Source organism: Lutjanus erythropterus, chromosome 2 (assembly GCF_056507025.1).
Source record: "Lutjanus erythropterus isolate fLutEry1 chromosome 2, fLutEry1.hap2, whole genome shotgun sequence".
In the NCBI taxonomy this organism is placed as follows: Eukaryota; Metazoa; Chordata; class Actinopteri; order Lutjaniformes; family Lutjanidae; genus Lutjanus; species Lutjanus erythropterus.
In genome coordinates, this window is record NC_139318.1 from 17,357,916 (window position 1) to 17,428,914 (window position 70,999).

The 70,999-nt window shown below is 38.7% G+C and overlaps 5 protein-coding genes across 6 annotated transcripts; 3 read left to right on the forward strand and 2 right to left on the reverse strand.

Moving 5' to 3' along the window:
* Window positions 1-15,193: 15,193 nt before the first annotated feature.
* msx1a (muscle segment homeobox 1a) lies at window positions 15,194-17,371 on the forward strand. Its single transcript, XM_084730215.1, has 2 exons — window positions 15,194-15,839; window positions 16,062-17,371. Exons 1-2 carry the CDS (start codon window positions 15,407-15,409, stop codon window positions 16,478-16,480), a joined length of 852 nt encoding a protein of 283 aa, XP_084586341.1. The 5' UTR covers window positions 15,194-15,406; the 3' UTR covers window positions 16,481-17,371.
* An 8,593-nt stretch (window positions 17,372-25,964) lies between these two features.
* Window positions 25,965-29,159, reverse strand: LOC146331376 (cytokine-like protein 1). Its single transcript, XM_084730228.1, has 4 exons — window positions 29,011-29,159; window positions 28,864-28,908; window positions 26,905-27,051; window positions 25,965-26,803 (listed from the first exon to the last, which is right to left on the reverse strand). Exons 1-4 carry the CDS (start codon window positions 29,155-29,157, stop codon window positions 26,702-26,704), a joined length of 441 nt encoding a protein of 146 aa, XP_084586354.1. The 5' UTR covers window positions 29,158-29,159; the 3' UTR covers window positions 25,965-26,701.
* Window positions 29,160-29,963: 804 nt separating this feature from the next.
* Window positions 29,964-45,629, reverse strand: LOC146331377 (limbin-like). 2 transcript variants are annotated; one of them, XM_084730240.1, is made up of 21 exons: window positions 45,446-45,629; window positions 45,008-45,064; window positions 44,669-44,855; window positions 44,437-44,537; window positions 44,229-44,294; window positions 43,985-44,119; window positions 43,702-43,841; window positions 42,815-43,139; window positions 42,349-42,585; window positions 42,056-42,231; window positions 41,131-41,290; window positions 40,829-41,005; window positions 40,109-40,419; window positions 38,887-39,061; window positions 37,713-37,856; window positions 36,510-36,737; window positions 36,093-36,325; window positions 35,918-36,005; window positions 35,599-35,774; window positions 31,128-31,229; window positions 29,964-30,917 (listed from the first exon to the last, which is right to left on the reverse strand). In XM_084730240.1, exons 1-21 carry the CDS (start codon window positions 45,602-45,604, stop codon window positions 30,500-30,502), a joined length of 3,795 nt encoding a protein of 1,264 aa, XP_084586366.1. In that variant the 5' UTR covers window positions 45,605-45,629; the 3' UTR covers window positions 29,964-30,499. The 2 variants fall into 2 exon arrangements, with proteins under 2 accessions (XP_084586366.1, XP_084586372.1); XM_084730246.1 differs by having other exon boundaries at window positions 42,349-42,588; window positions 45,446-45,609.
* Window positions 45,630-48,130: 2,501 nt separating this feature from the next.
* evc (EvC ciliary complex subunit 1) lies at window positions 48,131-58,424 on the forward strand. Its single transcript, XM_084730257.1, has 20 exons — window positions 48,131-48,356; window positions 48,453-48,566; window positions 48,770-48,856; window positions 49,314-49,537; window positions 49,798-49,882; window positions 50,007-50,105; window positions 50,275-50,403; window positions 50,528-50,689; window positions 50,813-51,029; window positions 52,667-52,815; window positions 53,046-53,144; window positions 53,234-53,446; window positions 53,588-53,697; window positions 54,789-54,990; window positions 55,083-55,292; window positions 55,409-55,544; window positions 55,879-55,981; window positions 56,839-56,965; window positions 57,077-57,173; window positions 58,293-58,424. The coding sequence occupies exons 1-20, from the start codon at window positions 48,177-48,179 to the stop codon at window positions 58,421-58,423; spliced, it is 2,874 nt and encodes a 957-aa protein (XP_084586383.1). The 5' UTR covers window positions 48,131-48,176; the 3' UTR covers window position 58,424.
* Window positions 58,425-61,548: 3,124 nt separating this feature from the next.
* LOC146331379 (major intrinsically disordered Notch2-binding receptor 1-like) lies at window positions 61,549-66,367 on the forward strand. The gene is made up of 3 exons (XM_084730268.1): window positions 61,549-63,712; window positions 65,038-65,256; window positions 65,987-66,367. The coding sequence occupies exons 1-3, from the start codon at window positions 61,721-61,723 to the stop codon at window positions 66,179-66,181; spliced, it is 2,406 nt and encodes an 801-aa protein (XP_084586394.1). The 5' UTR covers window positions 61,549-61,720; the 3' UTR covers window positions 66,182-66,367.
* The last annotated feature ends 4,632 nt before the right edge of the window (window positions 66,368-70,999 follow it).

Genomic DNA, 70,999 nt, shown 5'->3' on the forward strand with positions numbered 1-70,999 from the left:
ATTACTGACAAAGTAGCAAAGTGTTCACTGCCTGTCATACATGCATTTGTAACTACAGGTGTAAGCAAATCAACTGGGACTGAAATTTTAAGGATTATAACTTCAAACAGGTGCAAAATGGAGACTGCTCATTGTGACTCATTGAGGAAAAATACTGTTGATACATGTTTTGATTAGCATGTCAAGCAAAATTAAAGCAGGCTTGAGATTTTCTGGGTCATTGCCACTTGGTACTGGCTAAACTGCTTTGAACTTCTGAGAAGAAGGCCAAGCGAGCTGAACTGCCTGACATGAGAGTCAACCAAGTGTGGTTATATAAAGGTTATTCGATGATGCCGTCTGAGTTTGATTGTCATCACCTGGTCGATGCAGCCATAACCCTGAGAGCATGCCTTCCTGTAAAACATCTGAAGCTGTGAAATACTGTAAATTGTAACTAAATCTGCATGTCTCCAAACAATCACTCCAGAGTTAGTTCACAGTAACAACGAACAACCATCTGCTGGAAACTAAACCAATTACACAACTGTTACACTTTGACACAGAAAACATAAACCGAGATCCAGTTGTGCATAAAAGGGCTGAGGCTCCTGGTCATGGCCCTCAACTTCAACAAAGATAATCATCAGAGATATTGAATAAGGGGGATGTGAAGATAATATGAAGCATGCAAGCCAGAGGAATCCATGTTTCCTTATAAGGTCTCAAGTGGAGCAGAGAGGGCAAAGGGGTTAGTGAGGGCACAAGATGGTGGACAGTACCAGCTCATCCATGGGAAAAATTATGCAGACAAATGTGGAACTGCAAGTTTAATAAATAATAAAACATCCAAAACAGATTCCATTGCAAGTAAGTCACTCATGTCCCTTCTGGATTTAATAATTCAAGGTAACGCCAACTTTTCCTCAGCTTTTCTTTTCAAAAAAAAGCGTCAGCACTGGAGTCGATATCCTTTTCTGAATTACCCTTAATTCCACCATTCAAGTGGCTCTTAGTATTTTCCACTAAGCCATCCAATCCTGTCCTCCTACACCATAGTTAACGGCTAGATCCATCACTAAATGGCACACTTGTACCTCTCACTCTGCTCATGTGTCCATCAGGTGAAATTTAATAATCATATTTGTGTAACTCAGCCTCATAATTCCCATACGTTCAACAGAAGCTAAATATATACCACTTCAGCTGGCTCCACACGTCCAGTTATGTCTGCTAGCAATTAGTATATAAGGTTTGTGCGAGTCCATTGTTTGGACTGCCGGCCTCTCAGGGAGATAATGAACCATAATCGTTGAGTGACGCTGTAATTGCTAAGGTGTATGGTGACACGACAGCCGACGCAATTACCCTACTTTTGACATCAATGCTCTCATTAAATGATGTCATTGAAACATGACACGGTGCATACACATACACACCCGGCCGGCCTTTCATTTCCACCCATGTGCACACATACACACAGAACACACTCTCTGTGAAAGGGTATATATGACAAAAAATAATTTGTTGTTGTATTAAAGAGTATCTAAAGGATTTTTAATATTTTCTAAAACCATCACTGCAAACATCAGCTTTTCAATCAACAAATGCTTGATTATTTCTTTATGTCAGAGGTTCTCAATTTTCTCTCAATCAAGGACCCCTTACAAAACAGAAAATATACTGGGACCCTGTTTTATCCCTTGGAATAATTTGATGAGTCCTATTCTTTTTTTTCTTTTTTCTTTCTTTTTTTTTTTTTTTTTTTTTTTTTTTTTACATTTCTACTTAGTTATATGAAAAACAGCACAAAAGAAATGTATGTAAAAGAACTGTAAAAGATACTAGACTGATTAAACCATGCACCATGTCAACACAGAATATCTATACAGAGAAAACCAAAAGACATGAGGGTGACAGGTGCTTGACTGGAATAATTCTATTATAATTCTATTTATTTATTAAGAGTTATACATTTTTAAGATTAGACTGTAATCTATGAACTATTCTATATTTAGAAATTAAAAGTGGCACTGCATATATGTAGCCTACTGCCTGTTTACTCATCATTGTACATATTTATCCACCATAGCATATATATTGATATGTAACCTGTTTACAGTCTGTTCTCACACAAACTACAAACTACTATTACAATTTGTGCTCACCAAGCTGTCACTGTATTATACTTCACTTCATATATATATATTATATATATAGATAGATTTTTTCTTATATCATATTTTCTGCCTATGTTTTAGCTGCTGTAACAATTTTTTTTGTTTTGTTTTTTATTTTGTCCCTCGTAGGCGACTTTTCCTTATATGCATTTTTAAATAAGTATTTTCAGTTTTTATAAATGAGATGTGCAAAGAAAAAAATTTGAGGAGTTCAATTAAAAAAGTTTTTCTTCCATTTTGTATTACTTTAACACAACAAATAGTTGTTTTTTTTTTCAGAATCAGTGCAGCTTTAAATGATGCCTGTATTTCACTTCGCAATTACAAAACTGAGCGATGTCAATAGAACAAAGGTTTGCCTTTACTTTTTCAGTCAAGTCTTTGCACCTTAACCCATACAAAATGACTGTAATATTCATTTCTGTTTTCACTTATATCTGGCTTAGAACTGCATTTACAAGGCGCCTGTGCAAAGCGTACAAAAGTATTTCTTTATTAAGTGTGAGGAGCTACTGGTGTTTTAGTCACCACTTAAATATATGCTGTAAAAATGTGTCAAGCAAATAGCTTGTTACAGTTTTATTGTCACACCTTACACCATTCATCCACTTCACTTTTCTCCGCTGCACTCAGAAAAAACTACACCGTGACAAGCACTATTAATGACTCTACATCCTTCATACACACACAACTGAGAAGTTCTCATATCCTATGCCTGTTAATAAATATACTTAATATACTAAATCTCTCATGCACAAATACACACCTCCTTGAAACACTTTACTTAACCTGTCTCTCTTCTTACACACACACACACATACAGAAACACACACACTGCACTGACAAACAGAACACAAGCAAAAGGCCACAACCATAAATAAACACAAGAATTTGTAAGGTTGACTTTTGCAATTAGGACTGCAAGGGAAAATATATCTCTGAGAAACATTTAATGAGCTTCTGCTAAGCAGCCGTGGCTTTCTAAAAAGAGCACCCCAATAACGCTTCATCACTCAAAAACTGATGTAGAGAAAACTCTTGAGGGTGTGAGATATTTCACTGTGTCCAGTGATGGCTCACTAAAGAGCCGCGGGCGTCATAAAACCTGAAGGCAATTAAAAGTGGTTATTTTTCACCACCGTTTCTAAATTCTGTAGCAATTAATCTGCCCAATTTGATTACGAATGGCACAAATTAAACAATAAAGACCTGTCTAATGAGGGATTAATTATGGGTAGCAGGAGGGGAGTGGGACCCAGGCAACGGCCATACGTCAGTGTCTCCCGCAGACAGCGCAGGGCCATAAGGAAGACAGAGAGGCTCCTCGTCCATGTGGTCCTGCACTGATAGGGCCCCCCTCATCACAGATCAGTAGATCCACAGCCCATGGAGCCCATAAACGGCTGGGCCGTAATTGAAAGTGCCAAAATCAATAGTGTTGACAGGCCTTAATTAAATTAAATATGTCTCCCATAGGAGAAAGGGTGGGGATATGAAAGGAGGTGGGTAAAAGTGCTGCTGCCCGGGTGAGCTCACTGTTTGAGGAGCTGTGACTGTAGGGGCATCTTTGGTGTGTATGCACTTGGACTATGGGACAACGCCTGAATGATTTCATTATAAAGTGACATACCATGACATGATGAGTTTTTCTCCTGACCTTTGAATACAAACAGCATAAATTAACAAGATTTTGCATCACCTCAGCTTTAAACGTCCTGAACTGCAAATGTCATGCCAAACATGAGGCAATTTTAACTTGAGGATGTTATTTGCACTAGATGTCTCTGAGCTAACAGCTGGTTAACTCAGTAATGCACTTCTACTGTTAGTCACCTTTTCTGAAATGCCATTTGATAGAATTGTGGGACAGTTATTTTTGTTGGAAGGGTGCAAAACCAGAAGTTTGATGGTATGCCATACATGCCAGATACAGGTTTCAACAATAATAGCAGTGACAGTAGATGAAGAACAATGGAAACAACATGGATGTGCAGCATTCAGTGAATAAAACTGCAATTAAAAGGATCCAGCTCATTATCTTTACCAATGAACACAACACTGACCCCTTTCAGAATAAAGGCCAGATATAACAGTAAGAAAAATTATATTGACTTTTATCTTTGTTATAATGTAATTTCAATATTTCCAGGTGCTCATGATGGCCTTTTGGGCCACATCAAACCTTTCAATGGACCGGATGCAGCCCCTGGGCCATATTTTGCCCAAGTCTGCTCTAAAGGAATGCCAGTTACTGTAGGCAGAGCTTCGCTAGATTTTTATGGTTTGTGATATCAGTCATTCAGGCATTTTTACTGGGCAGCTTTATGCGACAGCCAATGCAGTACGGTTTCATTGGCCTCAAATAGAAGCCACCTCAAAATACCATATTCTTTATTCAATAAGGAGTCACAGCACCTTGCAAACAAAATATAACTTCAACACATTGTTGAATAGATAACTTGAGAAGGTAATGTTGTAATATTGATTGAACTATTAGGAGAATTTTCCTATAAAGGACTAGTGTGTAATATTTAATGGCATCTAACAGCAAGCTTGCAGATTGCAAACACATCACCTCACCCCTCCCCCTCCAGGTTAGAACCTACGGAGACCGTGAAGCTCATGAAAAAAGGCACAAATCTATCCAGAACCAGTGTTTGGTTTATCCATTCTAAGAAACATGGCTGTGCAATATGGTGAACTCCGTGGAAGAGGACCTGCACCCTCTGTAGATTATAAACAGCTCATTCTACGTTAACAAAAACACAACTAGCCTTATTTTCAGGTGATTATACACTGATGAAAATTTACTTACGAATCTTATATTCTATTTCTGCCATATTCTGCCAATAGATGCCTCTAAACCTTGTAGAATAGAACTTTAATTAAATGTCCTCCAAACCAGTCTTAGTGGTCTCACAGCGTATGTAACAAATCCATTTATCGAGTATTACTTTGTATGACTGTGTGGTTGCATGGATTGCTTGTGACTCAATAAGCTATTTAAAGTAAACAGGTCAATAAAACTCTTGAATACAGATTTACTCACACCAAATAAAAGGGAATGTACCCTACAGTAGTGACTCTGCATGGCTGAATGTGGCTCAAATCCTCCTGCATTCCTGCTGCAGACTGCTCAATGTGGGGTTCGCTGCCTGGCCCGTTACAACCAGAGGATCTCCTGTGTCTTTAGCCTGATCCTGCTGGCCACAGGGAAACATGGAGAGGCAGAGGACATCACCTGTATAAAAAAAGCCCAACTCCTCATCATTTCAGGCTTTGCCCACATTTAAAGGATTAGGCAGCTAGAGTCAGAGAAGGGTCACTGCCGGAGTGTTCCTCTGGGTGGAGGGAGGCAGGCGGAGGACAGGGGTGGGTTAGCTAGATGGGATGGTGATGGGGGGCTACGAGAGGCTCAACCCCCTCTGGATAAACTTGAGTTGCAGACTGTTGAGACTTGTGAGATTAGCATGGAGCCAAGTCTGCTATGCTGTGATCTGAAGGACAGGGCACGCAGCGGCTTGCTGTCCACAGTACGACTTCCCAGATGAACCCCTGATTTTGTCCCCCTTTGCTGTTTTGGTTTGCTTTTCTTTGGCCAGATCTAAAGCAGCAGAGAACGGCCCGAAATGATGGGCTTAAGGTTTTTGTGAAGGATGGTTTATGTACATGGTGTCACTGGAAGGGCAAGGCAGAGATTTTGCTGTGATATTTTAAAATGGCTGAACCACACACCACTGTATAAATCCTTATGATTGCATTTCAGAACCTATTTTTTTATCTGATGTCTGTTCCCACAGAATTAATTTCCAACACAATTACCGACAGTTATTATTCTTGCCTATATCTTGATGAAAATGGGGAATGATTATAGTTTTTCAATGGAAAATTGATTTACTGGAGATGGAAAATACTGATGGTATCTTCAGAGGAAATATTATCTGATTAAACATAACAACTTGTAATTATCTGATATTTAGTTCAATAATTTGGGATGTCTTACTTGGTACTGTCAAATAAAGGGGATACCAACTGGTTTAACTCATGAGAGGTCCTGTTATCTTTATTTTATTTTCTCTTGCAGCATTATTACAAATTCTCACTTTTAAGGATTACATTCAAAGTGCAGAAAAGAGTGCTATAATAGTCGCTGTTATAAGTATGATCACAAACACATTTTTAGGAATCTCCCAATATGATGTATATATTATTTAATCGTAAAAATCTGTGCTTTTAGATTATATAATAATAATAATAATAATAATAATAATAATAATAATAATAATAATAATAATATGCTATTGTAATAATATTCACTGTAGCAATAGCATAAACAGTGGTTGCAGCAGTGTTTCTATTCTAAAATAAGACTGAACATGTTTTCATTATTCCTGCAATTTGTTTTGAGCGCAGGGAATTATGGGTGGCAGCGTTTTGATGCTCCACATAATTTACCTCATCATTAAGCATCTTTTAAATCCCGATTATGGAAATGATTTGTTGCTAAAACTATTGCTTGTTATGCGCTTATTAAGCATTTCATTTAAGACTCTATTTAGTTTCTAATCAACAAGCCTCACTCGGCGTTTGAAAAGGCCCAAATGATCGACTTTATCAGAATAAATCCCATGATTTGTCATTAGTTAATCAGTCCATTTAGATGGCCTATATCATATTACCCAGGCCAGTGATTTGCAAATGATTTGAGTATGCTTCCTGTTTAATGGCGTGAAAGAAATAGAAGGGCGATGATTCAATTTCACACCAATACCTCGGGTAATTGAGATGTCTGTGATTGAACGATGGAATGTTGTAAATTTAAAAAGGCGCAGTTTTATCTAAGTTTTACAGAGAAATGAACGGCAGGCAGAAAAACTGATACCGCCGCTCACATGATGACATTATTTTGATTTTAAAGTCAAGCAGAGGTCAGGATGTGAGGAATAGTGATCATATCTCTCTCTCTCTCTCTCTCTCTCTCTCTCTCTGTGTGTGTGTGTGTGTGTGTGTGTGAGTGTGTGAGTGTGTGTGACTGAATCACGGAGGGCAAAAAAGAACAGACTGCTTTCCTTAGGAAGGCAACAGAAAAACCTGTACAAGCCAATCCAATAAAGTGATTTTTAGTTGTTGTTTTTTTTTAAAAAAAAAAATAGGCCTACTCAAAATTTCCTTGGATTTTTTATTTTTTAATTAATTATTTGATGAAATTAGAAAGTAACTTGTAAAGACCATGAAGCATAATAATAATAATAATAATAATAATAATAATAATAATAATAATAATGATGATGATGATGATGATGATGATGATGATGATGATGATGATAGTTTATTTCGTGTTCTCAATAACTTTGTGAGTATGTTTTATTTAAATAAGCAACAAATGAGCCCTCTAGGTTTTTTGTCTTTCCCTGCACTATTAATTATCTTTCCCATTTTGCGCGTGTATTTTTAAACTGTGCAAAAATAAAACTAAATAAAATAAAGTACAAAAGGCCTAATAGGATACTGAATACGCAGCCAGAATTAGACAGACGCAGACTATCCCTTGCAGGTAATTTTAAATAATAGACTACTAAATAGGCTAATTTAGGAAGTGCACGTCATTGATATTAAATACAGTTGGCCACATAAATTGGAAATGAGATTGGGCAAGTTTCGTGCCCATGTCAAATAAACATCTTGCTTTGTAGATGTAGATTTTAAAAACTATAGGCACAAAATCTTTTAGAAATGTCATTAGTTATTAGTAGAGAAATGATGATATCACGGCATTGTAGAAAACAGGCGTCAGTACAAAAAATGTACCACATTTAATGTAATTTATTTATTGTATAAATCTTTACCGAGTTAATTACCTTGAATGGTATTCTTCCAACGAGATGTTAAACACGTCCAGTGACACAGAAGCAACGGTGGTGGTTTTCAATTAGCGCATTAATATTTAAACAAACAGTGATGCGGTCACAGGTGTGCGCTGAAGTGCTGCTGCGATTTGAACAGCCAATCAAAGCCGAGCACCGGAACCTTTTAAAAGTCCATTGATATGGCTACGTATCGACCAAAATACGCTTTTTATGTGGCTATATTAAAAATGTGGTAAAGAAATATTATACAATATTTAGCTTTCCGACGGAAGGCAGAGGCAAAAAAGACTGCCAAGACGCCGATATTTTCTTGCAGACCGTCTTTTTAAAATCACCATACATCATTTCCGGGTGATTTTGAGGCGATGCCAGGCAAATATTTCTTTTTAGAGACTCTCCTCTAACAATATGCCCCCCCGCTACGCTGGCGACGACGCTTTTTCTCTCTGGACCGCATGAGGGTTTTTATCATCACCGTGGGACACATTCATCCTGCCTGTCAGCCAGCAGAAAGGTGAGGGAGATTAATGGGGAATAAAGTTCACTAAAACGGTGGATCTGATTCACTTTAGAGAGTTAACAATTCGAAAAAAAAAAAAACAGCAAGACTATTTCGTCCACTGGTCACATGAATTCGTTTAATCGCCGAAACTTCAAATGGCATCTATCACCGTCATCCGGCGTGCCTTCACATTTGGAGTCTATTTCTCTTCTTCGGGCTGCTGTTTTCCTGCTGTTCGACTGTGAGGCTTGGATGACTTTACAGAGAGCTGCTTTAGCTGATTCTCTGTGCAACATCACAAGCTGTAAATAAAATTGAAGACTGAATGTTGATCCTATATGCGTTTGGTAATTTACTGTAACTGTTAGATTATTTTCTATTTTATTTGCACGTTAACTTATGTGCTAAAATCAACTCGAAGTTTACTTTATTATAATAACTTAGCATGAGAGTATTTGAGTGATACAGTAAAAAATAGAATAGTGTTAAAAAAATGGTGCACTTTACAATAAGACTACCCTTACAACTTATCTATAAATGGTTTATAATTAGATTATTAATTGCAGTTCATAAATCATTAAGTTAAAACCGTTACATCGATGTGAGCTGACTATTTGGCAAGATCCAGTAATTTCTTACTACTAATTAATCTCACTGATGAGTTACTAACATTTATTAGTGCCAAAAGGGAGCCTTATTGTGAATGTAAACGGTCTGTGCTGAAAATATCGAGATATACAATATTGTCAAAGTCTGAGTGTATGAATCTGGTAATTTGGTATGTCAAATGAAACTTTTTGGTTATTGATGATGATAGTCTGATGAAAGTTTCTGGTAGCTGCTGGATGGAAAGCATTTAGTAATCTAGACAAAAAGATCTGAGGCTCAATAGTACAGATAAATGTGGGTTCACTATTCGGAAAGTAAAAGGTCCATTTTTATCTCATTTGTTGTGAAAGTTTATTCATGATTTATAGTGTTTACAGCCCTATTATATATGTATGTATGTATGTATGTATGTGTGTATTTTATGTGTGTGTGTGTGTGTGTGTGTGTGTGTGTGTGTGTGTGTGTGTGTGTGTGTGTGTGTGTGTGTTTTACACTCATATCAGCCTATATTTAATCTTTAATAATTTACCTGAAAAATGTTATCTATTACTAAAAATGTCCTGTGTATCTTATTTCAGATTGAAGTAGGCCTGTTAATTTGTAATAATATGTATTACAAGCAGTGTTTTCTGTGGTGAGATTAACTGAACACAATTCAGCTTCAGGAACACGAGGTGATGACTTTTGGACTTTGGACACACACATACACCTGCTACCAAATCGACTGAGGCAGTGTAGTCTGCAGGCGGACCTGTAAGCCACAGTGTGAATGGCATCTTGAAGCTAAAATGACCGTGAGGCATTGTTACTTACTGGCAGCAAAGTGCTCCGATCCGCCTGATTGAGCTAATTGCTTTGAAATAGGATACATTATGTATAATTGTGGAGACTTTGGATTGGACTGCCGGCTGTTTGCTTTCATCTCTATTTGAAGTGCATCATAAAGTCGCTTCAAAATTAACTTAAAATTGCGACAAAATGAAAACGTAATAGAATTGCTCACAACTTCGCTTTTGATTAATAGAGTCAACATCATCAAAATTCTGAGCAAGCGCAAATTCCACCATAAATCAAAAACGTGACCGAGATACAGGAGTTATATCTACTCACATGAGCGATGTCATTGTCACAGATGAAAGTTATTTACTCGCAGCAAGTGCAAATATTTTGCCTGAAAAAAATGCCTTTGACATCGACTCCCCCTTTTATGTCTTTACAGTCTAAATTGACAGACCTTGCATGAAAAGGGTTAAGACAACTTTCAGCGGAGGCAACAATGGGCCTTTGTCTGGAGTCCCTGCCTCCTGACTGGGGAATCAAAGTAGTTTATAAAGTTAAATAAAGGCCCCGATGAACCTTACAGTTGTTTTGTATCTCAGCTCGGCCCTCATTTGTTGCCTTGGGATTTAAATAAAACGGTATGGTAATCGTCTTCTCCATGGCATATCAGTCTTTCCTAAAGCCCTGTGTTTGGGATGCTAATTGCCAGCAACATTGTTTTCCAGCGCCACTGTCCCCTCTGTCCACAAGACAAATAAACCGGAGACGCACTACAGCAAGCAAGGCCCACAAGCAGGTTAAACAGATGTTTTTTGTTTTTTTTAAGTCAGCTTTAGGCCGAGATCTTTATTAAATGATTTGATGATATTGATGAGAAGCAGACATTGTTGCAGGGTAGTTTAGGGGAGACCTGGAACAATTGTAACACACTCAATTCTTCAAATCTGACACAAACTCGAGTGATGATACTTACTCTGCACATGCTCAGTAGGATTCTCTCTCTGTGGAACACGAAGAACAGTTTTGAACAAAACACTTGAAATTTAAAAGTGAATGTACAGTATGTTTCTAATGCCATTTAAAGTCTAGATGGCTGCGACTTTAAATATACATCAATTTTGTCTCTAGTTTATTGGTTAAAAATTTATATGAGCAACCTATGCTAATAAACATACAAGATTTTATGATGGCTGAGATTGGTGACAAGTGTAATGGCCCAGTGAAAGCACCTTGTTTGTCTGTGTTGATATACTTTTTTGTTAGAAATGAACATATTTCACTAATTTTAATTTTAAAATTAACTCAATTAATTAAAATCTAGTTACCTCTGGCACTGATGCTTAGTCTTCAGTAAAAACAGAAATAGAGTTTAGCCTTCAATGTATATGATGTATGACATCTAAAAGATTTTGAACCATATACAAATCTTAGGTAACCTTATAAGATACTACAGTAGTAATGTGATTACTTTGAATTGTGCTTGATTTGAGATACAATGGTTTAATAGTGCAATAGTAATATACTGACTTCTTACTTTTAAATTTAACATTATAGTCTTGTCTCTGTAAGAGAAAATATAGTAGTTATAGTTGTATTAATTAGTGCACAGATAAACGTTTCTTCTATCAAAAGATGACTATTGCATCACAGTAGTTTATGAATTATGAAGGAAAATGAAAAAAAAAAATGTCACAGTTGCCCCTGGTCTCCCCTACTCATCATTTCATAAAGTATTTTGCCACTTTTCTAACTAACTTGTTGGTCAGCAAATCATAAAACGCTGTTTTGCAGTTGGAATAACAGGCCTAAAGTAACTGACCTGCTGTGTCAAACCTGATGTATGAGTTTCTGACCGACTTCACTTCACCAGGAAAAATTAGCAGGCTGCGCCTTGCTGCAACACCTCTTACCAAACCAGCGCACGATAATGCGTCTCATGTGCGCTTATTTGTGTTTACGCAGACTCGTTTAACGAGTTGGGGTTGGAGGACGGGTTAAGTGTTTTGAGCCCCGAGCTGAGGGGACTTCAGACGGGACGTGGGAGCCTGAAGACTCCGGTGACTTCAAAGCTTTTCGGAGCAATGCCACTCGTTCCAGGTTAGAAGCTTTAAGTGTTTCCAAACACGGAGCCTGCTACCTGCACACACACACACACACACACACACACACACACACACACACACACACACACACACACAGGATGTGCTGTAGAGGAAATGATAAATTAAGACTTGTGTGTTAAGTTTTTATAAAGCAAAGTTGTAAACACAGTGCAAGACAATCAGGGAACACCTGTGGCTGCAATTTCAATATGAATGTGCCACAAGGAAATATCTCTAGTTCTACCTGGTGTGCAAGAAATGTTTTAGCTTTTAGTGTTTTATTCTAATTATTTTAATTATTCAAGCAATACATCCGAAACACAATTTCTTCAATCTGATTTTCATTCCCTTAAAATGGTAGATTATGCAGGATTTGTCAGTTGCTGTTAATAAACAGCACCAGAAATATAGTTTAATATTGAATCTCATTCCCAGGGCGTCAAATACCTACGTTTTGTGTTGGTAAAGCCTCCAGACCAGGCTAAACACTCCTATGTGATCATAAATTATTATTTATGGGAGGGATTATTTCTATGCGAGTCTATACATTGTTTGGGAAATCAGGCATTGTATTCCTTTAAAGTCATCATGAGATATTTCTTAAAATTAGCACTGAGCAAGGAAACTGCAAGAGTTTCGTTTCTTTGGTCAATACTCACCAAGTAGCAAATTATTGACCTTATCGTGTCATCTTTATCGCTCAAACATGCAAAACAGCTACTTACTGAATCACCTTGAATGTTAATTGCAATGTCCAAGTGAAGGAAACCGTTTAATATGTCATCCATGACCAAGCTCCACCACAACAAACTTTATGAGGCTTTGGTTCCTTTGGAGCTGCTCTGGGCTCATTTTCATTTCCCTTCAGAGAGTGATGGCACGGTGACAGATACATTATGAGGATGGTTGGTTTGAGGTCTGTATTTAACACCCCACACACTCCCGTACAAAGTCATAACAACAAACACCTCCTCTCCTCAGACTGTAGGGATCTGAGGTCTGTAATGTGTATCTTGGGAAACACTCGCACCGAGGAATCCTTTTCAAGCATGCAGGGACTCTCTGAGAGTAGCCAGTGGGCGCTGACCTTTTCTTCTGAGGAGCCTTGCTATTACACCCGACTATAGCGCTCATTTGAATAGATGGAAGTGGCGTGCGATGGGCTGAGAAAAAGCAAATTTTTCAGGCTGAATGGCTCAGTGTCCCGGGGTAGGGCGGGTAGAGGAGGAGGCGGTGCTGCGCTCTCGGTGCGGGTTCAACTTCTTCAATAGCCTCCCTAAAGTGGAGCGCTTTGATCCGGGCGCTGCTGGCGCCTAAAAACAACATAACTTGTCTGCCCATTAGGAAGACTGACAAATCGTGACAGATTGTTTATGCTTGGCAATTAGCGACGCAGACGCTTTCCTGAGAACTGACTACACAGCAAAACGGTCTATTTTGTTGTCTGTACTCTTAAGTGTATTGTTTAAATCTTAAATTCAAAGCAGCAACGTTATTTTGGTATAAAATCAAACTTCATGTATGCATATGTACATTTCCATTCTCAATGAAATATAGTCATTTTTTGTATCTCCAAATCATGACAAAGTTATCTTAAGGCAACTGCGTACAGAGCAGAATCTGTATAAACCCAATAGTTCCCACCATGAGCAAGCAGTAGGGAAACAGTAGCGAGGAAAAACGTTTCTTGCATGTATGTATGGTAAGATTTTACTTATTTTTTTCAAACGTTACATAATGGAGCGAACCACACAACATACTGCTAAGAAAGTTTATGTTCCAAGGGCTGGACTTCTAGTTATTCATGATATTACAGAGTATAAGGTGGCCATGGGAAGGGCATATAAATAACGTATACAGTGTAAAAATAAATTATTTATTTTAACTTTGAAAAGTCAGTATCCTGGCTGCCTTAAATTATTAAATTGACTGAATCTGAAAAGATAGGGTCATTTTGTAACAATTTAAAACAAATAAACGTTTTTGTCAAATAAACTTGACAGTATACAATACACTAGACAATATGTGAAACTGCCCCCACTGAGTTTATTACATTTTAAGTGTAAGGGGGTAGACTTCTGATATTAAATCATTAATTTATGTATTATTGTAAAAACAACCAACTATGGCTTATCTTCAAGTGTATTAGAGACACAGCAAGTTTTCATCATATTTTCTTCAAATCATGAAAAGAAAAAATATGAAATCTGCTAACATGCTCATATTTTCTTCTTTTGAAGCTTAACTCATTGAGTTGAACTCTGTACAGTACATTCATTCAACTCATCAAGTCAAAAGACATCAAGAAGAACTCATGTTTATAATTTCTGAAGCTGTTTTGAAGATAAATGCTTTTTTTTTTAAAGTTGAATTAACCTGAATAAATAAAAGTTGTTATGTTAAGTTGATGAGAAAATATTAGTTGATTCCACTAAATTCCTGCATGATTTTTACGGCAGTGACATATTTTCTGTAAGCGATAATAACAATAAAAATTCCCTCTTTTTATGGAGTGCAGATAATGAGAAGGCACACAGGGGTGCAGCCAGGTAAATCAATGACAGTCCTGGGTTAAATCTCTCTCTGGCTCCACGCTGCCTCCTCCTCCCCCGCTTTGCCCCTCCGACTCCACATAATTTTTGACTTTAATGGATGTAGTCAAAGGGGAAAAAATCCTAGTGATCCCTCCCCCAAAGCCCGATAATTACCCCTAAATGACTGCGAAGGCCTGTGTGTTTCAGTCTAATTAGAGCCCCGCAGCCATCAATAAACAGCGCGCTGCAAGAGGTTCATCACATAAAGAGGAGGACAGTAAACTCTTGTGCAATATTCAAGACTAACTTAGTTTGAGCACATGGTCAAAGTCAGCCATTAAATATGGGTAGATCTGAATAAAGCATGTCAAAATGTGTAGGCCAGAAAAGTTATCAAACATTGTGAGGACATGATGTTATATCCAAGATATAAAATGTCAATAAGTTAATTGTGAGGGTAATTATCGGGTCTGCTTTCTGGTAAAACATCATTTTGTGGGATTTAGTTGATGAAACCATGCCCCATTAAGACTTTCTTCTGTTTGTGTTTATTTGAAGTGGACTGGGTTTTTTTTTGTTTGTTTTTCGTTTTTTTTGTTTTAAAAAGTAACTATTGTTAACTTTCCCACTCTGACTTTCCTTTTTTTTGAGTCTACACAGGGACCAGCCCATCTCGCTCCTGATTGGCTGCCTGTCTCTCCACGCCTGCCTTATTATAGCCCTGCACTCCGATTTGGTCACATAAACATGAGGATACCGTCACCTCAAGGCGCACCGCACTAACTTTGTCTAACTCTTTCCACTATCCCCACGAGAGTCAACGAGCCACATCAGCCGTGCCAGTCGGACCTGTATGGCCCCATCGATCGCCATGTCAGCTCTGACCGCTGCTTTGAAGACCGAAGACCTTCCTCCCCGCTCGGTTCTCGTCAGCAGAGGCGACATGCAGACCAGCCTGAGCCCCGCAGAGGAGACTGGGAAACCCAAAGTTGCGATACTGCCTTTCAGCGTCGAGGCGCTGATGGCTGATAGGAAACCCAGCAGAGAAGTGGCGTCCCCGGATGCCACGTCTGTTCCCGGGACGTCCCAGGCGCTGGGGAAGGGCGCGCGGATGAGTGCTTTCGGTAGTCTGGATACTTCGGTTCCTGGTTTGAGCATGAGCTCGTCGTTTTCTGTGGGCGACATCATGAACATGCCAGAAGACGTGTTGATTAAACCAGAGAGCCCGGACAGTAAAGAGAGGACCTCATGGATACAGAGTCCTCGTTTTTCTCCCACGCCTCCAAGTAAGTTTGGTGTCAATGCAAAGCGTAGATTATTAAAATAAACAAAGCTAAAAAAAACAAAAAACTTGTGATTGTATGTTTTTAGTCTGATGTATGTTTGGTCTCATCTGTCTTACTTGACGTGTTTTATGAGAACTTTCACTGCATTTGTCTTGTGTGGATTTGCGAATTTTACGCATTCCAAGCCAAGCTTCTAAATTAAAGCGTTTTGTCCTCTCACAGGAAGGTTGAGTCCACCTGCCTGTCCACTGCGAAAACACAAGACGAACAGAAAGCCCCGGACCCCCTTCACCACGTCCCAGCTCCTGGCACTGGAGAGGAAGTTCCGTCAGAAGCAGTACCTGTCCATCGCCGAGCGCGCAGAGTTCTCCAGCTCTCTCAATCTGACGGAGACCCAGGTCAAAATTTGGTTTCAGAACAGGAGAGCCAAAGCCAAGCGGCTGCAGGAGGCAGAACTTGAAAAACTGAAAATGGCAGCGAAGCCCATGCTGCCTCCGGCTTTCGGGATTTCCTTTCCCCTCGGTGCGCACGTCCCCGCGTCCTACGCAGGGTCGCACCCGTTTCAGAGGCACTCGCTGCCGGTTTCCCCCGTGGGACTGTACGCCGCGCACGTCGGATACAGTATGTACCACCTCGCTTGACAGGGACACTGGACGAGGGAGGAGCACGCAGTGGGGCACAAGGGGGTTTAGACTACTTTTTTGAGGGCCCCGGGCGAGAGGGGGCCCTTATTCGGACAGCCGAGGTGACACTGTACTGAATAAAAGAGGCATCCTGGCGGTGAGCTCAGTGTCATATCTTGTCAGGGGGCCAAGACCTCCAAACAGACCCCCTTCCGAGGACCTTGAAGTTTATCCACTTCTCTTGACCTCGCCAGTAAGTTCACACACTGCAAAAATAATCCAACTTCATCAGTCATTTAATCTTCAGTCATAAATCAGTTTGACATAATAACTCAAGAATGTATTATCTTAATTCAGAAAAAAAATGAGTGTGAGACTAAATGACTTTAAGATGGACATTTTTGCGGTGCAGAGGTGGAAAACACTTAAGTACCTGTAGGCCTGTGATATGTCACCACTGGACAGTCAAGTATGGACACTGGGCTGTGCCACAGTGTGTCAAAGGTAGCCCACTCTACTATCTTCATGGCTGCAGGTAAACGGCTATTGCTCCAGCTCCTGTGAGTAAGTCAGAGACTTTTACGCAGCTTGACATTTTGCACCAACAAACTTAAAGTTGGGTTTCCATCGCTCCGTCGGCGGGCTGCTGTCAAACTTTTTCATTTTTTGCATTCATATCAATGCGTAACTTTAGTGGGTTACTGAATCCAGTGTCTATAAATGCTCTTTGTGAATTTGGAGAACCACAGCATTTGTTTTTATAACAGCACTGTCTGTTGTTGGAATGATTCCCTTCGGAAGGGATAACGTGTACTGTAAAATAATGTATATTTGAAGAATACCCTCATTTATATTATGAATATATTTGTGACATAACTTAACAATAAATTGTTTATTCTTTTTCATTAAGCGGTTGTTCGTTTTGACTGACACTTGCACGGTGCCTGGGGCACCAATATTTGACTATTTTTATAGTACTTTTACAAAATAGAGGGGAAAAAATATTATATTAATATTAATGTAAACCTCAGGTATTCTTTATTATTTTTAAAAAATATTTATCTATTGTAGGATTAAGTTTTGGCCCGTTGTGAGTATTATAAGTTCTTGGACATCTTGAGCATTTCAAGATATTTTATGGCGAGGAAAGCAAAAGGGAATAAAAACTTTCAGGCCTGTTACTTCTTGTGAAAAAAGTAGGAAGTAGTAATATTGATCCGCTTGATGACAGCATTATTTAAATATAATGGTTTGATAGGTATAAGGGCTTTAGGTGACCCACACCACAACAACATGACAAGCCAAATTCCTTAAATTTAAAATTTGCTATTCAATCTTTCACACTCTGTGTGTGCTTCACCCGTGAATTTAAACTTGTCACATGTTATTTGCAGGACTGTATTGCTACAGCTGTTGCCCATTGCTTTGAAACAACTAACCTAGATTTTGTTGGCGCCAGAAGAGTTTAGGGGGTGTGGACTGGTGGTGACTTGAAAACACACCGATAAATATTGGAGATTGGTTCTCTGGGCTAAATTGCTTGTAAACAATCCCGAGTGTCATTATGGGTTTTTTTTAGGGTGTAAAATGAGCCAGATGACACCCAATTATGGAGAAGACGGGGTGTTTAGATCCCACGTGCCACTCCACATGTAAACATATTACCTGAGTGAACTGTTTTATCCTCATGGAATCATTTTGTGCCATCGGGAAGACTTAAATGACAAAACAGGCATCAGATAGGAGGAAAATTACAGGCCACTCCGCAGCAGTTTTAAAGGCTTTCTCTTGAGTTCTCTGCCATTCAGGCAGGGGTTAAACTGGAGTAAAATAATTGCTGTAATGAGCAAAGGCAATCTGCCGCAGACGGAGGCCGGCTCCAGCGAGGCTGTAGCTCCAGGCAAGGCGGAACTTTTATCATTCCTAAAATGTCAACGGGGGACTGGGACGGGCAACACTTTGCTCTCTGCGCTGTGATTTCCTCCTCAGCGCTGACAGGCTGCTGTCCTAAACAAGGGCAACAAAAAGTCGTGATTTATTCAGAGACACATGCATTTTCAAGCTTTTAATTTCCACTTCAATCACTGCTGCTCTTAGCATTAATTTTAATTTAATTCCAGGTGGATTTTCCCAGCTAAAGACCTTTTTTTTTTTTTTTTTTTTACATTTATTTGGTACGTTTTCCTCCGCTCCACTTTTATCCACAAGGCATGAATTAATAGAGAATCCCCTGACAATAACTTTAAATCACACGGATGGACGCTCTGTGTGAAAAGAAGAGAAACTTGACACAAAAGAACCAAAGGGGATCCGTCCATTCTTTCAACTCTTTCATTCTTTTGTCCCCAGCCTCTCTATCTTGCCAGGAGCCAAAGAGAAAACAAAACTCACTAGTTTATATCATCCAAAAGATCACAGGAGGCTGTTTGACTCTGTAGCAAAAAACCCCCCTTGATCCCCCCCAAAAAGGGAAATGGGTTACTTTAAGGTGCCCATACAGTTTAGATAGCTGATTATTAAAGCAGAGGATTTAGCAGATGTTTAGTATACCTTTAACTTTTACCCTCTTTCGTTTTTTTCCCCAGTGCGTGAAAAAAAGACACGTTATCGGACTTTTAAAAATAAGTTATATCACTACAGTTTATTGAAGAAAGTTCTTCGAGCAAACTGACACTAATGTGGTTTATTTGCGCTTATTCCTTCATAAATAGAGTCACCAAAAAAGGATTTTGTTGATGAAGGCGAGTGTGTGTGTTGGGGGCGACACAACAAAATTACACGTTTTTTATTGCAGCATATTTAGCCAGGCGTAAATTAAAAAAAAAAAAAAAAAAAAAAAAATCAGGCCTTAATTTTTTTTTTTAATTTCCCTTTTAAAACTGTTGGCTGCTTCCTTTATGATGATCTCTGCGGAGGTAGATTGTCTAAATTTATATTTACCAAGATAAATATTTTACCATAAATACATTGATGTCAATGTAAACGTGTTTGTTTGTATTTATTTATTTATTTATTTATTTAAAGCATCAATTTGTCTTCTAAGTAATAGCGTCAATAAATGTCTGCCCATTTAATTTGCCATTTATTGAAATACATGATATATTAATATATTTGTTGGCTTGCCTGGTGGGAGTTACAAAGGTTAATCGGGCATTTGTCATTTTATTTCAAATATCAGGCAACGTGATAATCCTTTTATAATAGGTTATTAGAATACAGATTTGCGAGAATACGAGAAAATCTGGCATTTTACACTTGGATAACCAAAACGCATGAAATATACAAGCACAGGTTACTTTTTCTGTTTCTGTCAGATCCCACACCACCACCTTCTGTTCAAACTCGGAGTAACATTTTTAAAAAAGGTTCTTTCGCCTCGATTAAACAAGTGTCGAGTTAAAATGGACAAAACCTCACTATAAGCTTAAAAACTACTCAGCTAAAATAATTATTAACATCTGATCCATGCGCCAAGTCTGAATGATTCTAGGCCTACATTATAACAATATTTATATTTATTAATGTCTCCGTCTTTTTGATCGCTTTGGGCCTTTTCAGCCTTTTCAGGCACATGTGCGAAGTGAGTGAATAAAACACAACGAGATATATATATATATACATATATACCTTCAAGTCACCAGGTTATCTGGTGTGATTTCACTTTTATTGCGGCTCATAATAAGATAGTTTTTAATAAATATTTTAGAGTTGTTCCTGTAAATAAAATGTTGTGAGGGCAAATAAAAGGCAGATTTTGGGTTAAAGCAGACAACTCAGATCTGTTATTTCTTTCTTTATTTCTTTTTTTTTTTTTTTTTTTGCAACATCGTTTAACTATGTCTCCTAATAGATATGAGGGAAAAAATAAATTAAAGGCATCCAGATTCAGAAAGGTGGTTAATACAATCTTAATTTCCATTTTAAATATAAATACTACTTACAGCCTAATTAAACCGCTTTATTTTGAACGCAGAACATACCTGCAATACGATGGAGCCCATCACCAGTCAGTCAGAGCCACATGCTGTAAATACTGTTAATAATAATGCAGCGGGGATGTTGTAAATCAATGTTCCGTTACCAGCAAACACAGCCATCATCACCAATTTCTTGCGGCTGCCTATAGCAGAAAAACTATAAAACCAGTCTCTTGTACAAAACCAGATGTTCTCATATAGAGAATTTACAGAAATATTAGAGCAATGACATATTAAAAAAGCAATAATCTTAACATGAAGTCAGATTTGAAACGGTCGTACAGTAAAAGTCGACATTAAAGCAAATATAAAAACACATTATTGAGTTGGACTTTTTAGTTCCAGGATGGCGTGGACCCAACAGGCCTACATGCAGTTGAATATCATTATTTCATGCACTTTACATTAAATAATATACATGGCTTATACCGTTTATTACAGTATTTAATCTGGACCCTGATCTGTTTATCAGCTTGAGTTGTTAATTAAAAAAAACAAAACAAAAAAAAACTGTTTCCTACAAATCGCTGAAACAGATTCATTAATGAAGGATTAAGGTTAAAAACCTCTTCATGTTGTCTGTAATGTCCACTAGAGGGCGGTGGTGTCTTGCCTTATTTGCCTTGACAGGGTTTGGTTGACTTGTGTTCATAACCTCCCATGCAAAAAGTAGAATACTTTATGTATTAGAAATATAATTTAAGAGTACAGAAGCTATTACAAATATATATTTGTACTTGTGTCACTTAATTTAGAGTTTATTTCAAGTGCACTTTTAAGAAGTCTACTTCAAATTATAATTCTGCAATACTTAAAGCGGTATTTCAGTGTATTTATAAGAAGTGTACTTTATCTAAAATGGATGATATATTGTATATTAGAATAGTTTTAAAAAACTAAACTGCAAATACTTATAGTGGCAAGTTATTAGTTATTACTAGTAGGCTTTAGAAAAGTGTCCTTAAATTTCACTTCATTAGAAGTGTATTTAAGCATGTTTACAATACATGCACTTCATTGTAAGTTTACTTAAAGCTGTACATCCGTGTACTTTGAAAAAAGTAAACTTTATTTTCATCCCAGCACTTATATTCACACATTCACAGCTATATACTTCAAGTGTACTAAGTATACTTGAAGTTGTTCCACTTTAAGACATAAAAGGACACTAAATATGCTAGAAATTGTGCTTTTATACAATTTCCAACTAAACTATACTCATTACAAAATTTGTTTTTCCAAAATAGCAGACTTCAAGTTAGCTAATCATTAATGCACTTGAAGTACACTGATGAGAATAAAAATCTAATATATTTTGCATATTTATTTTTCACCAGGGCAGACTTCAGCTACTTAACACTACAGGCTGAAGTTACGCTGATGATCTCTTATAAACTGATAACAACTGTTAATAATTGTCTTTAGCCTGTTGAACAGTCTTTGTTAATACAAGTCCTTCAATGACCCTTCATTCAATAATTACTTCAATGTGTAAATCAGTGGAACAATTGTGCGTTTATAAGCTACATTTACTATTGACAGGAGGGGAAGCTTTGCTCTCATATGTAAGAGTTTTGAATCTCATTGCACACTATAACACACCTCCATCCAGCCTAATAACAATAGTGTGCAGAGTGTGCCAATCATATATTGGGGGAAACATTTTCTTATGTGAACTAATGAGGCAACATTTCTTTTAAGATGCAATAAAAGTGCTAAATGTGATGGAAAATTGCCTGAAAACCCCATAAACCAAACTGCATCACAAACTGCATCAGCGATGCTTTAATGTAAATAGGTTTCTGATCTGTCCTTTACAAGGTAATTTATTTCAACAAAGCAGAGAATGATTACTGTCACCCTTCGGCTAAGTTGTTGTGTTTTTATTGTGCAGCATTTAGCATTTTTGGTGCAGAACATTAAGATTGTTAAATTACCTGGCCGCCTGTGGTTTAAATGTTCTGTTCTCGTCTTGCCTTAATGATAGAAAATAACGTGGATTCTGACTGCGGCCCTCTAATGATGATCAACAAGCACAGCTATTAAGCTTTATAACCTCACTGTAGGCTCATTTCTTAACAAGCCACATGCTGCTGACTAACATTTCGGTTTTTGTAGGGTTGGTTAATTAGCAGTGAGAGGTTCAGACCTGATAGTTCACAAGTGCAACGACTTGGTTCTTGACACACAAAAAGAAAAACATGTTCAGTGTAACATGGAATCAAGCTCAAATTAAACTGTAACCTGTTAAATGATTATAAACTGATTAGTATGCATTGTAAGATTAAATGAATCTTCTGCACACTGTTGTTGAAGGTGTAGGTGTTGTTTTCAGTCCGGCTGGTTCAGTGTTTAAATCATGATGAAATGACAGCTGCATGTCGTAACAATATTGTAGATTGTGATATTAGCCTCCAGCACTACATTTAGGACCGCAACTAACGATTATTTTCACGATCATCTAATCCTCCAATTGTTTTCACGATCAAACAATTAATCATTTAGTCCATAAAATGAAAAAAAAATATTGTTGAAAATGTTCATCAAAGTCCAAGCCCAAAGTCCAAAGCGACGTTTTCAGGTTGCTTTTTTGGTCCAGCCAACAGTCCAAAACCCAGAAATTCTTCATTTACTATCACAAATGACAAAGAAAAGCAGCATTTCAGAAGCTGGAAGCAGCATTCTTACTTGAAGAATGACTGAAATTATTAATCAATTATCAAAATAGTTGGCATATGTTGAATGACTATCAATTCATTGACTTATTGATGTAGCTCTAAATGTTATTAGTTGTAATCTTTGAGAATCCACATGACCTTGATTAACTGGTTATTGTAACATTTTGTTTTGACCTTTGACTGAAACATTTCTCTGCTCCTCAGATGTCTCAGCAGGAAGAAGTTTGGACCTTCTCAACATAACGGCTGCAGATTTAACTGTTTTGACAGATTTCAGTACCACACCTCAAATGAAAATTAATCTAGGGGTCAAACTATAGAACTGTAATAATTACTGTCAGTGGAAGACAAACACAGAGAGTGAGTTTTAATTCTTTTTAACAGTGAGTCTGCAGCATAAATAATGTGGTGATATGGACTGTACAACCAGCGCCACCTTGTGACAGATCAGGACACTGGCAGACTCCCTCTGAGGATGAACAGCAGCGACAGCTGATGAGGACCATGGCATGGAGAACGCAGTTTCAGGAACTACTTTCTTTTTGTCATAAAAAGAAAACAGTTCCTGCACGAAACTGCTCACAATAAGGTCTTTGTATTATCTTAAGTAACTGGGTCATGATTTCTGGAAAGAGACATTACAGTTGAGTTTTTCAAATGTATTTTTTGGGCACCTTGTGACCCACAGACTGAGATCTCTACAGCCAGTATCACCAAAACCTGGCAACTCACACCAAAACAATCTAGATGGAGAAACGGAAAAATATGTATTTTTGATTTGGACTTCCTTTTTAATGAGCCTCCAGAAGTGACTGATAATCCTGACCCCAGAACAGCACAGCTCCTGCATGACTGATACCTCCACACCACTCAATAATACTGTCCAGCAGTTTTCAAGCTCTCCTGCATCCTGCACAAGACAAGTGAACTTTACTGGGACAATGTCATTATTCAGCTAATAAGCAAGGTGGGATTTATGGGGATAAATGCTTGTTTGTCTGGACAACCATAATCATAATCACAATATCAAGAAGACAGAAGTAAACAGGTGTCAGTTTGTGAACTTTTCTTTATGGTACATGAAATCTTCAGGGTGACTACAACAAACCTAATGATCCATTGTGTGTTGTTAGTAAATTGAGAGGAAATAATTCACAAACACAAATGTAAGAGTCTGTCAATGAAGCAACAACAACACATAGCACTGCCACACAACAATACAGTAGGCTTCATTTGACAAAAAGAAACTCAATGTTCACTGGGATAGATCATATATCATAAGTGTATTCAACTCTCTATGAGTAATGATCATGCAGGTATTCAGCTTGTACTGACTTGGACAGAAATCAGATGCTTCCATGGGACAGTCAGGGAGCAAAATGCAGCACATATCAGGTTAAAGAGAAATACTTTCTCCATTGCAAAATTCAGAGAAAGAAAAAGCAAAGCAAATTTTGTTGCACATTTATGGTCTAGATGGCCACAAAAAACAATGTTGGACAAACTGCCATGAACGTATGACTCTGCAAGCACCTAATTACTTCAAACTAAAACAAGTTGAGCTGCAGCAAAGCTATTTGAGGGAGAAATCTTGTTAAGTTAACTAAAAATTGCAGTTCAAATTAGTTTGTAAAAAACCAAATGACCAAATTGACATTGTACATGTGATATGAAATCATAACAAAATATATCATGCAAAAGTTAATATGCCAGTGAAAAAATGCCTCTCCTTTGAGTTTATAGCAAAAAGTGCCCACTTGTTCACAGATAATAAATAAACCAAAAAGTAAAATACATCACTATTCATGAAAAGGTGCTTGGCATATCAGATTTGGTTTTGTATGCAATGTCCATCAGTCTGGAGAGAAGCAATGGTTAAAAATGGCAAAAAAGTAATTTGACTATATATATATATGAGTTGAAGTACCAGCAGCCTACTGCAAAATGTAGTTGAACTACTACTTCACTACTCCCCATCACTGACAAAAACACTGGATACTTTCAATGTGTCTGCATGGATGTTATACACTGAGAAATTACCTTTCCGTATGCATAACGTCTGACCATCGGAGGGCAGCAGAGGCCATACATTAAATCAGAGACGCAGACTTGTTCCAAAACCAACAAGTTATAATACTGTTCTCAAAATGATGTCAACTGCACCATTAGTTCTCCAGAGAGCTCTGAGAGTAAAGACAATACAAAACAATGAAACAACTCAAATCACAGGCCCTTGCTGAATATATGCAATATTCTAAAAAAATAACTGCAGGCAACCATTTAGTCCTTAATATATATTTCTTTTCTAAATATATTTCTTCTTGCACATATTTTACTGTTGTTCTACTGTAATGGAGTCTCCCAGACAAAGCACATTTCCCTTTTTCATTATCATGATTATTATCATAATAGGAGCCGCAAACTTTTGTTTATTTCCCCTACATAAATCATACTGATTCCACTTCACTGTGCATTTCTTCCCGTTAACCACGTCCCCCTAGCAGAGGGATCCGCCCCCCAGTTTGGGAACCACTGGCCTAAACAACTGTTACTTAAAGTAAAGCTACATTTTAAGTCAGCAGTGACATTCATTAAAAACAAAACAAAACAAAAAAAAACACTTCACACTGTTTCTATAAAAATAGAATTCATCAGTAGTTGTTACATGCTGTGAGTGAAAACCGTCGGGGTGAAAATAAGCTTACTCCTGTTTTAAATTTTTGGAAAAAGGACATCATGCTGATTCACAGACTGGACACAAGCCAGTTTTGTCCCAGTATTTTGTGAAGTGTTTCCCAGAATCAGCTGGCAGACATGTTGGAAATAACTGAAGACAATAAAACAAGCTGATACATAAAGAGGAGTTTTATTACATAATGTGAGACATATATAGATAGAGTCATGAAATATGCATAAAAACAGGAATGTTTCTAATATGTCTGACAGTGATGGCTCTGTTAATATATATCCATTCTGCTAAAGGCCATGAAAGTATTTATTCAGTACTAGCAGTCGCACTGTCCTAATTTTGGTATAATACAAAATTAAAAACAACTTTCTGGGTGAGAAAAGTCTGAAGGAACATGCTGTACAATCGAGCGCGAGAAAGCATCTATTTCTTATGTAACATTTTCAGCCACCGTGTTTTACAAAATGCTGTACAGTGCTCCTTTAAGACATGTTAGTCAGACCAAGGGTTATAGCAACACGACATATTTCTCTTAATGACACACGAAGCTTTGATCAGCCCTGGTAAGTAAGCAGCGGTTAAGCCCGGCTCACAAGCATCTCTTATTGGTTTATTATTTCAAGGTTTTCTTCGGCATGGTTGGCATTCAGCAAATTTCCTGTGGAAAGTTCTGCACTCCTTGCTGGAATGCAGCCACATATGTCCACTAAACATGAGTGTGCAGCGAACACAGAGCCAACTAGGTACGACATGAAACAGCACTGAGTGTGTTGCTTATGATGCATCTAACGCAGAGCAGGCTGAAGTGTGTATTGATACTTTACCAGACTGCAAATTTTTTTTCTTATGAGTGTAATAGACCAAATGAACATCTGTCGTCTACTTCGTGCCTCACTCATCTTTCCTCCTGCAGTAGTTGAAGTCTGTCCTCTGCGTAGTGAGGGCTGCTGTGTCCAGTGTCAATACCCTCACAGTCATCCGTGAAAAACACCAGGTCCTGCAAACCAAACACAGACATGTGTGCGGTCACGCCACTCAAGCCTGAAATCAACACTCCTGAAGTGAAAATATCAGCACGGGTGTTTCAGATGTTCTTACCCGATAACAGATTCTGGTAATGATGGTGTACAAGTTCTGGATTTTTCGTTTCAGCAGCACCATTCTGGGACGCTCTCTGCAGAACTGGTTAGGGTGGTTCAGCACCACGTAGAGGAAGTCGCGAAGCTTGGTGGTGATGCATGAGTTCTAGAAAGATCGAACTTTGTTTTTACATGACAGCATAACAGACTGTAGGTCAAGTGAATTCATTTGGTCTGACACTTTCTGAATCTAGGGTACTCAAATATACTTGTAATGGATCTGTATTAGGTAAGATGGCACAGAAATTACAGCACACACTGATTTGCACCGGTTTGATTTTGCATTGAAATATCTTCGTATTGAGAGTGAAAACTGCAGCTCTCATCTAAGTGGAAACATTCTGTCAACTTGTGATTTTTTTTTAATTAATCAGCCTCATCAGAACAGTTGTGTCCCACCTGCTGTTTCAGTTGTACTCAAACCGACTGGTCTGTCTTGCCAGTGGCAGATTCAGGCTGTCTGAAGGACAGGGGTGAAAAAAATAAAAGGGGCACCAGCACACTGCCGGCTAAGGTTCTAACACATGGGGCATCATAAAGGAACTGTATTCCACTTTCTCCACTGGAAGGAAAACTTAGAGGGCACTTTGTCATGTTTTACCTACCACAGGGGCATCCAAAAAAGCACTTTTGCAGTGATTTTTCAGACATGGGGGGCAATTGCTCCCTACCTGAGTCCACCAGTGTATGTCATTGATACCCCCACTGGTTGTAACCCCTCAGTGCATGCTGTTATAGCAACAGTTGAACTTCACCTTTGGCTTTGTCACATTCTTTGTAATGTCACTAAATATTTGCCTGTATTCAGTGATTATGAGGCTTTAGTCAACTGTTCTGTAATAAACTCTGATATTTGCCACATTCTAGTAAAATGCATTTTGTAGCTATTTTTCTCTAGGCCAGAGGCTTTCAAAGTGAAGGTGGGCCTCGCGAGGGGGGTCCAAACCATTTGAGGGGTTGCTCAGTGAATGGAAATGAAAAATATTACATTATTTATTACATTAGATATGAAAAACAGATCACATAGAAGAGCCTTTGGGATAAAGAGGAGTTTTGTGGGCCTCCGCTCAGACAAAGATTGGACCCCCCCCCCACTTTACTTGCTTAGTTTTACTCAATTCCCAGACGCCTCTGGGACCATGATATAGCCTAAAATTACTGTTTGACATAACTTCAGACTACACTGAATACATAAAGAAGGTCTGCCCAAAGGCATTTTTTAGTTTCGGAATCTGGACAAGTAGGAAAAACGGTAGAATTTCCAAATACAGTACCTCCGAACCATCTCTTAACCAGATCACACACATTTAAGCTATTCTTTATGATCTCCTTTTGATAACTCATGTAATATTTTTTTCACTTCCATTTCATGATGCTTTGCCCGAAACTGTTTGTAGGGTTTCAAAGTGGGAGGCAAGCCTCCCCAGTGCGTGCTCCAGTCGCCTGTATTCTTCATTGGTTTTGATGCTTTAGTGAATTATTCTCATTCTAGATTCACTGATTATTTCTGTTAAAGATAAGTAGAACCTTTGCAATGCTAGCAAAATCATTTTGTAGGTATTCTTTTTTCTGTGCAATAAGTGTAATAATCCACTATAAATTTTGACTGAAGCAATTCACTTCAAATAAATATTCATTTTTATGTAGTGATTATTCTGAAATAGAATATACATGTACATCCATACCTGAAGCTAATAAGAGACTTTGAGAGGAGCATGACATGTAGTAGGAGGGAAAAAAACACAGGTTTTGCTCTGGGACTACAAGAGTTAACTCCCAAAGCTCTTAACATTTAACTGGAATTAATGAAAATGGTTGTCATTGTAGGGTAAAAGAAAAAAAAAGTCTTCTTCTACTAGGAATCCCCTGAAACCTCTTCCAGCACCATCATATGCACCACCCCGTCTTTTAAACTTACATGCACATCAATGAAGATCGTAGGTAGAACCTCAGCACACGTTTTCTGCAAGCCGACAGACATCATCATTAGAGCACATTAATATGAAACGGTTAGCACAGACTTGTGTGCACAATGTGACGATGCAGGCGACGTCAAAGAGCTCACCGTGCGGTGGTACGTGTGTATTTTATCCAGCAGAGCCATGACTTCTTTGCTCAGGCTGACCGCTCTGGAGTAGCAGGTCGGAGGCGCGCAGTCCGACAGCCAAACAAAGCTGAAGAAACACACGAGAGTGGCGAGACCCGACCTCATGTCTTCTGCTTCCAGCTGCTGTGACACTTTCAAATAGTAAAGAGGAGGACTGGCTGCGGTCTTAAGGATGGAGGTAGAGAGAGAGAGAGAGAAAAAAAACGATGGACGGTGACGTGGAAGCGCAGAGAGGCTGAGGAAAACATTAGGGGTCTGCTGTGTTTGGAGAGCAAAACATGCAAGCTGGAAATACCAGAGATGATTCTCTGGTAACAGCTTCTCCTGTTGATAACACAGCCAAACAATTTGCAGCTTTTCTCGTCCAAGTCTGTCGCACAAGAATTCCAAAGAACAAGATAATTGTTTTTTATGTTAAACTGCTTATATTAATCAGAGATCTTGTATCTCAGTGGAATGGATGAATTACTGAACAAGGGCCCAAAAGGTGAGGGCCCTCCTTGGGTTTCACCAGCATGAAGTTACTAAAAGAGATACAAACTCACTACGAAGACACAAAATGACTACAGTATATGCAAAATGACCACAAAGAGACATAAAACAACTGCAAAGAGACACAAAACAACCACAAATAGACACAAAACAAGTACAGACACAAAATGACAACAAACAGACAAAAAACAACAACAAATAGACACTAAACATGTCTGTGTGTGTGTTGCTCATAGGAGTGATAATGGGGTCTTTGAACTGACTCTGAATCTCACATAATCTGTCCATGCTCAATGGGACCTTCTTGGCAAAATAAAGAATAAATAAATAGAATAAATAATAATGACAGCTTTAATATCAGTGTGGGAGTTTGATTTGGAATCATGAGGCTTATCAAAGAGAACCCAAGACTTCCCAGCTTATATAAATGTTTGGTTTACTAAATGAATTTAAACTGCTGCACATGAAAGATTAAACATTACAACATTTCTTCACATCAAACCACAAAAACACTGCAATTTGCCCAAAATCTGAAGCTCTGAACATGAATGAAAGGGAGTATTTGACACTAATGTTTAGAGAACAAACTGATGGAACAGTAAGGGGGCTTTATCTGATCTCCTGCCAAAAAAAAATCATTTGCAAAGTGTAACCATTTCAGATAATCTGTGCTTTAGTGGACTTTTCCCATCACTTAAAAATACCATTGAAAATGATCAACTGCCAACCACACTTGTTTGTGACGTGCACCTCACATTCCCTGTTAACAATTTGAAGCAAGAAAACAACTCTGGAAACAAGTCAGCTGCCTTTACTTGAAAACATACTCAGGTGCTACATAATGTACAAACTCTTTTACTACATAGTAAAACTATTGGTTTATTTTGGATATGAGAATCATAAAGTACCATCATCATTGTCCAAAAAAACTTGTAAAAGACAATGTTTGTACATCTCAGGGTAGGTTTGTTGGAGCCACTGAACCTTTCTTCAGATTGAGAAAGTTCCTTTTCCTTTTCCTTTTAGGAGCGTCAATCCGGTCACATGACTCAGGTGGATCCCGAAACACAAACAACCTTTCTCCTGTGGCAGGGACGCTCAGTGCAGTGCTGGCAGAGGCTGGCATCGGGTTTTCCTCTGCTGTGCTGTGTAACGTTTTGTTCACTGTGTCCACAACCTTTCCCTTTGCAGTGTCACTGTGCTGCTGCGTAACTGTGCTTGATTTATAAATAGGCCGCTGCGCTTTAGTGAGAGTGTCCTCCTTTCCTTTCTCTTCAACCAGCAGTGGTGCTACATCTCTTGGAACTGGGAGACTGGATCTGGGGAGCAGTTTTTCCATCAGACTTTGCCTCTTTTCCTGGAGTCTGTGAGATCTGGAGGACAAAGGAGCGGTTGTTAGCGGGACTGGAGTGTTAAAGTGCTTACCTCATGCATGCGGTCACTGCAGCCCAGCCATGGAACTGATGAAAGGCACATTACACATCAATAAAGGACTTGTCTATGATGTCGGTGACCACTGAACTACAAATTAGTCTTGATGATAGCGCAAGGCTTTATATAGCAGCTAGTAGAGTAGCACTCACCTCTCTCTTTCCACAGTGCAGCTTGGCATATTTTGCAAATTTTTATGCACCACGTCTTCTCTCAGTTTGACAGGAAGAAGTCTGTTCAACCCTCCTGCACACCTGGTCAAAGAGTCATCAATATATTATAAAGCTGGTAGCTGCGATACAATCTGGCTTTGATTAAAAAATGGTCAAGTACGCCTGGCTATCTGATCCGCTGTAATGATTTTCATTAGTTTACAGGGAGAGCTTTGTGATCTTTTGCATTTAAGTGAAATAGAGTAAATATTTAATCTCTTTTTTAGTTGGGTATATTATGTTAGGCCTGTCAAATTCATTAATAAGTACATATAATTCCAAATGCAACAATCACACAAAACTGCTCTTCACGAGAGAATTGTGTCAGATTTCCTCCTAAATGCAGAACTGTGGCTACTTAAAAATCATGCTTCGTGTTCATAGTAAACAGAAACAGTAAGTCATGTGCATCATCTAGCTTATCTGAATTTCTTGTACTACACTACGTGTCTGCAGATTAAAATGTTCACAGAAAACTCAGTGTGTTTGCAGAATGGAAAGGTACGTTCTTGTCAGTAGGGTTGACAGATGTTATTTCATTGCAATCAGGGTATTTCACAGGCTACTGGTGTTTGATTACATATGGAACAGATGGTGAAAGCGCTACTGCTGACCACTCTTACCTACAAATGTTAAACAGTGTACAGTAAATGTTTAAGTTGGGAGGTTCCATACTGTAAACTAAAGGATGCCAAGGGGCAGGAGTCCAAAGAATGACAGCCAACAAAAGAAACTCTGAATCAAATTTTGAAGTTTTTCTTGAGATAACTACTGCCTTCAAATGGGGTTATGTTTACTGTGTTGACTAAAAGATTTCATATGAACATCCACCTCTCCTGGTATTTGCAACCCCGTAAGTGGAAATTCTGTAATAGTCCTGGCTTCCTTAAGTCATGGCTTACCATTTCATAACCATGAGTTCACCAATTCCATTTGAAGGCTTAAAACTTGATATATTATAGTGAGGCAGATTGGGTTGTGCAATATGATGATATATATCATGTGAGGATAGAAGAATTTCCATCCTTTCATATCTCGCTATGTTGTTATATTATTGTGTCGCAAATTACAATCGTTACAGCGACATTTTTAATTATTTGTATTTGTGCTCTTTCGCATAAGACCAATCAAGGCAGGAAATCTGCATAGACATGAGACAAACAAAAATGGAGGAGAGTGAATGTGACACACAAGAGGGTAATTCCAAACAGGAGAGGGGCTCTGACCAGCCATGACAAAATGAGGCGCTCATGCCATAGGGGCTACTTCTGTGGCATGGACATAGTTTGGTTATGAAAAGTCTGACACAGACCAGAAAATCATGTTTGCAAATTATTGCCAAAAGAAACTCAAACACCACTTACCTCTTTTATGTCCTACACAAGAATTATGTAGAACAGTACAGAGTCAGGGAGCACAATATTGGATTTTTTCTGATATCCGATATGCTGACATTTTCCAACTAATTTTGGGCAATTTCCAATGCTGATACTGATATAAACACATATTTTTTTTCACAACCTAACTGCTGTGACCATCAAGTCTCTCTTGTAGTGGAATTAACATATTTTGCCTACTTTCATAATGATGGCCCACCGACAGCTGATCCATGCTGATATTATCGTGCATCTTAAGTATGGAAAGAGTCTATGGATGAAAGCCACAAAAGCGCAGTCAATTGCTGAAAATAAACCCCAGACAATTTCAATATGTCATTTTAAATAAACTTTTTGTTGCATTTACAGAAAATGCACTATGATATTCCAGACATTTTAATGGGATAGTGTATTGAGGCTACTCTATTAACTAGGGGTCTGCATGTTTTATTTTAAATTTGAACACATATCAAGTCAATTCTCTTTTCATTTTTTGAGAAAATTCAGAAGTAGAATCAAAATGAATGTAAATACTAACTTAGACAAACCATTTTCTCAAACATGGCCGTCTGATCAAGGTAGGTGTGAGGTGCATTTTTTGATAGTTTTCTTTGAAATTTTTTTGTGTTTCAACACAGACAACTACATGGCTATAAATATTAGCATTGGCTGGTCAGACACAACAAACTCTCAACTTCTTTTTCTCTAATTAAATGCAATTGATGCTACATATTTTAAGAATGAACTTCACATCCTACTTTAATTCATATTAGTAAGATCTAAGATGATTTTAAAGAGGGGTTAAAGACTCTGCAAAGTAAAAGCAGAAACAAAAGAGCAGAGAGAGAAAGAGAAAACACATGTCTTGCTTATTGTTCCAAACTGAGCATTTTCATTCCCTTGTCCTTTGGCCAGACAGCTCCAATCCAAAGAGACCTCAAGCATGAGACATTATTCATCAGTCAACTAATCCAAACTCAGCGGGGGCCAGAAACTGTTCCAGTGTATCATGAAGAGAGGGAAATTAAATGATGAGTAAAATCATTTATCTCTCCATCTTGGCTCAGGGAGAAGGACCCTTGTGGAACCCTATTCAAACAGTATTTGTTGTTCAAAATGAAGACAATGCTTGCAGAGGGGTTTGTTTCAGCCAGCTGCTGTTTCAGCGCTGCTCTTATTTAATCAGTGACTTCACCGAGAAAACTACTTTCTAAAACCACAGAACTTGAATTGCACAGACTCTGGCTGCACACTTTAGGCAAAAAGGTTTCCGCTGTATTCAAGTTGTTTTATTTTTTTTTTTCTTTAAAAAAGGGGGGAAAAGAAAAAAAAAGCTATGAGTGCATGACAAGAGCTGTTGTTGGCATATGCACATTAGTTGATAACCAAACTCAAAACCTCAAGTTAGAAGAGCCAGACAGATGTTCTATGATGATGGCTAATGAATGAAATTGACTAAACAAGAGATAGAAATCTGCACAATTTTCAGAAAAAGAGCGACTTTTTGATACTAATTATTATACTGTGTGGTAGTCCAAAGAGTTAAGTAATACCCAAATAAGTAAGTAGTTTCATGACATGCAGTAAAATGATAGGAGTGGTCGGGGATTTCTAAGTATGAAAAAAAGTCCTGCCACCATTTACAGAGAGTTAAATCCTGATATAACACAGAAGAAAACAAATGGAGAAGTGTCTTTTGCAGGGTGCACAAGTGTCAGATTGTAAAGGCAGGGATTTGGTATGTTGGTTCTGGTAAATCAACTGTCTTAAAGGGTAATTACCATATTTTAAATCTGGGCCCTTTTTTCCTACATATTTTGGGGTTTAATTGACTAATAGATACAACATAACAAGAATTTTGGAACTGGTCCTGTAAATTGTCACAGACGTGAAACGTGCCTCAATGGCTGCAACTTAATCCTTGGCAGTATATGTTCCAGGCAAAGTATGTCCCCTAAAAGTGCTTGTGACAGGCTCAGATTGTTCATCTCAGTGTCTGACAACTTTACGGAAAGGATCTCTGCAGAGATATTAGTTTTAGTTAAAGAGTAAGGTCATTTTTATTTAACCAGAAACAGCCATTGTATCACTCTCTTCAAAGCCACAAGAATCCATTAACAAAATGACATGAAATTTTTTCATTTTCAATAGTGTTATCGATACCGCAACCTTGAGCACCTGCCAAAACCATACCGATATAATACTGTCTTTTAACTACTCGTAAACCACTAAACTGTTAATAACATATTTATATTGATGCACTTTCTTATCAATCTAAAAAAAATCATGCTCAAACTGTGAAACCAATATTCTATTTCGGAAGAAACACATGGCCCACAACATGATTCAGTTACGCAATTCTGCTGATACTTTTTATTTGAACTTTTAACAGGAGTTTTGATTGGTCAGCACCATTCAAACATTCAAAATAAGATTGGTACATCCCGAGCACTTTATCACGTAGTGTATTAACACATTAGTTCAGCTCTAATCTAAACTAACATGTTAAAACAGAAGAGTCACACAGAAACACAAATAAGCTAACAGATGGAGGCAGTGGAAGACCAGCAACTCCCATGTTCTGCCAGATAAAATTACTGTTAATGGAGTCTTGTGGCTTTGAACAGAGCAAGCTAACAGCTGTTTCTGCTTGAACAAAAAATGATATTACTCTAACAAAAAAAATATCTTTAATAAAAAAAATATTTTTATATTATCCTTTAAGAAATACCCTGTAAGCAAAACATGATGGTGTTTGTCAAATCTATTTCAAAACAATTTAACTGACCAAACTGAGTCTATATCTATGCAGATATTCTCTTTCCTTTTTCTAGTGGTGTTACAAAGGGCATTAGCAGAAGTCTAATAGAAAAAGACTAATACAGAAAATATGCACATACAAGTTGAAATATGTATTAATTATTATCACCTCTCATGAGTACAACACATTCACCTAATATGACCCTGTGTTGTGTAGATTAGATGTAAAACTTAAGAAAGTTTGCCAGCAGAAAGATGCTGAACCTTTTTCTTACCCTGAGTGTTCTTGCTCTGCAGATGATGAAACAGGGTGCAGTTTGGGGCAGAGGGCATCAGTGATGGAAAGGAGTTCACTTTCAGGCAGGATGGGGAGAAGGAGGCGCAGCGCCTCCAGGAGAACCTCCGCAGACACCTGACTTTGCTTCACCAGCCGAGACGCAAACTCCAGATCCTGACAGGAAGAGCAGGAAACAGAGCCTCCGTGAGTACAGATTTTGTCTATACGGAGGTGATGACGTCCTTGTATTTTTTCATTCCATTAATGTGCTTGAGTTAAATATAACATTTGAAAAAACAGTCTTGATAAATTCAGACCTGGTCACAGTTTGCATAAAGTCTCCGGAGCCCCATTTGTTCTTTCAAATCTTCCATGGCTTGATTGTTGGCAGTCATTTCTTGCAACCTAAAAAAAACAGCGCAATAATTTAATGGTCCGTTTCGATCCAACATTCCTCATTACTCCTGAGATAACGCTGACATGACAGCTCACCTCTCAGCTAACAGTGTGACCACCTCTTCACACTTGTAGAGCGCCTCCTGGAGGATGGACGTCATCCTGCAATCCTGCTGCAGCTGAAATAGTCTCTCCTCCTCACTTTCCTCCTCTCCCTCATCAGAGTCCTCTCTCGGCGTTGGATCTGACTTAACTCTGGACTGAGACATTTGGAGGCTGTCTAACTCTGTCCTCTCCTTCTGAAGCTGCTCCTCTGCTTCTTCCAGGCCCTATAGCAAGAGTCACATCCCAGTCAATAACACACACACACACACACACACACACACACACACACACACACACACACACACACACACACACACACACACACACACACACACAATAAAAGTCTAACAAAGTTTAGTGAGAATCTCAAAACAACAAAAGGGTTAATAGGAGTCAAACATTGCCTACCGAGCAGTGGCTCTGTATACTCTGGGCCATGTCTTGTTTCTCAGGACTCTTTCTCTCTCTGAGATGCTGAATGAGCAGGCTGTGCAGAGTGAGCATTGCTTTCGAGGTCTCCAACACTTTGGTCCTCCTCTCAGACTTCTGGTAGTGGATGGTGGCCATCTGCATCGCCAGGCTGTCTGCCTGAGAACGCAGATCATCTTCTCTCTCCCTCCGCATTTCCTCCATCACCTAAAGATCACCAAAGTTGGACAGGATATATCTCAGGCATCTTGTATGAACTCTAACCACCTTTGGTGCAATGCTGACGCTAAACTTAAATACAGATAGCCATTAACTTATATTGTATTGAGAACAGCTTTGCCAGTGAATGAGGTTAAAGGGATACTTTGGATTTCTTGAAGGGGGTTTTATGAGGTACTTATCAAAAATCAGCACAAAACACATTTAAACCACCTAAAAAAGCCCATCTAATGAAATCAGTATCACTTTAAGCGTACACTATATTTAGAATATTATCACAGCTTTAGTTTGTCGCCAGACAACCTTTTCAGATGGGAAACTACCATTAAATAAGCTAGATATTATTCTTTCTAAACCAACCAGACTCCACTGACAACATCAGCAATTTTACTTTGCAGAACCGCTGCCTCGAACTGTTAGTTTGTTATTACACACACATGTAAGTCACAGAGACTTACATGTTTTAAAAGGTTAGTTTGGATTCACCAAAGTCAGACAAGGACACAAACAAACTAACAGATCAAGGCAGTGATAAACTCACAAATCCAAAACAAACTCCCATATTCTGCAAAATTACTGATTTTGTCTGGTTGAGTGAGAGAGAGCAACATATGGCTTATATTACTGTGTTTTTCTATCAGAAAAGACTGGGCAAGGTAAAGTTGTGGAAATATTGTAAATATGGCACATCTGATATTGATTTTTTAAGTGGTTAAAATACATTTTGCTGCTGATCCTGTACAGTGCATTCCTCTTATTATTATTCAGCTCTTCATCTTCACACTGGTGACATGTCAACTGCCTTGTACTTCAGGTAATACACAAACTATCAATAAGTACCCCATACAATCCCACTTCAAATAATTCAAACTAATCCTTTAATACTTTCAGATACTTAACTGCACTTGAAGGTGAATCATGATAAAGATAATTGGAAAGATCTCACTAAGAAAATAGCTTTACTTTGTTCACGATGCCACTCTCCATCTCCTTCTCTTTCTCAAACAGTTGGATTCTGTCCTCGAGCCATTTCTGGAAAAGCAGCAGGTCAGATGTGTCGGATTTCTGTCTGGCCTCACTGGTTTTCCCCTTGGATTGACTATTCGTCTGTAGAAACCACAATATCCATAAGTTGGTTGGGAAAATGACTCCAAGCATGCTGTTATAATGATTAGATATGAAACCACTCTATGGAGCCCTTTATATTTCTGAATAACAATGTGCACTCATCCAGCAGCCACACAACTGAGGCTGATCACAGTGTGGTTTGCACTGGTGGTCACCATTTTTTTTCATATGAGGAAACATTAAATGCACCATTATCTCCTGTTCTAGGTTAATACAATTTGGTTCCTCTATTTGAATTACTGTTAGAATCATATTATGAGGAGATTTAGAAGAAAAAAAGTATTTAAATGGATGTTGAAAATGGAAGATGTCTGCTAGTTCCCACCACCATGTTGGTCATCTTACACTGACACAATGATGTGTGGTTTCTGTCTCTGATGTTCCTTCAATCTAGAATTTTCAATCATTTTTAAATTTAGAAAATCAGGCCAAGCATGATTTTTTTCTTATTTTTCTTTCATATTTGTTCTTGCACAAAGTAATAAGAGTAAGCAAGAGGAATCATATGTGCACTGACAGCCACATCTATTTCTTACCCACCTGAGTATGTTGATGAATTGTGTTGGACCTTAAATTTGATGTGTGTGCCAGGAAACTTGCAAGTAGCATATAGAAATACCCCAATAAATCTACATAAGGGCAGCAGACTGCTGTGTGCTAACCACAAAGAAAAAGCCACTGACATCTGACATCTTCATAATCTAACAGTATAAAACTGAAATTTTCATCAGCTCATATCTTAGAGAATTTTGATGTGTCACTTCATCAGTATGTCAGTGTTCAATCAAATAGATTGGATGCAATGAGCTGTAAAACAGGCAGCACAAACATTAAACCAAAAGACTAATAAGGAAGCAGTGTGCTTTGGGTCTGCCACCGTGACTTTTTAGTAAATACTACCACTAGCAGCAGCCAAATTCAGTTTTCTAATCCAAAATGCAGAGGTTTTAAGAATATAACAAATAAATTCAATGAAGTGTGCTTATATGTAGTGTGATTATGTGTTCACCATCTGTTGCTCGCTCTCCTTTCTCCAAGCTGCCAGAGCGGTGTGGAGTTTGGTTCTGGAGACAGCGTGGGGCAGCACCAGGCAGCGGTCCATCACAGACAGACACTTCTGAAACTCTAATTTCATCCTGAGTCGGTCATCTTCACACAAAGTCAACTGAGAAGAATACAAACAACTGGAACAGAAGAGGAAAAAGAAAACCGACAGATGAACACGCCGTAGAGAACATCAACATCTGACCTTGGGATAAAATGAGAGACTGCGTTAGACTTTCATGTCGTTGTTCATTTTGACAGAGAGGGTTGTAAAAATGTCACCATAATCTATCTTTACCCGTCATTTTGATTTTCATTTTTTGATGATAATATAATATATATATAATATCATTTAATTTTCAACAACTCGATCACAATAACATTTAAAATACAGAACAAACAAGCATTTATAAGAGCATGGAGAGAAAAGATGAACAGAGACACCAATGCTCTTCATGTCAACCCTGGAGGTCTGCTGACAACACAAACCAGCAGCTGGGTGTTTCAGTCACTGGCTAATCCTTCAGAGGGATTGATATGGTGGATTATCAATCACATCATAAATGATTGGGCTCAGTATTGCTAATTTTCTTGATTCAACAACTTTTCAGGCCCTCTTAGCACCTTTATTTCCAAAAAGCAATTAGTGACTTATTCAGAGCATCAGGGAAAAGGCAAGAAAAATATTATATTGTGATTCATTCCTCTGCGTGCTCCTCAGAGTAATGCAGGCCACAGCTCTCCTGCCAACAGCTCAAGGATCTCTCTCTCCTCTTGATCTCCCTCAGTCACTTAGTGGCTTTTTTTTCTACCTTTTTTTCTTGAAACATAAGCTGTCCCTGTAGTGAGTTTGTGATTATTTGGAAAATATTTCTCTATCTAGCTTTTATGTCTTATGGTGATCTCTCCCTTGTTGCAACCGGCACAACCACTCATTGCGGTTGATCGCCCTTAGTGTTTTAATCTGTCAAAATGACGGACGGCCTTCAGATTTCTCCATCATTGTTAAAAAAAATTCAGTCTATGATGGAAAATATTCGGTTAACACAACCTCTGGGTAAAATACAGTTTCATATTATCCAGAAAGTGCTTTTTTAAAATCTTCATTCCCAGTAGGAACACACACATACTTTCTTGTATTTGAATGCACAGAAAGGAGATAACCAGTGTTATTATAACACACCGACCTGAAGAAAGCTCTGCAGTGCGCCCTGAGCTCCCTCTGCTCCTGCAGCTCCCTGTCCATGGCTTCCCTCAAAGCCTCCCTGGTGCAGCTGAGGGTGCGTAAGGCCGCTTTGCCTTCCTGGTGCAACTTTTCCTGTCCCTGCAAGAGAGCGCTTCCTCCTTGTCCCTGAGCTTGACCTGCTCCTGCCTCTGGTTCTACCTGCAGCATGGAGCGCTGCACCCCTGGAGGCAGGAGTGTGAGCAGGGCCTGGGCTGCAGAGGGCTGGATGGCTTTGACTTCTGTTATGGCACCCTGGATCACACGCATGATCACCTACAGATCAGGTAGAGGACCAAGACAGGGACTTAATAAAAGTCAATCTGTGTAAAGAAAGGGACATACTGTAAAGGAACAAAAAATCCTTCTATTTTATGTTATTTACGCTTTGAATTTCTTTTATTTGTAAAAGCACTTATACCCATTTTCTCTGTCTTTTAGACTGTCTAGTGATAAGATCTGTTTTGTCACATTTGCTTCGTCTGTTGTCTGTTCTTTATTAACTTACTGTAATGTTGTATTATGCTGATTTATCTTGTATAGAATATTGAAAAGAAAATTTAAAAATTAAGAAAGAACTTAAATTACAAATATAATAAATAAATAAATAACTCAAATCAATTATACATTTGTATGTGGCTTTTTATGTCATGAATGTGCCTGATGCGTCCTGTTAGTGTGGCACCTTGCGGATGTCAGCAGCAGCCTCCTCGTCCAGGTTATTAATGAGCTCTGCTAGCTCCAAACTGTGAGCTGTCAGTAAGTTCTGCCAACAGTGCAGGTGTTGAGCTACATCCATCCTTCCCTCTAGACCCTTGGATAGTCCAGACAGATCCTTCTGCCTCTGTTTGTGGATCTGCAGCTGGAGAAGGCAGGAGGCAGGATTAAAGGTGGTATATATAGGTTTTGTGCTGTCGATCCACAGCCACAATGGATATATAATATAGGTGTTTGGAATAAAAGCCTAAATATACATGATCTCCTCACCATATCAGAAATGAGCTCCCGCCTCTTCTTAATCAGTCCACAACGCATGGCTCTCCTCTCTTGGCTCAGGGCCTCATCCAGTCTCTGCCTCACCATCACCAGCTCTTTCTGAGCTTTCTCCTGGAGCTGGTCTATCTGCTCTGTGGGCACGGTGCTCCCTCTAGTGGAGAAGCAAAGCATACCAGGTTAATACTTTATACTCAACAAAGCTGAGGTAGTTATCATGTACATTGTTTCTGTAAAATGCAAGACAAATATGTAAATTATTTATGTTTATAGTTTTTGCAAATCTATATTTTTGATTATGTGTCTTGCATCACAAATAAAAGCACTTCAGATTAAACTTTAAAAATGTGCCTTCATACTGCTATGGAATCAATCACAATATTCCTTTAGAGTAACTACCAGGTACAAAACACCTGTCACATACATACAGTTTAATAGCAGCAACATGTTGAATATTTTTTTTTTCTTTCTTCATGATGTTATTTCAAAGTGTCACATTCATCTAAAATACATGTTTTATGCTTTCACAACATTAGGATGGAGACCTAATTTATCTGTTGGGCCACAGACTAAAAAAAATGACAACCTGAGTTTACCCAAAACCAACAGTTAGTCTGACCAGAGGTGAGAGGTCGCTGTTGAGTAGATTTGGTTTATCAAATATGCCAGCAAATCAACACAGTATGTAAAATAAGCAGAAACAGCAGGAATGTCAGATAGGTTGGACTACCATCTTAAACTATATATCTTAGAGCATTACAGGTGCGGCTGATTTTTTCCATATCTATGTCATTCAAATGAACTGCCAGTTGTCTACCTGGAAGTGACTGTTTTTGTTGGCGTGACTTCACAGTGAAGTCTGTCGAAGCTTTTCATATCACGAAATAAGAGATGATTGGTAACTACAATAGGCACTAACCTCCTGATGTGCGTGAACCAGCTGTCCAGGTTGCTGGAGGTGCTGGAGAAGGTGTCAGAAATTAGACTGTTCAGACTGTGAAGGCTGTGCACCAAGAACTTCCTCTGTGCGTGACGTTCAGCTAGCACAAAGCGCTGGTTGGCAAGTACCACATCCAGCACCTCCTCCAGCTGATCCTAGACAGAGATGAGAAGGATATGTCTCATTATGGATTTTAAAAGCTTCTTGTACCAATTACCCTTAATACAGTCTGCTGAGAGGAAGAAGAAAATAATAAAAGTTTGGTTGCTCACTTGACAGGCGAAGTAATCGTGCTGAAGGCTCTTGGCTGTGCTCTTCTCCAGCTCGCCCATCCTGGTGGCCTCCTCCAGCTCCTCAGAGAAAATCTTGTGCAGTTCCACTCGGCGCCACTCGATGATCTGCCTCTGGACCTTCGCAGATGCTTCTTCGTGTCGGACCAAGAGGATGCGCTGAAGCTGACTCTGGCTCAGCTTATGAAGTTTCTCCAGGAGGACACTGCAGTGGAGGAGCTCCTCGTAACATTAAAAAAATGAGATTTACAGTTTAGTGACAGTATATAATTAAAGCAATAAACTAGGAGATTCTCTCAGATCTCAGTCTATTACTTCCCATCCATTCATTTGTACTATATACTACACTGTTTTGTTACCATTTTAAAAATTATATTTTTTTGTTCTCTTAGTTGAAAAAATAGAAAAAAATACACAACGCAAACAGCAAAACAAACATAATTTTTACCTGTTGGTCTGCATGTTGACACAGCAGTTCGGCCTGGGCCTTCTCAGCAGCTTCTCTGCGGTGTTCTGCTTCCATTTCTTCCCGAGTCTCCATGTTACACTGGCCGGCCAGAGCGGCCATGCGGGCCCCTCGCTCTTCCTTCAGACGACCCTCCATGCCCAGCAGCTGTCCGTGGAGAACACTGAGCAGCCTCTGCTGAGCCTGGGTGCTGGCCTGGCCCCGGGACCGCAAGCCGCCCAGCAGGGAGGACATCACGTCCTTGTAGATCTGAATACGGGTGGCCTCCAGATTATTGGTGGCTCGCAGCAGTGTAGACATTTCAAGGCTTACAGGGATAAAATGCAGAGTAAGCAGAGTATATGTTGATACATTGGATTTTTGCTGAAATATACTGTGAAAAGCCAAAAACTTTCATCATCACTGGTGAATTTAATAATAATCTGAGCCATTTGTGATAATAGTAATAATAAAAAAATTACTTTTCCTATTGCTCTTTAATATTTATATGGAAAGTGCTTTGTATCTTGTTTAGAACAGCGAGTTATAGATAATGGTATTATAATTATTAATCCATTAGGGAATTATTACACTGATTATTGATTTGGATGGAAAAGTAGCTCAGTAGTAAGCACAACAAGTGCTTACTGAATATTGAAGCCAAAACAGAAGTGCCTCAATATTCATTTTCTCTCATCACCGATGCTGGCCTCAAAATAACTATTATATTAATATTACAAATTGAATTAAAGGTACATTAATACCTTTTTTCCACAAGCAGCAAGTGTCTTCATTGCCAGTTTGGTGGTGACTTTGACCATTTTTGTTCCATTAAAGGATATCAGACTTTATGGAGAAACATTTTATTCCCTCTTGACTGGTCTACTCACTTCTCCAAAGCCTGGGACATGTTCTGGGGATCCTCCAGCACCATGGTGTCAACCATCTTGTCTTCAAATGCTGCCTCATCTTTTACCGTCTCGTTCATGTTACAGTCAGCATATTCTGGGTCTGAATCACCTCTGTTTCTCTGAGGCAAGAAAATATATAAAACTGTCATATAATGTATAAAGTTCAGTTGGTCAAAAATACCAAATTTACTTTTGACAGATAATATTCAACACATGAATGTGTTTTTAACAACAGTGTGTTTAATGTTTGAATTTGTGATACCCTTTGCTGAAGAAGGCTGAGCCTGGTTCTGGGACCTATCAGGTTCATGGCCAGAAAGCCCAGTGACAGCAGCACCAGTGTGACAAAGAACCCCACGACATATCCAGCAAAATGAACGCCATGGTTAGGATAAATCTAAAACAGTGTGCAGACACATCAGACATCTTGAAAACAGCAAAAGAAGAAAAATTTGATGTTAGAGGCTGCAAGTGTGTTTCCAGTTAAGGAATTTTCCACAACTTACCCTGTTGGTGGAATTCACCCTCAAGGTTAGATTAGCTGTTAACGGGCCAAACATACTGACATCATTCTGTGGAGTCAAGAAAACAAGAAAAAAACAATACTCTGGGTAAGAAAACTGTAAATATTATACTGCAAATACTGCCACAGTGAAATTAATAACATTGATAACATATGTATTTAACAAAGAAACAGGGCCACAGAAAAAATACCTGCGAGGCGTTAGAGAAGGTGAGAAAAGCTGGAAGGTCCAGGACTTCACTCTTATGACTCCTTACATGAGCAGTGTAATTGACAACAACTTTGGATCCAGCTGAAGAAGTAAAATTCAATATTATGTTATTTATTGTGGGTTAAGCGTGCTGAAAGGTTTGAAATTTTAAAGTTCAGACAAGACATGTTTGGCAAAATTCTCATTTAAAACATTTTGACTCCCAGACATACCAGACAGTGAATCGATGGCAAATGTCTGGTAGCCTCTTTCCACCTCCCTGCCTTCAGACTTTAAGGGAACTATTCCAGAGATGGAGTCCCTCACAGCCACCTGAGACAGGTTGGTGCCCCCCACTGGGCCCATGTTGTGAATCTGCAGGAAGAATGTTAGCTGAGGAGGATCAGTGTCGAGCTTCACCTGGGGAGAACGTAATTGAGCAGGAGGAGAATGAATCACTGGGTGGTCGTCAACATGTTCATTTGTAGTTTAAAATCAGTCCAGAAAAATATGTTGGATTCAAATGCACATGGATAAAAAATAGCTGTATTCAAATTATTATGCTGATATACCTTTGCACATTTGTAAAATTTGACCCCAAATGCAGATGGAGGTGCTACATTCTGAACCTGTGGAAACATTTAACACAATGGATGATTAGTTCAGCATGATAATAATTATCTGAATCATGTTTAGCGGTGTTATAAATACGTTTGGGAATGAGATGTAATATTAAGCAATAATGTGACAGCTGGTCCGGTAGGCCAATGGTGAAACAACATATGACCATTTCATACATCCTTATTTTTAGAGCAGAAAGTACCCAATAGAAATAAAAACAAAAAATGTGTACTATAGACAACTATAGTTAGAAATCCTGCCAAAACAATGAAAGATGAAACGCTACAAATAAAAGTCTTGATATTGAACTAAAGTAAACAATTTGAATTACCACTTACATGAAAAGGTGTATTGCATACTACATTTACATACTGATATTAGAAACTCACCTGAGGCAGAGCATGACCTGGGTTGTATCTGGTCAGTGTGGTTCTGCGGCGCCGGAGGTGCAAGATGTTTGACATAAATGAAGTGTAAAAGGAGTGTCCCCATGGACCAGCAGCAGCTGAAGACGAGAGCGAGCCCTCTGCTGACAACACCATTTCCATTGTACCTGTCAGGTTAAATATAGGGCGTTAAAACAGCATTTGAACAGAGTGAAGAATAGTTCAAAAGGCTGAAATTGACAATAAACAAATACATGAATACTTTTGTATCATTTCACATTTCACAGGTGTACTACAGTTTTCTGCAAAATAGTCTGTATATCACATAGTTTTGGAGTAAAACAATTTCTTCAATCATGTGTACATCTTTGAAAAAAAATATTTACCTGTCATACAATTGTTCAGCTGGTGTTTGCATGGATATGAGTTCTGTTATTAACTGTATTGTAGATGTATAAATTAAGAACAACAAACCATCCGTCCAAGGCGATGTCAGTGCTGCTGATTTCCCACCTGGGTCATGTTGCATTACACTGATACTGGAGAGCCTCTGATAATAGAAAAGGGGCATTCAGTATTTGTCCAATGACAGCCTACAGACATGCATAAAAAAGTGTACCTCTCAGTGCAATATCCACATTCCACAACTGAATTAAGATATCATTTGCTAAAATCAGGTTCAAGGATACAACAAAATATAGATCATCTCAATTTAATTTTCAGGATACAATTCTACTTAGTCTAGTAACTTTACAAATTAAGATTTTTTCACAACAAACATAAGTATAGCTGAAATGATTAGTCGAATAATCGATTAATTGATTGACAGAAAATAATTACAAACTATTTTGATGAACATTTTAGTTGTATCTTTCATAAAAAGCATTTCATGGTCTCAGCTTCTCAAATGTGAGAATTTTCCACTTTTGCTTTAAATTGTTCTAACAATTTTTATTTAATTTAAATAATTCTGAGTTGTCAGAACAAGCATTGTGACTTTGGGATCTGGATAACTGTGACAGCATTTCTCGCTATTTTCAAAATTTTTACAAACCAAACAATAAATCTAGTAATGGAGAAAATAATCAGGAGATTTATCCATAAAGAAAATAATCATTAGCTGCAGTCCTATATAAAAGAGGTAAAAAAAAAAGCTCAACCTCGACCTTGCACCTAAACACTTTATAAATCATTAATAAACAATTCTAAAGACGTTATAACATAATTTTCATACATCAGTGAGTGCTCACTATTTGGCAAGATGCACTTACTGTTTCTTACCATTTATAACAGACATAACGGAGTCTAACCGTTGGGCGTAAAACAACGCTTAAAATATCAAGGTAAATAAATGATGCTGGCAAAGCCTTAGTGTATGAATCTGGTCATTTTATATGTTGATTTGATACCTACTGAATTTTTTGACTAATTTGATAAATGATAGTAACTTCTTAACAGACAATATTATCAACAGAGAAATATGTGATGAAGCTGACAGGTATCTGCTGAGACAAAGGCGGATAAAGTTGGACCAATTCTAGACTCATGATAAGTAAAACACTATGGATAGACCTCTCACCTGGTGTTTCTCGGGGAAAGGAGGTGGTGGTGTTGATGTGTGCCATGTTGAATCACGAGATGTACCGTCATAACACGGCTGATGTCCAGCAGCACTGGACTCCAACACACCGGCATGTCGAGTATCATGCCGCCGGGTTACATTGTGACAACAACGGAGGTATAAAGGAGGTGGAAACAAACATGACACTTGTATATTCAAGATAAAAGACACTATCGTGATCCTCTTCGCGACAAAGTGTACCTGAGACAGCATTCGTAAGTTGATGTGCCACCTTCACCAGGAAGAGTCGCCGCTAGCTAACGGGCTGCATTGTTTCTGGACAGTGCCACTGTTGAAATTCGCGATGAAAACATTTTCCACTGTTTGTACTCGAGCAACATCAACCGTAGCAACGTTTCGGAAGAACAAGAACATCTTACTTGAATGCTAATATATCAGAGAGAATAACGGACGCCGTTTTAAATATTTATACAGGAACGCAAGGTCCAACTGCACCGTTGCTACACAAGTTCGGGAAATATTTCCAAAACTTGGGAAGAACGGGCAACTCCTTAAGGAGTGTCGAGAGCAACAATTTAACGGTACAGTTATTTGTTTCCGGTCTTGGTTTTCAAATTAAAACGAGATGGAAGTCGTAGACACCAATCTACATCTAGATATGTTAAGAAACGATAGAATCAGGTAATGATTTTTTAAATACCTTCAACCTGCATTTGCGTAAATAGTATTATGGAGGAAAATTGCCCCCTTTTCTCATACAAATTAAATCGTGCTTTTATTTTGAAGACAAACGTATCCCTTTTCCGAACTAACGCTAGCTAGCTTTACTGTCTTGAAGCAACTTGGTCCTCCTCTTAAATCCCCGTCCACCCATTGGCTCAAATATACATGAAGTTTCTCGTTTTGGAGAAAAAAAGTTTGCTGAAGAAGTTGTTATACGTCGTAGGTTGCCTATGTTACAATATAGAAAACATTTTAAGGAGGAATAACGTTTTAAATCATATGCGAGCGAGAGATTTAAGCGAAAACACCCAGAAGCTACTTTCCTCTTCGAGCAGATAAGTTTTGTTAACGTTAGCCAACAAAGGTAACTGTAGCTGGACAAGATGCTAACGGTCACTCAACTATAGTTTTCCAGCACTTTAATGAGAAATGACAGAGCAGGAAGTGATACCGGGATGCGGCACCGATGTGTTGGTCAGTTTTGCCGAGTCTCTGCACATTTACACAGGACTGTTGACTGTGGCCACAGTGTGTGGGGGGCTTTCAGGGATATTAGCTGCTGCTCTCCTGTATGTCTTCTGCCTCAAACCTCTGCTGTTGACGAGACAAGTAAGCAAATAACACGCAACATCTGTTTATTCACTTATCATGAAGACATTATATTTCATCCTTGGATCATGTATATTCTTGTATTGTCCCATACAGGGCTACAATGCAAGACGGCTGCTTGAACCAGATGATGGGGAATTAGACAACAACCAAAGTGACTGTGTCAGCAACAGCAGGAAGGAGGCTCCAAGTGGCACAACTAACGACAAAGTATTGTTTTCTTTAACATCCAGACAAGTTCGACACTGTCTGGTATTTATTCTAGCTGTGCACTGGTGGATGTCAATCTATATTTGAAAATTGATGTTAAATACTTGGAAATGATTGACAACAGATGCTTCATCCAGTGTTACTAATTTGTGATGTTTACTAACTTACCTCTAACCTATTCAGTCTGTGTACTCATTGTCCAGGAGAAGAAGCAGCCAAACATGAACAGTGATGTGGCTGCATTTGCATCTAGAGCAAAGGTGGTTTATCCCATCAACCAAAAGTACAGAGTAAGTATATCATACATATACTAGTATGTGGCACAAACAATGGTATAAATTGTAGTTTGGCTCCAGCAGATTAAACTGTATTCAGTCATTTACCCACAGTGTTTAATAATATAATAGAAAATAATAACTTGCATACAAATTCATGGGTGATTAAACATCATTAAGGTATAATTTGGTAGGTGCAATCAGTTAGTGTATGATCTTTCTTTCAGAGACCAAAATTGGCACTAGCCACTATCCAAATGCTGGTAAAATATTTAATTGGCTGTTAGATTTGCTTCACTCACTGGCCTGAAAAAAGGTAGTTTGTTTAGTGTCTGCTAAAATTTGAGCATTCATTAGCCATTTGACCAGTAGACCAAAAATGTGAATTTTGGAGCCTGCCTGCTTGGTCCAGACATGGTCAAATTGTCCATTGAAATTACTCTAACCTGCAGCCTTTCACTGTATCTGTCAGCCTTTAGCAGATGGAGCGTCCAATCCATCACTTCATGAACACTCCAAGTTGCCAGTGATGCCTAACGAGGAGTCATCCTCCTCCACGGACGGAGAGTCTCTGAGCCAGGAGCAGGACAACGATGACAGCAGTCAGTTTATCTCCTCCTCGCTGGTCCCCAAGAGCCTGCAGAACCAGAGCTTCACCAGGGTCTCTCACTACCCTCACACACTGACACAACCAGGGTAAGAACCTGTGGTCTCCAAACGTTAAGTACTAACCATACATCTTAACCTAACAGCAAGTTTGCTGTTACAGCCTCCCTAAAGAAAAACAACACAATGGCTTGTGTGAAGACCACAACATATATACAGAACAATGCCACACTAAAGTCAATGATTAAACCCCAAAGTCTTATTAACCCCCCAAAATTGTCGAATTGGAAAGTACAACCAAAGCAAACCAGATTTTTCTGGAAGTGATAATACTCTTGTTATTTCTGCAGGTTTGAAGGAAGGATCAGCCTTTACTGTTTGGCCCTGCAGGATATACAACAACATTGCTCCCAGCTTCAGGAAGAAAAATGTTTGGTGAGTTTTTTTTGTCTTTTTTTGTTTAAAGCAGTAATAAAATAGTTATAAATATATTTCTTAAAGTATGTCAAAGTTCAAATGGTTGTTTTATTCTCCCCCATAACTTTTTTTCCTGCTTTAGATTTTTCTTCAGATGGTTAAAATACTATTCAGTGGTCATTTTCCAAAAGACAAAAATGATGCTGACTGCTCCAAGAATATTCTTCAAATCCAGGAAAAGGTAGAGATAGATGTCGTACATGTTTTTCATACTCATGCTCTTTGAAATAAATTGTTACTTTTGCACATACATGCATAATAATTATTCTTGCTGTTGTTCAGTGTCTTTACATAGAAACATGATATTTAGAGTTTAAACGACAGGAAAGTAATGTCATTTGTCATTTCAGGAACTGATTGAGCTGAAGAAACAGCTGCCAACAAGCTACACTGCCAATGAGAAAAGTGATGATGCTCCCTGTACTTTGGAGGAAATAGAGAGAGCTCAGAAAGATCTTCTCGAGAGTGGCCTGCAAGTGGTAAAAGCAAAGAAAAGGCCCAGAAAACAAATTATTTAACAATTATACTAATATTAATAATGTAAGTCCAATCATCTACACCAGTGGCTCTGAAGACAAAATTAATGTCCATGTCTTGTCACAGTCCAAACGTTTCAGCAAACAGGTGGAGGACTTGTGCCAGAATCTGCTGAAGAAGACCAGTGTTTTCACTCCAGATGAAGCCCAGGACCTGATTTTCTCTCTCATCCAGAATCTTCTGTTAGTAGAGAACCACCTGACAAAAACACAAGAAGAAGATCTAAAGGTAAAGCTCTACCAGTCATTGGTTGGTATACAATTCAGTTTGATTCTCATCCCTTGTGTTGTTATGTAAGGAAACTAGATATTGTTAAGTTGAGCCACATCTGTTCTTTTCCACTTCTCTTAGAGGATCCAGCAGAAGTTGCTGTGGTGGGAGGAGCTGATGGCGCTTATTCAGTCCCAGCCTGCCTTGCTAAAGCAGGAAGTGGCTCTGAGGCAGGGCTTGATAGCAACAACACTGGAGCAGCTGACGAGTGATGATGTCTTGACCTTTAGTCACATGGAAAAGATACTTTCAGAGGTTCAGGCCACTCTGACCGACGGCCTTCAACAGTGCACTGAGGGTAAGACACATAAAGCGAAGACAGTCTACTTTGGATTTTCCTTCCTTTGGAATTTCCCTTGGATAAAATTCACTGTGAGGCACTCTCAGGTCAAAAGATGGTTGTCATTTAAAATGAGTGTAGTAACACAGTTACCCAAATACTTACCAGATGTGTGCCATTTGTGTGTGCCATTGCAGTCATTTAGTTTCTTGTGGCAGGTAGCAGTGGACAGTGTCTAGCCTACTTTACTGACTTAAATGATGTAATCTCTCAAAATAGACAATTTTCTGGGAAACATCTTCAGCTCCTTAAATAAGGTCACTGTCTTTCAGGACAGCACTAAATATCAGGCCTATTACTGCAACCCAGACTCTTATGCAAATCTGCTCAGCACACTTGACACAGATTGTTGCTGCTAATCTACTGTGTAATAAAAGGTGCTCTATTCATCTTTAAATTAGGGTTGAACAATTGATCAAAATACTACTGAAACTGTAGTATTGCCAAATACAATATCTAAATCGCAAGAGCTGCAAATTTTGATGTGTTATAACAGTGGTTGCCAAACTTTTTCAGACATGCCCCCCTTCAGAAGCTGAAAAAACATTACGCTCCCCTCATCTCACGATTTTTTATCAATCATTAACACTACCTGGTGAAGCAACAGATAAAAAAGGATTCAGAAGTTGAATTTTAGAGAAATAAAGTCCAGCATCACCAAACTCTTGTTTGTTTATTTCCCATACAGAGATCATATCCACGCAACTTTGTTTTACTCTTTATTTCTCCACTGGTCATTCATGCCCTCTGAAACCTTTGTGTTACAAGATATCATTATAAATGAAGCATTGTGGTGCTACAGAGATGCCCCAGCCAATAGATCATACTCTCCAGACGTAAGGGAATATGCTTGTTTAGTGCAGACCCCAGCAAAAATCACATTTATTTTTTTCTATGAAAATAAAATGCAAAAAATACCATTCCCACTAAAATTGTGACCCACATCGCAATTGCAATACCTGTCAAAATAAGTGCACTATGCTTTTTTTTAAGCATATCATTCTACTCAGGTAGTGCAGCTTGTCCCTCCAAGTACTAAAGGTATGGTGAAATAAATCTTTTAAATTGTCTTTTTAAAACAAAAATAAAGGCATCATGTTTGTCACTCAGAATCAAAAACACAGGGATTATTTCTAGACCTGAGCATTTGTACTCTTGTTCAACCTTTTAGAAAAAAATTCATTGCAGAAGAGAGTTTCTTTCACTGTCAGTAGAATCACTAGACTATGTAGCAATGCAGCAACTATTTAGTAAGAGAAGTGGCCACTCTTTCAGTTTTATCATATTAGCTTTTGCTGTCACTCCCCTCATGCATAAGCCTCCTCTCATAGGGCTGCTGATATGCACCATGTAGTAAGAAAGTAAATTGCAATTCAGGATCACAAATTAATTTCTGGAATCTATAAAAATCACAGGTTTATCCCTCAGAGGTTGTGTAGTTAATTCTGAATATATTGTTACTCACATATTGCTGACTTATTATAAGGAAAATACGTATGAATGAACATATTATTATTATTATTATCATATTATTATAGTATTTTTCAAAAATACTCAAGTAGTCCGGCTCATCCAAACATTGGCTCATGTTCCAGAGTGCATGAGGAAGACAAAGGAGCTGGTGAACGACAAGTGCAGCAGAATGGAGTCCAAGAGGAAGAAGCTTTTGAGGAGCCAGACAAAGGAAAAGAGCCGCATCCTTGAACTGAAACAAACCCACAGTGACTTACAGCAGCTCACCAAGGTCAGAACATTTTGTCTCCCCTTACCTCAGTATGTTTATCAGGGATCCCTGTTGCATGAAAGTAGGTAGAAACTACCTCCTCATTCATAACGATCTTTGTTGGTTCTCCTCTACTCTTAGCTTTGCTGTTAGTGATTACATTTGTAGAGGAAAAGACAGTGAGGGTAGAAAAATATAAGACAAATGTACATCCACTTGTATCTAAATCTGAGCTGTAACCTCTCCTTCAGGTGTTACAGGAGCTGCAGATGAAACACAGGCAGCAGGTTTCTGACTTGGAGCTGCAGCAGGACAACAGGGTGGTTGAAGCCCTCTGTGACCACTGGAAAGTAAAAGACTGAATACTCTGTTTTTATTTGTGTTGTACATACTTCTGTAAATGTATTTCCGTTATTCTTACACGTTTTTGTATCTTCAGAAACTCCGTACCTCCTGGTCAAAGAAGCTCGGAGAGCTAGCTAAGGACATCTTCCTCACCTCTGTCCCTGCCCAGTCAAAGCTCTCATCTGAGCGCTGTGAGGAGTTGTGGTTGGATGTGGAACAGGAGCTACTTTCACAACTGCAGCAAGCAGAGTGCACTACCAGACTGCAACTGGAGGACATGAGGGCTCAGCTGGATAAAGATGGACAGGTAGAAACCACTAATCAAATATTCCACATTGATTTTTATACAATGTTTCCTGTCACCTAAGTCTAAGTTTGTGAGATATTTGAAGGAGTAACTGTTCAAAAGTCTCTCATTTGTTTCTAAGTGAGCCTCTGTTGTCTGTAGGTGTGGAGTGAGGAGATGGCTCTGGTGCATGCCTGTCTCAAACATCTTAATGAACAACAGGTGAAGATCCTCCGAGCAATGGTGGCCAGACAAAGCTACACACTTGACAGGTGAGATTAGAAGACATCTGTCAAAAAGTGTTGTAACGCATTATATTAAGGTACACATATTCACTATCAACTTGTTGCTTATTAGTATGCATATTAATAGTATATCAGCTCTTTATCAGTCATTATAAAGCATTTATAATGGCAACGGCTTATTCTGTCTGACCATATTCTACAACTACGAGGCCATAAACAAAGAGCTCAGTATTGGCCTTAGAAGATGGTAGTACCACAAAAATAGTCATTTTCTCATGATAACACTTAATAAATATGATCTGTTCTTAGGTTACAAAGCACAAAACCACAATTGTTAATAATGCCTAAATAACTGTAATAGTCTTTCTAACTCAAAATATGGTTGCAAATTTGCAAAGGGAGATCTTGATTATCAGTAATTCACCAGCAGTTGATGTTTATTAACCCAAAAAGGTTCCCCTTTCTAAAGTTGCCTCTTCTGCACACTTAGATCACATTTAAATCCATTATAACACACAACTACTATTCAGTGGTATTTGTTTCATGTCATTCATATCATGTCAGTCTATATTGTATTTATTTGTGTGTAAAGAATCATACAGATTTTCAACTATTTATTTGTGCATGTGTTGTCATACTGTATGACAGGCTTATAAAAACTTACACTTGAAATTTTTATTTTATTGTTAAATGTTATTAAAGGACAAGGACTATTCTTGAGGTACAGTACTACCACTTTATAAGGCTCCATAGTGAATAAAACATATTAAGATTGTAGTTCATGTGCAATAACTAGGACTTCATTGAGGGGAAAATGGCTTGGTAGTGGTAGAATATGGTCATGTAGAATAAGTGATTAATGCATGCTTTATAATGACTAATAAAGAGCCAATATGCTACTGAAATGCATCCTAATCTGGAGCAAGGTAGTGGCAAATATGTGTGCCTTAGTATAAAGTTTTATGTAAAGTATTAATACATATTGAAGGTGGTAAAAAACAACAACAAATCTACACTACCAGCAGATTTAGAACATGTGTTTCCATATCCATGCATACAGTATCTAAATCAGTTTGTATGAGGTACTCAGAAATAATCTGATGAAATCTTCTTCTCAGCCAAGTGGGGAGGTTGATAGAGAAGAAACATGAGCACCTGTTGGCATCAGTGCAGAGGTACTTTGTGGTCAGGCACTTCTGTCTGCACATGCTGAAGGAGATGAGGCTGTCCAAGCTGAAGGCACTCTCTCAGACTGATTTTAGAGCTGCGTTAATGGAGGATCCCAGTAAAAGCCAGTCATGTGTCAATTCAACTCTAAAGGTGGGAAAATTTTAATTACAACTTGCTGTGAAATACAGTGTTGCAAGTTCAGAGCAGGTTGAACCCTGGTTATTGTCCTGTACCAATCACAGAACAGCAGTGCCAGCCTCGCAGAGAGGCATCTGGGTCCAGAGAGTCAGCTGGTGGGCCACAGCTTCCAGCAGGAGTTCCTGTCAGAACTGGAAACGGGAACTGAGCTTCTTCAAAGCCATGCACAGCTAGTGGTAGGCAACGCCCTCAGCCATGCTATCCAACAGATGATGGAGACTCAGACCTCTCCTAAACAGGACGATGGCTTGAAGGTAGGGTTGGGCTTATTTCTCTGTGAGGTTTGTTTTATAAATCTCTTATGCTTTAGACTCAACTGTCTGTTGCTTTTTTTTTTTTAACCACATTATAGTAACTTTTTTCTCATTAGCACCACCTGACAGAGGCTGCCTCAGAGAGTGTGTATGTGACCAAAGATTCCCTCACTGCACTGGTCCAAAGCTACTACTCCCACCTACATGACATTATAAAAAAGTTTCAACAGGATCAGTCAAACATAAACCAGGGTGAGATGACAATCACAACATACATGCACATGTCCACATCTGTGTAAACTGTGAAATTTATGCTACACATACAGCACTTCACTGGCAAGGCTACGGAGCAATATTTGCAACAGGTCAATAATTAAAAGGCTTTTGTTAGTCTTGGAGGGTAACAAACAGAGAACCAAATTATTAATCTTGTAGGAGTTATAGCTGTAGGAGTTGTTAGCTTATTATTGAATGTTAAGGCAGAATGATTCAAGTAGAAAATAACAGATACAGTTTTGAGTAGATTAAACACTTCAAATTACAAGGACTCCTTTGTTAATTTCACTGTTGTAAACGTTCCCTTCAGAGGAGAATGAGAAACAAGAGAGCATCAGTGAGCTGAACAGATCCTTGCTGAGAGAGCTGGTGAACTGGGGCAAGAAACCAACCTCTGCTGAGTTTCAACAGAGGTACAACCACCACACACTACACCACACACTTTTGTCAATCTTAAAGGTAAAGTTTGGATGTTTTTTAAGTGCAGCTGAAGCACGGGTGTAGGAAGCTAAGTAATGTAGCAGCAACATGTATTTTAGCCACCTAAAAAAATCAATATCAGTTTAAATGTACACTGTATTGAGTGTATTTTTAAACTATTTACCTTGCGGAAAGACAGCCTTTTCTGTCAGGGAACTGCCACTATATAAGCCAAATGTCGCTTCTCCAAAGCAACCAAACTCCTTTGGCAAAAAACTTAATTTTACTTTGCAAAGTTGTAGGTCTACCACTCCCTCCATTGGTTAGTTTGTTTGTGTTTTGTGTGACTTGCGTTTTCTAAGGTTGGTTCGGATTCACTGAAGTCACATAATAACCCAAACAAATTAAGTGATTGAGGTAGTGGTAGACCAATAACCCCCGCAAGATAAAATGACTGTTTTCGCCACAGAAGTCTGGTCGGTTGGGATAGAGCAATGTTTGCCTTGTATAATGTCTGTTTATCATCAGAAAAAGCTGTCTGGTGGTAAAGTAAAGCATTGAAAACATTCTAAATATAGTGTACACTTAAACTGGTATGAATTTTTTTTAGGTGAGCCTTTTTTCAAGTGTCTAAAATACATCTTGCTGCTGACCCTGTCTACAGCAGTACAATGCTGGTATTCCTGCTGCTTCCCCAAACTAGGGATGTGGGGACAACCATCTACTGTTGGTAATACAAGGACAGTAAATTAGTACCTCATGTAACCCCAGTTAAAATAATCCTAACTATACCCTAAAATACATTCAGTAAGAATCATTTGGGTTCTTTCTTTCTTGTCTTGTGTCTCAGGGTTGAACTCCACAAAAGGAGGGTGTTGGAGCAGTGTGAACTGGAACAGGAAGCAATATATGAGGAACTGAGGCGGAAGAAAATAGTTCAGGATCAGATCATGGAAAGGATCAAGATGCAGCTGTCGGTTAGTATGTTTCCTGTTTTCGGTACTTTTCTACCTGGTGATAGGTTTATGAATTGATTGACAAGCTTGCATAGTTATTGTCTGTAAACACTGTACTGTTGTGTCCATTAGGAGGCAGAGGAAAGCTTCATAACTGAGCTGGCAGCCTTGGCACGGGTTTCTCTCCACAGTCCAGATCCAGAACCTAGCGGTGATGAGGACAACACTGGTAAGCACTGTTACCTCTGATAGTAAAAATTAGGGATGCACCAATACCACAGTACAAGCACTTACATTTGGGTACTTGCCGATACAGAGTACTGATACGAGTGCTTAATAATGCCATTGAAGTTCTTACAATAACTTTTAAAATATGTTGGTCACTTTCTAAATGTAACAAATCATTGTTGCTGTTTCCTGCTACAAGTGTAACCATAGTTACTGTACACATAACATTTTTAGGTTATTTGTAGTAAGTTACTTTACTGATTTTGTTCCTTATTAAGCTGTGCAATTTACTGTGTATATGATACATTTCAGTATAATAATTTCACAACATTATTATGGACTTGCAGAATTAAATTTATAAATGGTGTTATATATGATAATTATTTCATTATCATTTACAGCATTTTACCTAGTATTTTAATTTAACATTTACATATGTAGTGTTTAAGTTTCTTCTTCATGTCCCTCTTGTCAAAGAGCTAATTAGTTCCTACCTGTCATTGTTTAGGGGGGACAGGTATGAGTGTGGTACCATGTGTGCAACAGTTTTGTTGACCCTGCTGTGAATCTCAAAGAGAGAAGTTGGGTGTTCTGTGCTGTCAGGACGTTTTGGTGAAGAATAAGTACACAAAGAGAAGTTGTAGCAGCTTGTTACAAAGAAAAGAGGTTTACAGGCTGGTGGCGGCGGTGTTTTTTCTTCGTCTTCGGATTAATTTGCTGAGGCATTCAAGTAGTTTACACCCGCCAGGACAGCAGCTGGCTGCGGTCTACAGCTGCACTCTGTGCATTTATTTCAGTGGATTAGTGGATGATGTTGAGGACAGCGAGTCCTTACTGATGATGACGCCATGTCCAAAAAAAGACAGTACACATCAACAAACGTGTTGAACTCTACATCGTGGCGGTTCTTTTAGATGTTTACTTGTATTGAGTGGCTACTTTTTGCGACATGGTATCGGGTGTGGGGTATCGGGGCAGTTTTATGAGTATGAGTATATGAGGACAGTATCAGACCAATACCAGATGCTGGTATCGGTATTGGTGCATCCCTATTAAAAATATGTACTCACCACTCCTCTGTCTTTGTCCTTCATAGTGTCATACTATCATATTTCCACAGGTACTGAGGGTGCTACTATACTGGACCTGCTTTCCCTGAACCCAGCATTAGATCCAGCCTTGAATCCTTCACTGACCCCAACGATTGTAACACCAGCAGTGAAATCAAAACCAAATAAAAAAAGAGAATGAGTATCCCAATTTATCTGAAATTTAAAGGAATAGTTCAGATTTTTATCCATAGTCAGTGTATTACCTACAGCCTAAACTCAAAAACTATGGCACATGTACCACTGGTGGTACACAAGCTCCCTCTAGTGGTATGCTGAGCATTGTCAGAAATGTTTCCTGTATTTTTATTTCAGTATCAGCCTGCTACATGGTGACGATCATGCATATATTGCCTGTATGGTTACAAGCTAAAATTTAGCGACTGAAAATTAAAAAACACTGCAATCGTGGCCCCAAACAGGACTTATTACAAAGAGAACAAAGAATATTCCAAGGAGCCATATTGAAAATCAAATGGACAATAGTGAAATGACCACAGGTGTTACTGGCTACTTAAGAAGCACCAGTGTCCACAGCACCTGCCATCACCAGAGGGCACAAAAGAGTAAGATGGTACTTGCAGAACTCTGTGTTTTCTGAGGTGGTATGTGATATAAAAACTTTGAGAAACACTGACCTACAGTAGATGGTGGTCAGCGCACTCCCAGTTTGGAGATGCAGCAACAGTGGTAATAAAAGCCAAATATCACTCTCTCCAAAGGAACTGGTCCACCGCTGCCTCAGCTATCAGTGTGTGTGACTTTAGTCAATTCCAGCGAACTCTTAAAAACATCAGATCACTCATTAACACAAAAAAAAACACTAACCCATGGTGTTTGGTTGGCTTGGAGAGAGCAATATTTCACTTTTATAACCACGGCTTTCCATCAGAAAGGGCTGTCTGACGGTAAGGTAAAGTGGTGAAAATATTCTAAATGTCGTGTGAACTTCAGCTGATATAGATTTGAACTATCACTTTGACACAGTAATGTTTACAAATTCAAACAGTCATGTCCTGTAAAAGGTTCATTTTTTATAGTTAGTGCCTTATAAAGTAATGTCACTACTTATCTGTTTGTACCAATTTTGTTGTTAGGAAAGTCCCTCGGGTTTGTTCACATTAAGCAAAAGGGATCTTTTGTAATTATATGTGTAAATGGACTGTCCAGTCTTAATTTTAAATGTCTATTTAAGTGTTTGAAGTAGGTTGCTGAAATGTTGTAATGATGACAAAAACAATACATTTTTTTATTCTATATTTTGTAAATCCAATGTAGCGTTAAAATATTTTTTAAAAGTGTTATGTTTTATGTATTTTTTATTTTTTACCTGAACCGACTTAAAGGAATAATTGATTAATCATTGCAGCTCTATGGTGTACAGAAGCACCATGTTGCAGTCCTGACAGTAATACATTATTGCTCCATACCTACACCCACATTGTTCTTCATACCTCATTCACCGCATTGATTCCCAGCGAATCCTGAGTACATGGGATGATGGATGTGTGCTGCTCTGTGAGTTGTTAGGTGAATTAGAGATGTCCATTCTGATTGTAGCAGAGTGCTACTACTCAGCGATGAAAGCCTTGCCCTTCTCTTGCTCTAATGGGGTTTTAAGTACAACCTTTTATGGATGATAATGCAGAGTAATGGTGAAAAGTCTGGGAGGGCTGAAGTCTGGCAGACAGTTCTGCGTGTAGGCAGCAATCTAGCAGTCAATTTACCCCAGACCTTATGGTTTACTGTCAGTTTGGAGTTTGAGGAGCGTCAATTAGCAAACATCAATTTTTAATCTGGCCTTTATTCGTATGCTCCAACTTGCACACATAACCAATTATTGCAATGGCACCCTGAGAAAATATGCTCCTGGACCTGACCCACTCACACACACTCGATTGTCCTGCCATGACTGTGTGTGTGTGTGTCTCCTCCAGTGGATCAATCACAAATGTAGACCTGTTCACTGTTGACTTTGCATGTGTCGCTGATCTGTGGTGAGGGGAAACCGTTTGGATGTATTTTAAGGTCCCTTAGGGGACTGCAGGGACTTGTGGGAAGATGACCTGATTTCTAATTTCCTCCTCTCCTGCCTGAGCTGCCGGCTAGTCGCTGCTACAAACACAGAAGCCCATGAAAGGAGTGTGACAGCCTAGGATCTTTTTGGAATAGGGCCTCGATATTGGCATAAAAGTGGATTTTATTCGTCATTTTTCATGGACGCAGCAGTGCCTGTAATTCTCTGTCAATAGATTCAGGTAAGTGCAAATACTCACAGGCTCACCTTTGCTTAAACTACACCTTTACTACGATGTTTACAACCCAAATTGCATCGCATCACCGACATGTCATCGGTGTCATCCCAGCTGGTACACAAACACAACAGAGGACTCGCAGGACAGATTGTTGCGCCTTTTCCAACTAAGTGTCCTGTCCTACATCTTCGGGCCGTTTTCAAAGATGCCGGGATTAAAGTGAATGAATGTTAATATATTCATCGATACATTTCCGCATTTGTTCAGTCAAGTGGCGAGTGTGGCCTGAGGCTGTTAATAGAAATGAGAAGAAGATGAAAAATGTCCAGTGAGATAAAAGATGTGCGCAGTGTGACGGCGTCATCAGATCAGATGATCGGTTATTTTAGGGCACAAAAATAAGGTCGCTTTCCAGATTTCCACTCAAAGGGCTTTTTCCATCCGATCTAAAAAAGACGACTTCGATGATCTTGTTTCCGACCAATTACCTGCAGACTAACAGTGGCAAATTTGAAACACTGCTGAATATTGTATGTAAGTGAAACTTGACAGTAAAAAGACAATTAGTGGAGAACTGCTGCCCAATTAAGTTTAATAAATAATATCCAGGGTATTATATTTGTAGGTTGACAATATTTATAATATAATATATATTAATAATGATCTATGATCATGAAATGTTTACTCAAAATGTTTAAATTAATTTATCTGAATAATCCCAAGTGGCTGTTGAATTTTTATTCATCACATTCAACCATTTGTGTATAGTAAATACATGCTTGTGTTGGATCACTGTAATTATGTATTGTATATCAACATAACTGTGTTAGTATTTGCACGTTACATATTTCTGTGACATAGTCACTGTCTTAATATGCTTGACACAAGTTAAAATGTGTTTTCCCAAATTCATCTCATGGATGTGTTGTAATCTGGCACAATTTGCGTTGATACTGACATAGTCTTGACTATTATACTTTAATCAGATGTTAAAAAAAGATTTGTTTTAGATATACATTCACTAATCTTAAGAAACTAAACTTAAAGCCCACTTGCAATCTTGTTTGTGCTTTTTATATCTTTTCAGCTTTTCATATGTTTGTAAAGCACTTTGAATTACCTTGCTTTTGAAAGGTTACATTGCTTAACCTCACTGCCTTGTTTTCTCTCCTAGGTGTACAGCCATGGCTAACCTGCAGCAGGAATACCCTGCGGTCCTTTTGGGGATCCTGGAGGAACTGGCCAATATGCGCCAATTGCTGTCCTTCCAGGACCTTTGTCGCATGGTCAGCACCCGCTATGACCTGGAGCACCTCATCGAGCTCAGGAGTTTGCTGTTTGCTGCGGCCAGCCGGGACCCCTGTTTCCCAGCTACTCTCTTCAGAGACCGGGTTTCCACCAGAGGACAGGGGCTGTCACCCATAGGTGTCGCTGCTGACATTGTAACTATCTTCAATCTTATTCAGATGACAGGAGGGGCTTCTGATGAAAGCCAACCAATGAGAACCCAGACGGTCCTCCCCGTCGACCAGTCTCCAGGCCCCAGTCTGCCTGGAATCCACCAGCTGAACATTTATGGTCGAGAAAGAGCACGTGCCCACTCGGAATCCAGTGGCAGGCCAATCGACCAGCACTTGCTTTATCCAAGACCTAATTACTCAGCCCGCAAGCGAGCCAGTCTTCCCCCTGACCCAATCTCTCTTGTGTCCTCCCCTCCAATCAGGGCGAGGGCTGTCTCTTTTGACTTGCCTCACACAACACTTTTGTACCCTAGTGGTCAAATCCCTAACGAGGTCATGAAGAATATCTACCTGCCTCTGGAGACTGACAGTGAGTCTAGTGGAGACTCTGCACCCGTGGAGGTGTTTGAACCTGAACCGGGATCGTCTGTTGACCAGAAGAGAAACATCTTTAGGAAGGACTTCCATAACCAGCCGCCTCTGATACCCCAGGTAACCGTTAGCAGTGAGTCTCCCAGTCCCAGCAAAAAAGGCTTTGACAATCACAGCTTTGAAATGATCCCTAACCCTTACCCGTCACCAACAACAGTCCACCAGTCGCCAGAGCAGCGGGCTAAACATGAGAGCCTCGATGATCTGCAGGACTCAACTTACTTTGGACCCGGCTCAATCCCAGAGTGGTCCCCACGGCACCTTCAACCTCCAAGGACCCAGAGACCCATCTGGAGCAACAAGAGTCACAGTCTAGAGGACCGGATAGGCCTGGGCAGTATTGGAATGGGGATGGAATCGCAAGGGGGGCAACTTCCAAGACGATCAACCCCAGCTATTAGCAGTTTGGGGGAGTCCTCGGGAGGTGAGAGTGGAGATAGTGGATTGCCAAGTGGAGGTGATGTAGTCAAGGCTCAGGGAACCCAGACAGATCCACCGGACCCCAGGCGCCTTCGTAGCCTGGTTCACGCTGATCGCCTGTCCTTCATGACCTCATTAGATGACCCTGAGTTTGGTGAGGATGACATTAGTGCCATCTTTCGATTCTTAGATGACATAAGCATGTGCGGCTCCACAGGAGTCCTGCACCCCAGTGATGGATCGGGGGCAATTAACCAGGACACCCCTGAAGCAAGACGTGGCCGCCTAGGTCAACTCCAAAGGCTTTTCCACTCTCTGGAAAGTAGTGACGATGGGCTCAAGGCCAGTGTGTGTAAGCTGCTTCTCCGCATGAGCCAGATAGAAAGACAACTGGAGTCACTGAATGATGTAAAGGCCGAAATTTCCCAGGTGCTGTCTGCTCTGCAGCGACTGGATGAAAAAATCCAGCAGCCTATCAGTGGTGGTGGACAAAGTACCGGTGGGCGATGGCTGGAGCCTCTCAGTGGTGTCTCGTCCTTTATGAGCCACCCTCTAACCCCATCTGAGTCATCAGAGCCTCAGCCTCTGTCTGCATCTGGGCATCTGTTTCCAGGGACCAGCACTAGCAGTCTGGACTGGAGCCGGTGGAACACTCCTGCAGACCAAACAGAGAGCCACAAAAGTCAGGCTGATTCAAAGGGGAGGAAAGAGGGGAAGAAAGATGCATCGTCTCGTCGTGCCTCCAAAACCCAGCCTGAAGAGAAAAGTGTCCCTGAAGCCAAACAGTCAAATGTCTCTAACTCTGCAAGGGACTGGACAGTGTCATTCTCAAAAAGTAAAGAGGGCAAAGCTTCTCATGGTCAGGTAAAATACTTCTACTGTGTACACTCTATTCTATGATTTCTGTGATAGATGAAAAAATATCTGTCAATGACAGATGAGTTTATCAGTACATAAGCATCAGTTCCTAAACAGATTCAGATTATTCATTTTGAAGGCAAAAACTAAAATATTCATATTATTGAGGGATTGGAGTTCCACTCTGCCTTTACATCTACAGTTATATCTCCTTGGTGTCAAGACAATGATATCTGATATAATAAATAACACATTTGGTACTTTAAAAGCTGGTCTTACCACAGCGACTAACCACAAACCTGGAATACCCTCAGACGTCCCAAAGGAATGGATAAGATTTAATCGTATGAGCACATGTTGGGAAGAATAGTGAAGGGAAAACAACAGAGACTGAGATCAATTCTGGTCGTATGTAAAACTGATCTAACAATAAAATGTTAATATGTTAATTAATGACCATACATCTTTTGTGTCCATAATTGTTTTTTTTATGTTAAGGGAAGGGTTTCTTCTGTCTTGTGCAGTGGTGGAAAAAGTAAAAGAGGCAATACCGTAGCAAAGGAATACTGTTAGAAGTAAAAGAAGGTAGAAATTAGAAGTAAAAGTTGTGCTTTTTTTTTTTTTTTTTTTTTTTTTTACATAAGTAGAAGTAAAAGGCATCAGCGTCAAAATACAAGGACCATGAGTAAAAGAACAAATTTTGCCAAATGTCTCATTTCAGACCAATGTATATTATATTATTGGAGATTAATTATTGATTTATAAATGTGTACATCACTTTATTGTTGTAGCTGGTAAATATGGAGCTAGTTTTAATCTATTTATATGTATATATAGATCTGTTTCTTTATATACTATTGAGTAGCTTGTGAATTTCTCTCTGGGGATCAATAAAGTCAATAAAGAAAAGTATAATGTTGGCCTCTGAATTGTAGTGGAGTAAAAGAATAAAGTAGCAGAAAATATTTAAGTACAAAAGTACAGTATTTAAGTACAAAATTGTACTTAAATACTGTTCAAAGATATGCTTCAAAAGTTCAGTATTCACATCATATGTATAGCCATGTTGTGCAACCACAAAATGAGTTTGGCTTCTAGGTGGTCATGTGGTCTGTAGGGTAGACACGCGATTATGTGGTCCGTTGACAAGCTATCAGGTCACTTTGTGGGGTTTTAGTTTAAACCTTTACCATGATCACTGTTTTGGTCAGGGCTGCAAAGAAACATAGCTCATCTATTCAAATTCATGTGCATGTTTAGTTGAGGTTAAAATGAGTATTGTTACATATACAGTATATATAAGATCTGTGTTTGGCCCATTTTCCTTCTAGGCAGATCCGTCAGGAAGCACAACAAACCTACTCTCCCAAAAGTCCTCCAGCCTGGTGGAACAAGTGTTTAGCTCTTCCCTTTTCCGCAACAAAGACAGCAGTCTGACAGGTGGGCTGACCTCTGGGAAGATCATAGAACCAAGACTGGCAGAGGGGAGGGGAAGGCCCATATGGACTGTAGACGACAGGGAGGCACGAGTTACCCCTTTGGATTTACAGGTAAGATTTGCTGATTTTTGATTGAAAGCAAACATTTAGTTAAAATCATTTAATTACATTCTGTTTTCTGCCATATCTCGTAAGTTAGTGGTTGTAGTCTATATGTGACTGATTGGGATATATTTTCTGGTTTAAATATATGATACAGGCTCAAGAAAAATTGAGTGACACACAACTGAGTCTTGTCCATTTTTGCTCTGTGCTGCAATAAGATTTGAGCCAGCTTGACACCTTGGTCAACTTTTTCCTTTCCCATAAAAGCATTATCTAATGTTACTGAAATGCAAACTAACTAGCTAGCTAAAGATTGATGTACATTAGCTGCAGTTAGCTTGTGTTAGCAGTAGCTTGTGTTAGCAAAGCATTAGCCAAATAGCTAGCTAATGAATTATTGTTATTTATTCATATTACCTTTATTTAACAAGGTAAGTCAAATGAGAACCAATTCTCATGAGTGATGTAGATAAGTTAGCTAGCGTTTTGCTAACATGAGCTTGAGATGTGAATATATGTTGCTTTTAAATCTTTAATCCATTTTAAAAAATCGGTTTTCTTTTTAACTTAAAGCCAGGCACATAGCATATCTAAGGACAGGAAACAGGAAAGGCAAAACTCATTACATAGTTTGGCCACTATGTCATATTTGCTTAAAAAGGTCTGGTGCTCTTTTTAGTTAGTCTATGTGTTTTTATATGCTCTAAAAATTATTAAATGACATCATGTTCCTCAGGCCCAGGAGTCTCTGAATCCCAACAATATGGAGTTCTGGATGGATGACATCTACACTCCAGGCTACGATGCTCTGCTCAGGCGTAAAGAGGCAGACCTCCGCCGGGCCAAAATCTGCAAGTTGCTTGCACTCATTGGCACTGCAGTGGCCATCATCCTCATCATCGTCATTCCCATTTGCACCATGGGGTCATGAAGACCCCGAAGGAACATTTTGCTTATTTTCAGCAGCTGTATGTGCTGTACCCAGGAACTTGCACACCATTCTCATGGAGATTAGTAGATGAGAGACTGTGACCCTCGAGCTGGATCAGTGATCATTTAACATTCAGGTCATCTTAACACTTCTCTGCATGCAGCGCCATTATTTATGACATCAGAAAAACAGTAGCTTACTTTGAAATCACTCCCTCATGCAGTTACAACAAATTGTAATTAATCTCTGATACCAAGTTTTTTTTTCTCCCATTTACAGTAATTTAAGTCATGATTTTTATTCTTGGTAATTTCAGGTGGCTGCAAAAAGGAAGTCATTAAGGATTTAGTACAACTGTTGAATTGATATGCTGAAACTAGTAATACTGAGCCATTGCAAAAGTGTCAATTTCCTTTTATTTCCTCATTCTGTCTGCTCTCCTCTGAGAAACAACACTGTTAACAAACGCATTGTGAATCAGCTTCGGCCTTGAGCACTGCCTGACTCTTTTCTTGCTGTTCCCTTGAGAACACTACAGGGCTTATTCCACTTCTATGTAAGATAATAGTTTTATCAGTACATAAGACTTTTACATCTACAGTTTATAATGGTAATGGATTCTGTGGATATGAGCAGTGTTTTTATTTTCTTTTAGTTTGAATGTCCTTGTCTTTCCTTTAAGCAACAAGATATACTGCTCAAACAAGCTTAAATCAATAAAAATAATATTTTTATAGAGCTCCTTTCCATTTTTCAAGCTGGAAAATATAAATATAAGCTGTCTAATCCACTCATGAATGTGCATGGTTGGAGTGTTTATTCAGTGTCAGGTTTCAAAAAAAATGGAAGATAAAGGTCTTGTTGTTGTTGAGAGGGAGCCTTTTCCAGTAAACACTCTCTGAGAGGAATATTCCACTTGTAATTCAATTGATGGGATGTTTGGAGTGCACCTATGCACATTAGCCTTTCCCTACACTCACTTGGCCAGAGCTTTTCTACATACCTGCAGACTCACTTAGCGCCAACAGATTCATCTGGCGTCTTTACACAGATGATGAGAGCAGTTCTGCCAGTGGTATGACATTCCATTTTGTAAAAACATCCTGTTAACTCAGGACACGTTATCGACTGATGGTGCCACAGACTTTCAAATCTATGGGGGGCTGACACAAAAAAACATGTACACTTTTAAAATATGATGAAAGTCAGTATAATATTTCTGCAATAAAATACACATTTGTGAAGCTTTTAATGTTCCCTTTTTGTTGAGGTCTTGATTGAACCCTTAAGATATGGCTGTAATGCAGTGTACAGTCTGTTCAAAATTAAAGCCACTCTTTACAATATGTTGTATTTTAATACAAGCCCTCAGTACACTGTAAAAGTAAACAATTTGTTTTAACTTAAAAAAAAAGTTCATGTCCAGGCTACCCTAAGAGTTTAATTTGAATGGATTTGAAAGGACAAGTTGAGGTAATTTTAATTCTAAAGAAATAAACTTCTAGTCAAATGAACTTGATATCAATTCAGTTATACTTGAGAAAACATATTCAATAAGCTTAAGTCAAAGTGTTCATTCACACTGACAAAGATAAATAAATTTGATTTCCTTTAACATTTTCTCACTTTGAAGAGTCAGTTCTTCATTTTGTACAAAGAACTTATTTTGTACCAGCACTGGCAAAAAGACAATAAGGGAAACTGCTCCCAGGGAATTATTAAATTTAAAGAATTCAATGCTATCCTTATCTAACTATCATTTTCTTGCAGTGTTTTAATTATTGGGAAAACAATCAACCATGACTTTTATCAGAGTGTATTAGAGACAAACAGCAAGTCACATCATGTATGTTTTCTTCAAACTATAAAAAAGATAGATTTCAGGAGGGTATTAATTCTAAAACAATGTATGCTGGGAAGTCTGCTAATATACTGATCATGTTTCTTCAGGAACTTAATTTAATGAGTTCTTTGAATTCTGTACAATACATTCATTCAACTCATCATTTTAAGTTAACAGACCTCAAGTTAGAAGAACTCATGCTGATAAGTTCTGTAGCATTTTAAGTTTTTTGAAAATAAATGCTAGAATTTTTTAAGTTTAATTAACTCAGACAAATAAATCTGGTATATTTATGTTAAGTTAATGAGAAAAGATTAGTTGATGACACTCAATTTCTGTATTTTACAGTGTACCCTCAAAATATCCAAAGAGTGAAATTCAACATCTGACACTATCTCAAAACTTGTATTTTTGCAGGGCTAGTGTATTGGATTACATTACATTTTCTAGGTGTTTTATGTTTTTTGTCCACTCCCTCAATATATGGATGATTTTGGCTATGTTCAATAATAGCTGAGCACCTTCCTTCATTAATGGTGAATACACCAAAGTGAACAGAAACAAAATGCATATCTTTTGTTTTCTTAATGTCTCCAGACCTTTAAAGTTCACTTTCCTTTGTGAGCATAAATATGCACAGGATGTATAGAGGGTGTGTTCTGTTTCAATGCATCCTCCTAAGTAGATGCATATCTGCCAAGTGTTCCCCATGAGGCTGTTTGTGGATCCATTACCCTTCCAATGGTGCCGCTGAGGAGGCCTAACCCTGTAGTCAGCACAATCTGCAGGTGCTTCCTTTCAAACTTCAGTGCATTAGAGCCTCCTGATACTTTGAGATGCACTTATGAAATTTGGACCTTGTTGTTGTATCCATGCACCTCTTAGACAGACAGCTACAAATCTGTGAACTCATTATTCAGGTAAACACTCTGTCTTAAAAACTGCTTGTAAATGAATGAAAATATGTGCAGTTATTACAGTATAAATGCTTTATATGATTGTGCGGGTGTATGTTGATTTATGCTGCCTGTCTGAATAAACTCGGCAAAGTGGTAATGTGCCTTTTACAATATGTTGTCTGATCTCATATAAACAATAAATTAAGACCTAATTGTGCAATGTTATAAAAATGTTTAAAACCATTATGGTGAATGAAAAACTGTTTCCTAAAAGCATCTGCTGTTGCTTTTGCAAAATTAATGTGTGTGTGCGTGTGTGTGTGTGTGTGTGTGACTAACGGAGCAGGAGCTTGTCCATAGTTAATTTCGTGTACTCCTGGACCCATCAGCCTAATTTTCTTCTGTACACATTCACGACTGTATGATGACGGACATCTGTGATTCACATTTTTTGAAAAACCTTCATTTATGCCTCTACACCGGCGACAGCTATGGCCAGATGCATTATGTTTTCAGGTCATCCCATTCTTGTGAATGCAAAATCTCAAAAACACCTTGGGGAAATTTGTTCAAACTTGGCAAAAAATTTTGTTTGGACTCAAGGATGAAGTCACCCCACCCCATTTTTGTGAACACGATATCTCAACAACGTCTTGAGGAAATTGCTTTAAACTCGGCACAAACGACCAATTGGACTCAAGTTTGAACTATTTAAATTTTAGTGGTCAAAGGGCGAAGGTCACTCTGACCTCATGTTCATCACACTCTCAAACAACCACTTGAACTCAAGCATGAAGTACTTACTTGATGGTCAAAGGTCACTGTGACCTTTCACATTTTTGGCCATAACTTATGGCACCATTTCACACAAACTAATAGAATACTAGCTGTGCTGGAGAGTACCTAGATGTTACCAGCTACATGAAATTAAATTACAAAATAAACTGAATTGTAATCTGTCAGAGTTACTGAGAAAAAACATGTGATTACATATAGGGGATTACAGCAGGGGTTACATCCAAAGAAGGACAGACACCGGTTGGTGTAAAAAGAGAACACTGGCAATTAAATGATCCATGACAGGAGGAAATGTACATACACAGATGAATAACTGATGAGCGCATATTGACTGACAGATCCTATTATCTCAAATCATCTCTAATGGACCTGCAGTATTCAGAACACACACACACACTCAGAGTGCTGGGGACAAGTGTGATACTAAATCAGACTGCCAATGCATTATAAAAACACACACACACAAATCACTTATAGTCCATTGTTGAGTTATTTAAAAATTCCTAATGTGTTATAAGGACACATACATGTAAGTGGTTTGCAATTGATTTAGTGTGAGTGTGTTGTCTATGTGTGTGCTACCCTCATTAAATGTTGCACAGTAGAGCTGCTGCTGCACCCAGATATGCCATCCGTGGCTGATTAATGATGCTGTTGTGTGCATCCCATGTGCCTGGCCCACAACCACAGGACACAGACGCTGACTGTTTCAAAGGATTTTATGATTTCACACATAATTTCACCACGCTGTATTATAGCATCCTTTGATACACAGCGAGGAAGCAGGAGGTACAGATACCAGACTGACTCACCTAAAGCAAAAGTGCCTGTACTATGTATTGTGCAAGAATGGCCATATATCAAAGCTGTGGATATTAGTAATGGGGTTACTAGGCATAGTCAATAAATTAGAATCAGATATTTAAAAGAAAGTGACCTCTGAGATCCTTATCTAAATTTTTGTTGTTGTTGTTGTCTTTCTGTACAGTAGATGAAGAAATACACTTGGTTATTAAGAGCAATGTTATATCCCTTATTTTCGTCTTAAAATGGTTATATGGTAGTTTGTCAATTAAAAACAAATTTGACAAAAGAATGAGAGATTAATAAGGTAATTAAGAGATGAATGTGTTAACCAAATCATTGGGTCAAATTAAAAAGAATTACATCCTAAGTATGCATGATGGCATTAAATCTATCCATACTGATGATGAACTGTACAAAGAATGAGAGATTAATAAAGTAATTTAGAAATTCGTATGTTAACCAAATCAGTGG

What these genes read in the sequence shown, in the direction of transcription:
- msx1a (XM_084730215.1), top strand. Translation starts at nt 15,407, where the DNA reads ATGGCCCCATCGATCGCCATGTCAGCTCTGACCGCTGCTTTGAAGACC. An exon ending in TTTTTCTCCCACGCCTCCAA is followed by an intron (nt 15,840 to 16,061) that starts GTAAGTTTGGTG and finishes GTCCTCTCACAG; the next exon opens with GAAGGTTGAGTCCACCTGCC.
- LOC146331376 (XM_084730228.1), bottom strand. Translation starts at nt 29,157, where the DNA reads ATGAGGTCGGGTCTCGCCACTCTCGTGTGTTTCTTCAGCTTTGTTTGG. An exon ending in TACACACGTACCACCGCACG is followed by an intron (nt 28,909 to 29,010) that starts GTGAGCTCTTTG and finishes GTCGGCTTGCAG; the next exon opens with AAAACGTGTGCTGAGGTTCT. An exon ending in TTACCAGAATCTGTTATCGG is followed by an intron (nt 26,804 to 26,904) that starts GTAAGAACATCT and finishes TTTGGTTTGCAG; the next exon opens with GACCTGGTGTTTTTCACGGA.
- LOC146331377 (XM_084730246.1), bottom strand. Translation starts at nt 45,604, where the DNA reads ATGGAAATGGTGTTGTCAGCAGAGGGCTCGCTCTCGTCTTCAGCTGCT. An exon ending in GGGAGCTCATTTCTGATATG is followed by an intron (nt 41,006 to 41,130) that starts GTGAGGAGATCA and finishes TGCCTTCTCCAG; the next exon opens with CTGCAGATCCACAAACAGAG. An exon ending in GTCACACTGTTAGCTGAGAG is followed by an intron (nt 36,006 to 36,092) that starts GTGAGCTGTCAT and finishes TGTTTTTTTTAG; the next exon opens with GTTGCAAGAAATGACTGCCA.
- evc (XM_084730257.1), top strand. Translation starts at nt 48,177, where the DNA reads ATGACAGAGCAGGAAGTGATACCGGGATGCGGCACCGATGTGTTGGTC. An exon ending in CACACACTGACACAACCAGG is followed by an intron (nt 49,538 to 49,797) that starts GTAAGAACCTGT and finishes TTATTTCTGCAG; the next exon opens with GTTTGAAGGAAGGATCAGCC. An exon ending in AACAGGACGATGGCTTGAAG is followed by an intron (nt 55,293 to 55,408) that starts GTAGGGTTGGGC and finishes TTTTCTCATTAG; the next exon opens with CACCACCTGACAGAGGCTGC.
- LOC146331379 (XM_084730268.1), top strand. Translation starts at nt 61,721, where the DNA reads ATGGCTAACCTGCAGCAGGAATACCCTGCGGTCCTTTTGGGGATCCTG. An exon ending in GCAAAGCTTCTCATGGTCAG is followed by an intron (nt 63,713 to 65,037) that starts GTAAAATACTTC and finishes TTTTCCTTCTAG; the next exon opens with GCAGATCCGTCAGGAAGCAC. An exon ending in TTACCCCTTTGGATTTACAG is followed by an intron (nt 65,257 to 65,986) that starts GTAAGATTTGCT and finishes CATGTTCCTCAG; the next exon opens with GCCCAGGAGTCTCTGAATCC.